The 72,089-nt window shown below is 39.8% G+C and overlaps 2 protein-coding genes across 13 annotated transcripts; one reads left to right on the forward strand and one right to left on the reverse strand.

Annotated features, from left to right (window-relative positions):
• Window positions 1-7,951: 7,951 nt before the first annotated feature.
• NFE2L2 (nuclear factor, erythroid 2 like 2) lies at window positions 7,952-31,442 on the forward strand. 2 transcript variants are annotated; one of them, XM_032114667.1, is made up of 5 exons: window positions 7,952-7,969; window positions 26,007-26,276; window positions 26,434-26,529; window positions 26,881-27,060; window positions 29,053-31,442. In XM_032114667.1, exons 2-5 carry the CDS (start codon window positions 26,010-26,012, stop codon window positions 30,259-30,261), a joined length of 1,752 nt encoding a protein of 583 aa, XP_031970558.1. In that variant the 5' UTR covers window positions 7,952-7,969; window positions 26,007-26,009; the 3' UTR covers window positions 30,262-31,442. The 2 variants fall into 2 exon arrangements, with proteins under 2 accessions (XP_031970558.1, XP_031970559.1); XM_032114668.1 differs by lacking the exon at window positions 7,952-7,969 and adding an exon at window positions 8,139-8,354.
• Window positions 31,443-33,741: 2,299 nt separating this feature from the next.
• HNRNPA3 (heterogeneous nuclear ribonucleoprotein A3) lies at window positions 33,742-51,061 on the reverse strand. 11 transcript variants are annotated; one of them, XR_004241277.1, is made up of 14 exons: window positions 50,958-51,061; window positions 47,109-47,220; window positions 46,626-46,649; window positions 42,872-42,994; window positions 42,635-42,781; window positions 42,342-42,552; window positions 42,008-42,097; window positions 41,840-41,947; window positions 41,628-41,708; window positions 40,783-40,929; window positions 39,824-39,949; window positions 39,670-39,741; window positions 36,554-36,628; window positions 34,084-34,359 (listed from the first exon to the last, which is right to left on the reverse strand). XR_004241277.1 is itself a non-coding variant. In XM_032114672.1 (13 exons), the coding sequence occupies exons 2-12, from the start codon at window positions 47,172-47,174 to the stop codon at window positions 39,689-39,691; spliced, it is 1,176 nt and encodes a 391-aa protein (XP_031970563.1). In that variant the 5' UTR covers window positions 47,175-47,220; window positions 50,958-51,061; the 3' UTR covers window positions 33,742-36,628; window positions 39,670-39,688. The 11 variants fall into 11 exon arrangements, 9 of the variants coding, with proteins under 9 accessions (XP_031970563.1, XP_031970561.1, XP_031970565.1 ...); XR_004241276.1 differs by having other exon boundaries at window positions 34,084-34,380; XM_032114672.1 differs by having other exon boundaries at window positions 33,742-36,628.
• Window positions 51,062-72,089: the final 21,028 nt, after the last annotated feature.

Consider the following 72,089-nt stretch of genomic DNA (forward strand, 5'->3'; position numbering starts at 1 on the left):
TAGTGTACAAATAATCCAAATAATCTTTCAGTGGAACAAATAGCCTGAAAAGTATGAATTGGAAAAGAAAATTATGGGAAACTGTCCTTCTTCCTTGGCAACTAGATGCGAGTTGGCACAGGATATAGCAAGGCAAAAGAGCAATGTCATTTTAGATTCCACATGAAAAGCTGTAACATCATCAGGTTAAGTAATTTTCTTTTCCATTTAGGCATAAAATATTCTATTGTATCCCCAACACTGTCAAAAAGACAAGATAAATGAGAAAGAATTCTGAAAAAAGCCAGAAAAAACAGTCATTGGCTGGAGGCCAGATTTATTTGGAAATATGTGCATATGTTTAACTTGTCCAAACCTTTAAGGGTGATTAAGGGGAACTCATAGTGGATGACTTCTTCTGGAACAAGGTATTTAGATACAGAAAGTAGAAAAAAGGGGTTAGTGGGTCATGGCCTGCCAGAGATCCTGACACTGCTTTGTTAGCTGCTGCTGCTGAGCAGCCACAAAATTACTCTGGTAGCAGATCCCCAGAGTGCATAAAATGAGGGTTGCATTTACATATTCTGAGAATTAAGCTTAGGTTTTGTTTTCTCAGAAACTCACTCCCAGAGACAAACCTCCCACGTTTCTAACAGGTATTTAGATAAAAATGAGGCACACGGTCCAGTCCAGTGCTAAGGACCACACTGACTGTTTGATATTGCTTCCCATTCAGATTCAGTCTTCATTATCCTGGGCCAGCATCCCACCTGTGTGGCTGCTCCAAGAGCAACTCCTGCAGAACAGTGGGAATAAAGACAGCCAATTGTTTAGATTTTAAACCTGGTAAGGACAAACTGCCTGCTCCATTACCAGAATATGTGGGGCATGACAAGAGGCTGAGGAAGTAAACAACGTTTTATATTCCCAAGTTATGTCATGTGGCAATCAGGAGGAAAATCTCAAAAAAAAAAAAAAAAAAAAAAAAAGAGCAGTAAAGCAGCCAGCTTGTCCCATTCTCTCTGAAAATCAGAACAGTAAATAACTTAGGGTCTTCCTGTTCAGCAAACACTTTTTTTTTGCAGAGGACGTACAGAATGAAGATTTAGAAGATAAGGAGGGTATTCCCTAGAAGAGGTTACGAACAAACTATAGATTAAAGACAGTTTCTGTTAAGAGTTCTATTTGTATAGATTTAATATACTAAAATATTTCGATAGGACAGATATCCTACCAATGCTTGTATTACCTCTTGCATCAGAAAATGAAAGTCAAGGAAACCTCTGTATTGTTCTCACTTTCACACTTTCTGGACTTTTTTTGGGTGTGGAAGGGGCAACCAAAAGCTCCATGAACAATAACAGCGTGCAGTTCAGAAAAATCTAGGCTCCTGGGAACACTTGAGAATTTAAAGGGAAAGGCAGGCAGGAGCTGGGTCAGCTCACCTATGGCATAACTGTATTCCAACACTTGGAAGATGGTGGGGAGTTCAACAGTGTATCAAACATGGGGTTCTGACTCTAATAAAGCCCATGATGCACTTTACAGTCTTTGTAATATGTTTATTTAGAGTTAGTCTGGCTTCAGCACTTGAAGTCACAAAACGAAGTCTTTTAAAACTCTTCCCACTATATTCAATGCAGTACAGGCTGCAACCATTTCTATTCACACAACTGAACTCGTATTTTAAATAGTAATATATACAGGGTCATTAATTCTGGAATAAGTTCCTTTATCTATTTTAGCATATTTCAATATTTAGTTCTATAACAGTTATTCTATTCTAGATTTATTCCAGAACTGTCTTGGCTCCAGAACATCATAGAAGTATCTTCCATCTGAGACATACTGATATTGTAGTATGCCCTGGGTAAAACAAGCATTAGGATTCTAGTTGGGTTGGGTGCACAGATCACATTATTTATTATTTGCAGATGCCAGGACAATAAAACTTTCCATTGTTTTCCCACCAAACTGAATAAGGCAGTTTGTTAATACAATTACCTCTGTGTAACTGGAAACTAAATCAATGAGTCAGTGTGATTTGAATGCTACTTTAAATAATTTCATTTTTATGATGCCATTTTGTTGCACATGGTTATCACCACATAGCTTATTCATTTTCCTGCTGACTGTGATTTGAGTTTGCATATTTCTCTGTGATGGAAGAAGCACGTTTTCAACCTTTCTAGTTTTCTGGGATACAGTGTGCATTGCTTTTAGTTATTTAGGCTGACACACATTAACACTAAAAGTCCATAGTCCATAGTGAGTGAAACAAGAGGGAAGGACTAAGTGGACTATAACTTCCCTGGGAAAAAAGAGCAGCCACCAGGGGTCTCTGGCGAAGCCCTTAAAGGACAAGAAGAATGTGCGGTAGACAAGGTACACAGAACTTAAGTATTATGAAGGATTTCCCTACTCCTTTCAGAGGATCATCCCTAGTCACTGCCTGTTTGCCTCTGTTTTAAAATATTTGGACAGGTAATAGGGAGAAGGGCCACAGACTACTCAATCTGTCACAGTCTATTTGGATCTGTCAAATTCACAGGATAATGTACTTTGCAAATTAAACTTTATAAGCTCATTAGGAAAGAAAGCAAACATGACGAAGAAGGGCTCAGTCCCCTTTGTACAAACTAGTCTAGCTCATGAATTCACTAATTCATCACTTCAGTCATGAGGTTTCTAACTTGCAAGTTCCCTAATTCATAACTCGCAATTCATTAACTTGTAACTCGTACACTTTGCATATGAGCAAAATACCTATCCAAGAGTGAGAGTGCTCATCCTTCCTCCTTGGTCACAGTGCAGGTGTTGCCTGTGTCACATGAGAAGCACAAACATTAGTGTTTTATCAACACTGTTTTCATCACAAATCCAAAGCATAGCACCATACAAGCTACTATGAAGAAAATTAACTCTATCCCGGCCATAGCCAGTACAATCTCTACACCTTATTCCCTACTATTTACATCATACTCAGGTCCCATACTATCCAACAGATCCTCATTAGCCACCTTCCTCTTTCCCATCCTTTGATATCTTCACAGATATCATTCCCTGCAAAATGTCCATAAATCGCCTGTGAAATGTCCATTGAATTAATTTAGTCCAGGACATTAGGCTCCATTTGTTCTGGTGGTCACTCAGGACCAGAGAGGTGCTGTGTTGTGTGGAGTTACTGGGCACCAAAGCCAGCTCAGGTCAGCTCACTGCTTCACATGCCCCACTTTCTGCAAGGTTTGTTCTCCACTGGCAGTGGTTCCTGCTACAGTAATCCTGTAACATGCAACTCAGATCATAGTTTACAACAATTTAAAGGTGTATCCATTACAGTCTCCATCTCTGGTCCCTTTGGACTCCTACCCTTGGCTCTGCTCCAGTGGACATACTCATGGGTCACAGTCTCTCCAGGGTACAGCTGATGTGGCCTGGCCTTACGTACAGCCACAGTCACTGTGAGGTGCACTTTCTCCAGCACAGCCTTATCCAAGGGCCACAGTCTCTTCAGGGGTGTACCTGCTGTGCTGTAGACATACTCATGGCCACAGATGCTTCTGCTCCAACATGGTCTTATCCACATCCACACATACTTCAGGTTGTCCTGCTCCTGCACGGCCTTATCCACAGGTCAAGTCCCTTCAATTCAAGCTGACACTGGAGCTGCAGCCTGGCCCAGCAGCAATGTCCAGGCCACGGGCCAGCCCTGGCACATGGCCACAGCTGTTATCAAAATGCTCCCAGGCACAGCTGGGTAGGATGATAAGCCCTATAGCAAACAGGCAGAGTGAAAAGAAGCCACTAACAAGCTCTAGACTAACGCACAACAGGGCGAGAAAGAGCAAGCACAGCGCCCTGCCAATTAATAGCTAAATAGCACAAGAGCTATAAATTCAGTCTAGCAAACTCTATCCAAACCTGTCATTACCTCAAAGCATTTGCACCCCAAGTGGGTCACCAAAACAGGACTGTCATGGTTTAACCCCAGAGGGCAGCTCAGCCCCACACAGCCACATGCTCACTTACCCCAGTGGGATGGGGGAGATAATTAGAAGGGTAAAAGTGGGAAAATTTTTGGGCTGAGATAAAGACATTTTAATAGGGAAAGCAAAAGCCACACACACAAACAAAGCAAAACAAGGAATTAGGCATTCAGCCATCTCCAGGAAAGCAGGGCTTCGCTACAAGTACTGGTGACCCGGGAAGAGGAACACCCCCAGTCCAAACATTACCCTTTCCTTCCTTCTCCCAGCTTTATTTGCTGAGTACAATGTCATATGGTCTGGAATACCCCTGTGGTCAGTTGGGGTCAGCTGTCTCAGCTGTGTCCCCCCCCAACTCCTTGTTCACCCCTGGTCAGCTCCCTGTTGGGGCAGCCCGAGAAACAGAGAAGGCCCTGACACTGTGCAAATACTGCTCAGCAATAGCTAAAACATCCCTGTGTTATCTTTTATCTGTTTTAATGCATTGTTCTCAAGAATTTTTCAACTTGAAAGGAAGTTGATTTCTAAGGTTAGGTCATCAAGCCATAAAAAGACAGAAACCCTGAAAATCATGCATTCAAATCATATCAATGTCCTATTATATATAAATCCTGTTATTCTACAGGAGGAGACAAGTACCAGCAGATCAACTGCTCCTGGCTCCTCTGAGTCAAATTTAAAGTTGAACTTCCTCAGGAAGATTAAGGGTCTATATTCTATTTACTCATACTCATGTACAAGGTCTTACCACTTCCTGTGTTTCCATGGTTCCCAGGAATGAGATCATAACCAGCACTTAATGTCTGGGATGTGGGCAAAGGTTGTAGGCATATGGTAACTATTTCACCAGTCATAGAGACAGGGTCTTCTCCATGAAGACATGAAAGAACCAGTACTGTACTTCAGATTGTATGTTAACCTCACCTAACTTTTAGATGCTAGGGGTTAGGGAAGATGAATTGCAGCCATGGTGGCTGAAAACATGCCACCTTATGCCAACTAGCAAGCAGGGATCTATGGTCCATCTTATGACTCTGTGATGTAAGAAGGGAACAGAGCTTCTGTCACATGTGATGCTCATTCCAGGGTGTTTGGTTTACACTTCATGCAGAGAACTCTGTAAAACAGAGGATGGCTCCCTACTACTGAGTGAAAAATAAATGGTGCTTCACTGATTTCTTTCATCAGTGTTTTTCTAGGGACATCATAGGGACTAATTTTAAAATAAAATTCTTTATTAAAAATGCAACATCAAAAAAACTTCTAGTCAAAATCCCAGATCCTCAGAGTCACTTCTCATTAGAGTTTTGGTCAAAATAGTCACTGGTTGAAAGGTCAGAACTTCAGTGACTGAAGCTGACTTGGCAAGTCAGGACTTGTCTCCAACATATTTCAGAGGTTTGAAAGTTGTTATTTTACATCGCTCTTTAATCTGAAGGTGCCAAAACTAGCAAGTTTTTTAAAACTTTGTTTTTTCAGCAGTAGGTGGCACTACAAAGTTTCATAAATATTGTAATATAAATTAACATAAAATTATATGCACATAAAATTATTTTGAATAAAATTGAAAGTATATCAGAATAAATTATGATAATAAAATAAATATTTTTCTAAATATTACAATTGAGAGAAAGTCTAATGCAAGAATAGGAATGAGAATGCCTAATATCAAAATGGCAACATGTAACATTCTCTATCCTTTGTAAAGTACCACCTCGAGTTGTTCTTGAATATACTACTTCAGCTACTTTGAATTTCCCAGAAATTATACGTATCTCATTTGCATATAAAATGTAATATTGCAATAATGAGTGTCAATAAATCTAGAATCGGTACTTTTTATAAGGTAAATGAGTGTATACAAACAGGAATAGGGCAAATAGAAAAAGCATTTGGATTTTTCTTTTGTGGTCAAAGTTTATACTTAACAAGCAGAGACCAGAGCACTACGTGTGGGGTCATATTCCTCCACATATACTACATGGGAATGTTACTATATCCCAAATGAACTCCAGGACCAAAAAGATGCAATGTTAATTGAAAACATTTTCTTCAAAACTTTACTATATAAAAATCTATAAAGGGCAACTCACAAACCAATCTGTGTTTCCAGGTATTTCAGATTGTCTGGTAACACAAAATAACAGCATCACAAAAGTACTAAGGGTACTTTGTTTCAGAAATAATGTCATAGACCTCATTCCTCAGCGGTGTACAGCAGGAATAATCCAGTGAGATGCAGCATTTTCATTAAGCTGATTTTTGGATGACTGCCTTCTCATTAGAAATGAAGTGCTGGTCTGCTTGAGCACAAGGTGTGAAGAAAGGAGAAAAGAAATTAAGCAAGGAACACAAATGAAATACATAGTCAATGCTCTTTTATATGGCCTGACCAGAAAGTGTCCTTGCCATTTTTTTTTCACCCCAGGCTCCAAGCAAGCTGCTTGGCTCTGTATACTATTTCTGCACTACAATACAACCCATGCCAATGCCTAAGAGTCACACTTTCTTTTATTTTGTTTTCTTTTAAATAAAGCATGTAGGAAAGACACTTTTATAGCTTCACAACATTTTTCATGAACTGATATTGGGTATTACTCCTTTTGTGCTAAGGTGGTCTACTTATTGTTTCTTTTACAATACTGAAAATGTCAAAAGCTGGTACTTAATAAAAACATAATTTTCAAGGAGCTGGCATCAGCTGCATTCAAGAAGTTTTTTAACTTCCAACAGCCTGCTTCGGTTTCTAAGTTGTAAAGTCACACTCTTGCACCTTGAAGGGCAAACCTGAAAATGAGATCTTCACCCTAGCTCTGTTTAAATGGCACTAACAGCTCAGCAGCTGTGCATACCCAAAGCAGGGTCTGAGAGAGACCCAGCGCAAAGCACAGAAACTAAGCACCCATAAAGGAATAGGGAGATTTACCAGGTTTAGTAAGAGTGTCCTAACTCCACACTATTTGATTCAATTAGATCATTGAAAGTAGCCTCAGAAATGGGCTCAAGGAGTGACCGAAGGATCATCTGAAAGGTATATATTGTCATATAATGTCAGCCAGGCTACACATGCAATGGCAGCAGTCAGACCCTTTTCAAAGTGGTATTCAGTGCACTGAATTAACTCATTTCAATGGGAGTTCAGCTTGCTCTCTGAGTGATGTAGTTTACCATATAATGACAGGTGCTTTAAGATAAGACACTGCAGTAACTTGGTAACTCTGACACGCGTGAGGATGCCAGCCTGTGGCCTATCGGCTCTAAAGCATTCCGCCTTACTTCTGGCCATGCTCTGACACGTGCTTTTTTACTCCTGAAGAGTGCTGGGGGCTCTGGCGCGTTGTTAATATGTGTTGCATATTAAATAGCCGAAAAAGGCAAAAAGTTGACAAAATGGTATCAGGACTAGTACCACTGCCGCTCCGAGGGGAACCTCGCCTGGAGCTACCAATTCCAAACACTTCGTGTCTGCCGACCCCGAATCTCCCGATGTCTTTTTCGGCTGGTTGGACGGCTCGTTCGGGACCCCCTGTCCGGCAGCGGCAGCCGGCGCACACGGGGTTCTTCCCGGAGCTCTGCCGTCCCTCCGCGCTGCCCGCCGGGCTGCCGGCAGTGCTCCCTGCTCCAGCGCCGAACGCACCGGCCTCGCCCGGAGCAGCGGCGCTCCTCCACTCACCGACGGCACCCGGAGCAGGGGCTGCCCGGCGGGCGCGGGCGCTGGATCGCGGGAGCGCGGACGGGGTGCCCGGCACGGCCGCCGCCACTGCCGGGAAAGCCGCCGCCTCCGCGGGTCCCGCCGGCGCTGAGTGGCTGCGCGGCCGGGCCGGGGCGGAGCGGAGCGCGGGGGCGGCCACCGTCCCGGCGCGGCCCCGTCCCCAAACAGCGCTGAGAGAAGCGGCGGGCGGTGCCGGGCCAGCCGCCGCCGCGCCGTGCCGGCTCCGCCGTGCCGGCCCCGCCGTACGCCCCGGCCCCGCGCCATGGAGATCGAGCCGGCCGCCGCCGCGCAGGTGAGAGCGGCGCCCGCGGCCCCGGGCAGCGCGGCCCGGCCGGCGCGGCGCGAGGGGCGGGGCGCCCGTCACGAGCCCGCGGAGCACGTGGCGCCGCCCCGCCCCCCGGAACGCGCTGAGTCACGGTAGGGGCGGGGCCGCGCAGCCCCCGCCCGCTCCCCGCGGGGGGGCCGGGCCGGGCCGGGCCGGGCCGGGGTCAGCGAGGGCCGCCCGCAGCCGCCGCCCGCAGCCTCGGCAGCGCGCGGAGGGCCGGGCAGGGCGAGGGGCCGGAGCCGCCTCCGAGGGAGCGGCTGGGGAGGTGCCGGCGCCGGAGGGGCTGCCCAAACCCGGTGCAGCCTCGAGTCGCTGCCCCCGGCGGGCCCGAGCGCTCCCGTTCCGCACTCGGGTGAGTTACCGCCGCTTCCCGCTGCTGCAGCCCGGGCCCGCTACGGGGCTGTTGCACAACCACGCGCTGTCCCGGGGCGGCTCTGGGTTCGCCTTCGGGTCCGGATCAGCCTCGCACACGCAGCCCGAGGAGCCCGAGCTGGGCTGCCCCGGCCGGGGAGCGCCCCGGCACCTCCGCCTGCTGGAAACGCCCCGCCAGGGCTTTGGGCACAGAGCGCACGGGGCCGGGCTGGCCTCTCCTAGGGCGAATGTCCTGGAGGCTCAGAGGTGTTTGTGGTTTGTACTCGTGTGCTGTGGAGCCTCTTCTCTCGAAGCCTGGGGAAGTTCAGTACTGTTGTGTTGCAAACTAGTTGCACAAGAGCTATGTGAATAACTGAAAACATGCTTGAACTCCATTATAAATTTATATAATTGTGCTTTTCTTGGGCTTTTAAATAGAAACGTATCCTTATCAACAAAGTGCTAGGTCTAAAGAGGTAATACTTAAAACTTGTTCTGGATCTACTTTAATTCTTTTTTTACTGCAAAATTAAGACTCAAGTGTTCTGACGGTCTTCTAGTGTGTGTTGGTGCAATATACGCTATGCAGTAGAGTTTCATCTAACATTGTCCATTCTTTAGGATATATAAGTGGGTACTTCCTACAGGTACTATCACTTTAGCAGTATTGGATGTACCTTTTTCTGTTCATTGGATACAGTTCCTTTCAAGTCTTGGGCTGCTCATAGCTCTGCTTGGCCCATCTGTTTTTCTAGCCCTGGGTAGCACAGCCATGACCTCCACCTTGCCTCCTCAGTTTGTTGGAAAATACTGCAGCAAAAATCACTGTCTTGGCCTGTGCTACGTAAACACCCTGTGAATTTGGTTTTGCCTATATTATCCAGGCACTTTTGGTCTCATTCCTAAGGGACTCTTGACAGACCAATTCCTGCATGTATGCTTTTGTACCTTCTTCACCAATCCACTGTGACTTCTCTTCCAGAAACCTTGCTTTTGTTACTCGTTTGCCTGCTTTGCCAGACCCTCTCTACTAAGCCACCTGTTACACTTTTCCTATCTGAGCTCAGCAGCTGCTGGTTTCTTCTCTTGCAGACCTGCCTGAAAAGGCACTGTGTTTTTTAGATAGCAACTTATCATGATGTTTGATATACAGTTCTAAATGTATTCATTAAATGGAAAATTCACATACCCTGTACCATAAAATGTTCACTCAGAATGAACAAGGGGGAACACAATTTCATTTAGCCCCTCAGATTTTGCAAGGCAGCAGATGGGAAGGGTGTTCTTAGTGTCTGTGTGTCTGGTAGCAATTGTCATTCCAGTAAAGGTGAGTGTGCAGCGATTGATCGAACTCCTTAACCAGAGTGTAAAACCTCTGCTTTCAGCTACATACTTCTGTGGGAGTTAGCAGAGCTATTGCCTGCAATATTCTTGTAAAAAGTATTCCCTTGTTGTACCTTCCTGCCTGGAAATAGGATGCACCTCTGTATACAGAGGTGAGCTGAAACGTTGCTTACATGGACCTCAAACCATCCAAGAAAAAAGATTGCAATGGAACAAATGGTCTGGATGTTTCAAATCACACTTGTGAAGGCAGGACTTAGTAGCTGTTCCCTTCAGTAAATGTGAAGTTATTGAAATGGTTGCTTGTAACCTTGTAAAAAAGCTCAAAAAAGCTCCTTAGTTATTAAATTTTGACCCTCACAACAAGAGGGCAAAAAGAATTCCCTTTCCAACACAAATAATGAAGCTGTGGGTTACACTAGAGTGGAAGTAAGACTAATTACAACAATTGGCAAAACCAAGTAGACAAATAATTGAGTGTGCATGCAAGTGTATCTGTTAGGGTTTTTCTACCTAGAGAGCTGTCCTGAAGAGTCTCCAGCTCAATTTGTGTGATCTCTTCAGTCTAGAGGGCTTTAATGAGGAATTACACATACTTCTCTTTTTCTTGTCCTGCTGTATTAAATTGTTAAGTGAGTGGGTTTATTTTTATTCTCTAATAGCCTCTCATTTCCACATGAGGGCAGATTCTGTGGGAAAGTCAAACAAGTAGCCCACTCAGAGCTTTTTGGGTTGTTGTTGTTTTTTTTTTTGTTGTTTGTTTGTTTCTTGATAATGAGATTTAATAACTTTATTGAATAGGAATATCTGATCAAGATATTTGTAGATATATCTATTCATGTATGTATGTGGATAAGATTCAGAAATGCCCATATTTCTGAATAGATTGTTAGCTACTAAAATGGAGGACGGGTTTGGAGGAAGGAGATGAGAGGGTGGCACAAGCACTTCCTTAAGTAAAAATGCATTTATTTTGACACTCCCAGTAGTTCTGTGCTCGCTTTGATATCGAGCTGTATTGGTAAAGCTTTCTTTCCTTCAAAACTCACAAAAGAATATCTTTCAGTTAAGCCAGTGTTAGATATAATGCAGTGTAGCATGTTTGGCTGGAATGAACGTAGCCTAGCAGGAGCTGATCTTGTCAATCCATTGAGGAGAACAGCTAATTGGATACTGTTATTAGTGTAGTAAATATCCATCATATGAATCCTGTTCTGTAGCTTGTCTTTAAAATCTACCAAGAACTTAGTTGTATTGGAAACTGGGGGAAGTGCAAGTTCATTGTCTCAGAAAACCTGACTATCTGACTTGAAGAAATTAATTTTTAGCTCTCAAAGTTGGAAAAGAGATTGGCTTTGAAAGTTTATTGGGAAATGTTTGAAAGAGACCAAACTGGAACAAAAAAGAACACTCATTGTCTGTAGAAGGCAGCTGGATGTTCTTGTGTGCTTTAAAGAACTTGAGAAATTTTCATAGGACTGTGTGGGCGGTTAGGAAGGTTTGTGTACACTTCCCGCTAATGTTCATGGGCAAGAATAAATTTTGGCTGTCTCTTACTTTTTTCTTTTTTAATTGAAAAAAATAGAGATGGTATAATACTCATCCTGAATAAAAATGCAGTCGGTTATATATAACCCTGAAAGACAAGGAAGTGGTTGAAAATTATTATTGTATTTATTGTTAGACATGAATACCCTTTTGATTTCTTTTGCTTTCTTTACCTCTTAAATTTGCAAAGCAGAAAAATACTTGTTTGGTAGGTACTGCTACTTTCATGATCCCGACTGAAATGAATGTAGCAATAGCATCTTGAACATGCTTATTTTGTTAAAAAAATGTCAGATACCTTTGTGGAACATGCTGGACTTTGTGAGGTGATGTTGAGGAACACTAGAAGTGGAAGGACCTAAGTGAAGTATTTGTTCTAAGTAAAATCAATTCATATTATTCCTTACTTGAGTTTTTCATACATAGTTGTAAAATTTTGTTGTACTTGTTCCTTCAGTAGAACTAAGAAAACTCAAAACAGTGAAAGCTGTTGGAGTTTGTCTTTGAAAGTTTTTGGAATGCAGTAGACTTTGTAAGGAGAATGAAAATAGTCAATTGCAGGCTCAGAAAAGGGTGAACTTGAGGGAGAAAGAGAAAATATAGAAAGTCCAGATGAAGATGCCAGTAAATTATGCCAAGTGTACCCATACCTGTAACACTGGGTGTGTGATTGATTGTGAAGAAGAAATTAGTTGGATTTTTGTACCTAGAACACTGCTTCTTCCTTTTTTTTCCTCTTTGCAATTATAAAGATAAGCTTTAAAATTACTAAACCATTCACTAAAATTAGGCCAATTTGTGCAAGTGTGATGTATTTACAGTGATTGTCTTGGCTGAGGCCAATGCAGTGCAAGTTCAGACAGTAACCCATTGGCATGAATTAAATATTAATCCCCTGCTGATTGAGTCACAGCCAGCAAGAAGTCCTGCAAAGTCTCCAGGTTAATCACCTGGTTAAAGTTTGCTTTGGCCTCTATCTCATTCCAACCCTCAGTAACTTATTGTTTTAATATAGCACATTCCTAGAAAACTTGAAAGTGTTTGAAGTCTGTTCAGTTTTCTGACCCAGTTTATTATACCAAAGTTGGACTTTGCCACAGAATGCTGCTTTAGGTGAAGGGGAAGGAATACAACACGTTGGTCGGCTTAGTCCTTTTTCAGCAATAAACAGGTTTAATTGGTTTTGAAAACACGCTACCTCTGCATGTCTTTGAATATGGACCAATGAAAAGTTGTGGAGGAGGAGCTGGAAGTCATGACTTTGAATTTGTGTTATCCAAGGATGACTGATATACTGTGAACCACAATGCCGCTCAGGGTTGCTCAACTGCAATTCTTTTATGGCATATTTGTTTCATTAAGGTAAACAATTAAACCAGTGGTAAGAGCTGAAGGCGGCAGTGCTCTCTGTAGTGGATAAAACTGCTGAAAACCATGGAAGGGTTATCTGAAACAGACACCGGCAAATGCATTTCAATTAAAGATAGGCAATGTGTACTTTTAGCTTTCCTACCCTGTAACTGCTTTCTGTGCAGGAAAAGCAAAGCTAGTGACAGTCACACGTTAATTGGCAGGAGTAAGAATTTAATTATCTTGTAGCACTTAAGTTTTTCTGAAGTGAAAGAGCAGTATTACTGCTCTGTGCAGCACAGTAGTGAAGCAAGCACAGGGACAACTATTTTACTGTTTATGATTTATAGATACATATTTCTTAATTTTTCTTTACCATTCTTTAAAATAAGGAAATAAAATATACATTCCCCAGCAGATTATCTTGTTTTAATATTACTTCAGTTTTACTTTGACATGCATATGCCAACAGTGTCCATTTCAAATGGAAGCAAAGTCTCTCAGAACCATACATTTAAATTAAGTATTAATTTGGCACCATACCTTTAAATTAAATATTTATTTGGGTAACCAAGCAATCTGTAACAACATTTAGTAAGGATAAAAGTGTTTAATTATTTGACTGCTTTGGAGAGGAGCATTTGTCTTTATCTTATGAAGGATCTTCTGTTTTCTGTCCTATGCCATTTTGAAATCATGGTGAAATATTTTCTCTGTTTTCTTTAAGTAACACATTGATTTTTCAATGTAACATGTTAATACATTGGCTTTGTATTTGCCTCTTAATTTATATGTTAATATTCACTTTAAAATTCACTTTAAAATAATCAGGTGTTTTCATATGTTGTTCTGGAGATCTTGGAAAGCTATTAGGAGATCATAAGAGTGTTAATAACTCAAAGTTAAGTTACCATTGTCTTACCAGCAGAGTATAACTGCTGCTCAGTAGTATATTATTAAACCCTAGCACAAGTACTTATTGGCAAAGCTCTAGTAGAATGGGTATAGCTTAGAAATAAAATTTACGCGTCTGCAATTTATGTACTACAGATACAGTTGAAGTTTATTATGTCAGTTCGGATTTCTGATTTTGGCCTGATTAGCTGCAGTTTTTATACTGGGAGGAGGGAATATAAAACAGTGTTTGTTTAGCAAAGTTACTTGGAAGGTATTGTAAATCACTATTAATGTTTTCTATCTTTAAATGTAAACTAAACCATTCCTATAGGTAATGTCTTCATTGTCAATGCTGTTGCAGTACTGAGGGCGTTGAAACCACACAACTTTGTATATGTCTTGCAGTTAGACTTTTAGCCTAACTCCTGCAGTATTATTATTAGCAATATAGTTAAAAAAGAGAAGAGAAAGGAAAAGAAAGTTCCTTTAAGGTTGAAGTTGCAGCAACAAGTTATGTAAGATCAGTTTGAAACCATCTCTTTAAAACCTTTTAAGGAAGTATCTTCTGTATTGCTATGAAATGTAAAGATATCAATCTTTCTGTCCATGCCACTACTTCTGTCTTGCAGTTTCAAAGTTTTATTGCTGTTTGCTATATTGATTTTACATGCTGTCTCTTGTAAGTATAACAAAAATTCCAGTCGTGGAGACAGCTTGCGAAACAAAGTTTGCATAATTGAGAAATTGACTCAGAAGGAGCTTGGTTGATAGTGTGCCTGTAAGAGGACGTTTGTTTTATGATTAAGGGTGTGTCTATTTGCTGTGTTTGAAAATTAATATCTACAAAATGTTAAAGCAGTGGCTTTTCAACAGCTGAGTTATGTGAAAAGTTGCTATGACTTTGATTTGCTTCCTGCTTAGGTCATCACCACCGTTTAGCTGTAAAGAGATGATAAAAAGATCCTGGGGGTTTTTGTTTGTTTGAAACCTTGTGGTAAAATTAGTATCTTCCTACTTCTTGCTGTAATTATAGTGGAACAACTCTTGTGCTGCTTGGGTTTCCCAGTGGGAGATCCCCGTTCAGAATTCTCAGGCAGCACGTGGTTGATGCAGGTCTGCTGCTCGGAATGCTGCCTGCTCCCATGTAAGGTGGCCAGTTGTAAAGTTTGCTCTGCAGCTGGCCGCCTGGGCGTGGGCACGCTATCATTTCTTCTTTCTGCCTTCAGGAACTGTTTGCTTGAGTTATGTGCTGTTGGGTAAGAAGACTGAATTTTGTTCTAAATCAGGGTATTTCCAGTTGTATTGTGTGCAGTTATGTGACGAGATGACGTGTTCCACAATCAGCTGGGTAGCAGAACAATGGACAAGAGAGGATGGCAGGGATGAGTGAGTGGCTCTAAAGGCTGGTGCAGCTCAGCTCAGATGGGTAAGATTTTCAGATGCTTCATGGCTGGAAGGAGAGCATGGAGACTGTAGCAGCAGAGGTCATCCAAGATCTGTCAGTGGGACTATTCCATCCCAGTTTGTGACACTAATGCTCGACTTCACCGCTGTCACAGAAGGAGTCACTGGTATGTCTGCACCAGTGCAGACATGAAGTCATGAAGTCATGACTGCATCATGGAGTCATGAAGTGTCCTTGGTACAAGTGTGCTGTAGACCCTGATGCAATCTGCTGTGTATTACTTGACATGAGATGCAGGAACACGTTTTCTGTTGTATAACACGGACTTGTATTCACGCTGGGCTTTGTTTCTCCTGTAGATGGGTCTTGAGCAGATCTGTGTCAGCTGAGGAATTCCTGGAAGATTGTCTCACTGATATTTGTAAAATAAATCAAATGATAGCATAATACGAAAACTAGAACTTACATTTGAATCTAAAACGTGATTTCTGACAGGTGGTCTTCCACATTATTTAAATTTAATTCTTTGGTTCTGGAAATGCACATCATATTTATGTGCCTTATAGCTGTGTAGGTTGTAACAGAGAATTACAGCGCAGTGACTTCTGATACTGTGCTTTCTATTTTGGTTTTAGTATTTGAACTAGAATGTTATCAGGTTAATTCTTCAACTAGTATGAATTGTTGTGACTCAAGTGAAATGTTGTAGTGCCATGGAATGTGTGATCCTTTGTCATCTACTACTTCAGGAGTCTAGTCTTCACTGACCACTCTTGGGAATCCTTGCTCAGCTGACAGCTAGCGTGTACGTCTCTAGACATCTTTCATCTCTCAAAGTTTCTTTTTGTTGGCAAAGGGAAGAGTGGAAGCCACTTAAATAATAAAACTGTTAATGGAGTGCTTCAAATTAGTCTGAAAAACTCTCACTAAGGTCAGACCCATAGAATTATTTTTTGATAAAATGGGCTATGAATCTACTGTATAGTCCAAGGGGACAGACATGGAAGAAGCCCCAAGAAAAGTGGTGGGTGGTGGAGGCTCTTGATTTGGATGGAATGACACAGTTACTGATGGTTGAGTTCTGCAGTTTTGTTGCTCTTTTGAAGATATTGAGCATTACTTTGGCAAGAGGTATAAAACCATTTACCTACTCTGGTTTATGCCTTGGAAGATGATTTAGATCCTTCTGCTTTCAGAATTTATAAATTGAAAAGTGAGAGCTGGAATGCACCACACAGACAAAGCTTTAGTTTTCTACCCAGTTATTGTTCACTTCCTCAGTGGGTTTTCCTTTTTTAAGCAAAAGCTGTCGTTGTGGACAGAAATGATAAATTGACATATGGGTGCCTGACTTGTTGGGCCTTATTGGGCTTTCTGATTTAGTTGTTTAACTTTGCAGGACCTTCATGTGAAAGAGCTTCCTGAAGCCTTTGTGGGGGCCCATGACTTCTAGAGGCTTGCTTTTTTTGCAGATAAATGTGTGGATTACAAGTGCTTAAGAAAATTAGTAAAATCTACCCTTGCTTCATTCTATGAAAGGATAATTCATGTATCTTGGTGTGGCTAGAGAAAGGGGAAAAGCTATACAAACTCCTTTAATGCAAATTAAATAATGATTTCTAGGATGCATCATGTAAATTTAGGGAGGGTGGTTTTGGTCATCAGTTCACAGTTGAATGGTATTATTATTGACTGAAGTATGTGACTAATGAAGGCTGTTCACAGTGTCAAACTAAATTCATAGTGTCATTTAACCGTGAATTACTCTTTTGGAAAGATCTTGCCAGCACAGCTAAAATGTGCCCTACTGGGTATACCTTTCTCAAATCTGTTACAATTCTGTACTGCCCAGTGGTGAGCAGTTGAATAGCAATGTATTTTTGATCTCTTTCCTGGGTTTGGTTTCTTTTCCCCTTGCAAAAACTAAATAATAAGTGTATTAGAGACTGAACACTCCAAAAAAACCCCCGACCCTGCTTATTTAGTCAGAACTGTGCACTGACAATGAATTCCCAGCACAATCTATATGGATTATGTATGTGAAAAGGGCACGTTAATTGCAGGACTGACTCACAAGAGTATTTACCACCTGTGCCCCACAGACTGCAGTGGGAACTGTGTACCTGTGTACTCTGCCAGATGTGGGCACATCTGGAGCAAACACTATTCCCTGCAACATAACCCTATTCTTAAGCTTTTAGTCTTAGGTAGTACTCTTGGCTGATGAGGTGTTCGTATGGAATTTCCTTGATGCAGCCATAGTAGATGTCTGTGTTTGTGAAAGGGGGCTGCTGGGTATGTGCTGGCAGGACACTGGGTGAACCTCATTGCTTTCTAACTCGCCCAGACAGTCTAGTTGCTTGCCATTGTAGTTTGGTCCACAAACAATAGCAAAGCAAGTTGCTTGTGAGATCGTGAGGTGGAAGTCGACAAGATGTGTAGAGCACGCAGTGTCCACATCCAGGCCATGGTGCAGCTGCAGTGACCCAGCTGGTGCTGTCCCTGTAACTTGCCCAGCCATCAGCAAAACGACAGCTGGAAATGGGGTCCTTACACTAAGGTGCCAATGCGGTCAAAATGTGTAGTACAAGGAAGATTCTGAATAATCCTGGAGAATATATGGACCCTCAAACAAACACACAGTTTTCATGTTGGTTTGAAACCTGCTTTTCCAAAATGTATGAAGCAAGAATAGTGGCTAATAGGTTATAATCCAAGATTTATACAACTTAATAGATGTTACTTGCAGTCGTTTAGGTTCTTTTCTCTGTCCCTATGTTCCTTTTGCTTCCTGATTTGTTTCATTGGACAAAAGAATGTGCTGTAATTTGACTGCATCATGTTTCCCAGATGACTGAGCCATTATTATAAACAAATCCTCTTGTGTATAAACTAGTGAGTATCCTGTGGCAATGTCTGCAGAGTACATGTTTGGCTGGGTACAGCAGAATAGCTTGAAGATAATAATTTAACAGGTAGCTGTTTTTCAAGTAGTGTAGGTTCAATACAGAAAATAAAGTGGGGCACAAAGGCTTTTGTGTTCCTATGGTTAAAAGATCAGCAGTATTTTTCTTATATTATTTCTTTACATATTGGAGGGTTTTGTTGTCATATAAATGACAAAATTCAATAAATGCCTGTTTTATTATGATGCAGTTTTAACTTGGGAGAAAAAAAGAAACGCAAACATAAATAAAGCATTAAAGTCGTATTTCATTTCAGGAAAAGCTGGTCTATCTGAGATGGCTGCTGTTTGAATGCCTTTCAAAATGGAGTTACGTGGTGCAGTACATGGTGATTTAGACAGCAGCTACAAAGTCGGCCACAGCAGAATCACTCACTTTACTTGTTAGGGCAGCACAGCAGAATTTTGTTGATGTATCAAGCATGCAAAAACAAATAGACAGACTAACCCAGTCTTAGAAAACAATCCTGTATTTTTGCTAGCCTCCCAATTTTATTATGCAACTTGTGTAATAGATTTTAACTTGAATACATATTAACTTTTTGTGCTTATTGACTTAACTTTGGAATGCTGCTGATGCAAGATAAAGAAATAGCAAGTCAATAACTCTGTTAAGCTGAAAGAGGGATCCAGAATTTGAGTGGAAGGGACTGCAGCACTACCAGCCAAATATACTGTGGAAAAGTGATAGTTGGATTAACACAATATAATTAAGACCGAAAAGGGAAAAACAGAACCCATTTAACCAAAACAGCAAAGCTCTGAAAACATGTACGGCTCATTGCTTTAAATACAGATGTTCCAGAAAGCACTCTGGGATGTCAAAAGTTTTAGGACTAAGTTTGAAGAAGTGAGATGACAACCATGGACATTTTTAGCTTGTTCTGAGCAGCCAGGGTAATACTTATAAATATGGGCATAATTCAGTTTATTCAAGAAAAATTCATTGTCATCAGTTCACCATGTTGAACCTTACTCTGTCTTTTCCCTTTGACTAAGGCATAAATAAGGGAATTTGGAGCAGATACACAATGCATGTTTGATCTGGTCCTCAGTACCAGAGGATAACTTTGGAAAAACCAGGTACTGGGCAAAGAAAATAAGTACTAATGTCAGACTCAAGATTTTGCTTTCTGTAAGCCATGCAAATGAGACAGTGGGTTTGGAATTTTTTTTTTTTTAAAGTATGTTGAGGTGGGATCAGTCTAGACTTCATTCAGCCCCTGGAAACCAGCACTCCATATTAAACTCCTACTGTTTTAAACCTACCATCTAAAATATGTATTGATTAAACAATTTAGAAAAGCACAGCTGCCTCTGGAGTGTCTGAGATCATGAAACAGTCTTCTGCAGAAAGATCTGCAGCACTGAGCAAGAATCGCCTGATCTGTTGTACCATAAATGGTCTCCTCAGGGCAGACCAAATGTGGTAGGAAAAGGACATAGATGTGTATTTCTGGCTATTGATGATGAGATTGATGAGCTAGAGAGGAGAGTGTTGCTCCTGCTGCTGTGCCCCAGGCTGGGAGTGCTGTGAGGCACTTGCACATGTCCAGTGTTTTAAGGAGTGGCAGGGAGGTGGGGATTGATTGATTTTGCAGAAAAAGAGAAGACTTGCCAGAGTGAAGAAGTAAACTCTTCTGTGTCCTTCCTTTTCCTCTTCTTTGCTGTGTTTCTGATGGTGTTTTTCTTTACCTGCTTTGGTCTTGCTTTACTGTTAGCATTAGGATTTTGCAGATCTGGGAATTGAAATTGAGTTAGTACTTTAATGACCATAAACAGCCTTCAACAGGTATTTTTTATTGCAGTTACATTCTTGCTCTTCAGGCTTAAAGAAACTTGTCTTTTCACTATATGGGGTGTATTTTTTATGAGGTGTATTTTTTCCCTGGCAGTTTGCAAAGCTTGCTTGCCATGGGATGTGTAAAAGAAAGCCATCATGTTGAGAGCTGTACATAACGTACAGGCTTAGCCTTTGCTGATACCATTCCTAAATAATCCACCTCTGAGAGAAGTTGTTTCTGGAGTGAGGGTTGGGAGAGTGGGTGAGTAGTATCCAGAGTTGTACTTCCAGCCAGGCAGAACCTCTCCCCATCTTTGTCAGAGTGATGCCCTTAGACAAGGCTTGTTGTGAATGCTGGACAGTCCAGCCAAGAAATTTTTCAACTAATCTAATTTATAAGAGTAGATCCTGGCAATTTTGCATTTATTAAGAAAGCATGCTGGAATACAGTGGGAGGTACAGTTTGAAATACGAGATGCGTGTTAGGAGAAAATAGAAATTTGCATACATACACTTAACATTTCAGGAACTGATCTCATCTGGCTCTGTTGGGGCAGAAGAATGTCCCAAGACGGATGGTCAGCATGAACAGCATTTAACAGGTTTATTTTTACAGACAGGGAGTGAAAATTCTCTTGCAATATCACTTCTTTAAAGCTAGGGCTTTTCAACCCTTTTTGAGTCCTTTCCTAGTTAAGTTCGCCTGCCAGGGCTTTAAGAGTGTTTTGTGGCTCAGGCATCCAAAGACTTTAGGACCAGGAAGAGCAAATGGGCATAAAGAAAGAGAAGCAGACTGGTGTAGTGTCAAAACATACTGGTTTAGTGTCAGTGCAGTCCCACCAGTATTAGGTGGCACAGGTATGAAAGACAGAAAAAAGACACCCCCTTACATCCATCCAAGCACCTTGTTTTCTCCCAGATTTCTTAGAAGGTCTTGGTGAAAAATATGGTAGAGTTGACAGCTCTGCAGCGCAGTCAGGATTTGACCTTGTGTATTCACAAATCACAGGCTGCTGTCATGTGGCTTTGTTTGACAGCTGTCTGTTCTGTCACACTTCCAAACCCTGAATTCAGATGTCTGAAATTGCTGTTGTACCCCTCTGCCCGCCAGTGTAAATAACTTCTGTCATTCCCTTTCCCCCATTCTTCTCAATTGTTTTTAAAAAGTTTGGGTGTTGGGCTAACTTCATCTGCTTTCTGTGCCTTCTCTTAAGCGTAAGGCTTACGTGTCCAGAATTTTGTTCTGTAATTGTAAGCTGTAATAAAGTAACTTACCTTGAAAAAGATTTAGAGAATGAAACTGTAGTTACAGAGATGCCAGAAATCATCTGAAAACATTAAATTATTTATAAATAATTCTTAAAAACTACTTGAAAAAAATCGGTTTCTCCAGAGGATGAGACATTCAGCTGTTGCTTCCACTGTGCTTTTCTTAAGTGGTCAGATGCTTCCAGCTCCTCTCGTACTTGCCTTATCACTTGATGGCCTCCTTTTCATTCTTGCCTTGAAGTATCTTGGGTCCTTGCGCCTGCGTCACTTCCAACACGTTTTTTTGATTAAAGCAAAAATGTAAGGTGCCTTTTTGTTCATTCCCTTCACTTTCTGGAAAACAGATAAGAATTGAGGGATACTTTGCCCTGTCTCCGTGAGTAAGGTGTAGGAATGCTTTCCTGCTCCTTGTGCGGTGCTGGTCTGAGCTCCCTGCTGGATGCAATGGCCATTGCTTCTGTGCTCTTCTATTGCCTCATGCTGGCATGTGAAATCATCTGTCTTCTTGGGGTTAGGTGCTAACAGATCATGGGAAAGGAAAACAAATCCTTGTCTGGTGAGAGATTCTGCTCACGTTATCTCAGTTTATGGTGCAAAAGGCATGATTTTAAGAGGTAAATGCACAAACCCCACAATGTGCTCTGTATCCAGGGGATAGCTTACAGTGGGTTGAAGGTGCTGAGATACCATGTTGTTTCTCTGCTGACACTTGGGGTGCTGGATGTTTCCATTCTAGCAATGCTACCTGTAAATGGCTTATATTCCAAACAACACCAAAACCAGTCAGATAAACCAGACAGGGATGAAACAAAAGATCAGCATTTTGTTTAAAGCACGGAAGTCAGTCTGTGAAAGTAACATGGAAACAGGGTCTCTTTCCTTTGTTTACCCTTCTGCAAATGTTTGCTTAGGAGCAATAAGAGTTAATTGTCAAACTTTACAATGAGATTTTCTCATAAAATGTATAACAGACTCTGCCCAGATGGCAAATGCTGATATGTAAATCTAAAACATGAAAATTTCCATTGGGGGCCAGATGGTGGCTTAATGTGAATTGTTTAACATTTATGTTTATCTTATTAAAAGTGCCTTTGTATGTCCAAAGTAAGCTATCAGTGTGATAGGAAGAACATATCACTAAATGAACAGAAAAATCAAACCATCAGTACAAGGCACCTCCTGCTTACATGGATCATGGGAAAGCAAAGCATGTCTTCTGTTGAGAGAAGTTGTTTCTCTGTCTTCAAAATTGCAAAGAAAATGTTAAAATCAAATCACTGTGTGTCTGCTTGGGAAAAATCTTAAACCTGTACCATTTTCTCTGAAGTTAAAAATGCTGGACAGCAGTGGTACACAAGTTGAATCCCATAACGTATTTGCCCTTGGCCTAGGCGTTGGTGTTCAGCGGGAAGGAGCTGAGCTCCAGGCGCGGGGGAAGCACCGCAGCTGCAATCCCTCCTGGGCACAGGCCTGGCTCTTCCTGCGCGGCCTCTTGGCTCTGCCAAACCCATCATTTCCTCTGATGCAATCCAAGGAGTTGCACAACAGAGGAAAGAACAAGCGGGCACTTGTGGAGGCTGTCACATGAGGCTGTGCCTTTGCAGTAAATGTGTCTGATATTCAGGGAAGTGGTCAGCCTGGCTCTGCAGGGCAGCAGCCAACTCTGGGTCAGATGAATCTTTCACAGGACTCTCAGTGCACATGTTCCAGTTTGGATGCCAGTCTGTGCTCACTTGTCCCTCCAAATGAGTCTTTCTGAGACCAGCACATTATGTTGAGGCACCTAAAAACCAGCAGGTCACTCTTGCACAGGAAAGCCTTTCACAGCTTTAGTTTAAAGACTCCAGGTGTCAAGTACACAGCTACTTTTGGGATACTTTCACAGTAGAAGGGGAAAATTGCTTCAGTGATGAACCGAAAGTAGAATGCTTGCCTATGTGGGTACCTCTGTGTATGTCTGTGCTGGTGTTCAACAAGGCAGGGAAATAACTTAAAGAGGAAGACTGTGGGGAGGCTAAAGGAACAAAATTGCAAAATGTTTGCTTTAGACTGCAAGGTTTTTTTAAGAGTTCTTGGCCACTACCTCGTGCTTGTGGTTGTGATTCATTCCTTAGTGAATCACTAGTCGATGTTGACTCCATTAACTTTGATCTGAGGCTTTGGACTAATGACCAGAATATTATTTTTCTTGAAAAGGGCGGTATTACTAAAAGCATTGGCTGAAATCATAGATAAGTGTTTTAAGTGGCAGGTTAATATTTAAATCAAGTGTGCTGTTAGATACTACATATCAGCTTATTGACCAGAAGAACACTTCCTCCATGTAGCCCATTTATGCAAAGAGTAATTAGTTGAATTGTTATTCAAAGTTAAGACTAATATTGCTGTAGTTATGTACACCTTTTCAAACTGAAAATAGGAGGGCTCTTTTCTAGTTACATGGTGGTAACAAAAATAAAACAACTCATCCTTTTGGTTTTAAGCATCACTAACACAACAACTAAATAAAATTAAAAAGATGCTCCTGACAAGCATTGCCTTCCAGGGTAGAGCATGAGACTGTTTGGCAGAGCTCAGCTCTTTGCCAGAGATAAAACACTGACCTAAATACGGTCCCTTGAGAAATGGTGACGCAAGCCAATCAGTGCTGTCACATTTATCAAACAACAGCTCAAGATCCTGACAATCCTGATAAGCGGGCAAGCATATTCATTCAAAAAAGAATTCTGGTTGCTGAACTGATTGCTGCACACACACAGAGGCAGTGGTGTACAGCCACAGCATTTTCTTTGGTCGGCTGGTGTCTTTGGGGACATCTCATCCCACAAAGGAGGCAGCACCCAAAGCTACTTACTTCGATCATGAATCAGTAGAATGGCTGACACATGTAATAGCTGGGTCTTGTGTTTTTGTACTAAGGCTGTGTGGATTCTCTTCTTAAGGAAAATGTGTTTTGCCTTCTGTAGCTCTTTTTTTTTGTTCACTTTTGTTTTTCATGGTTTAACCTGAAACTGAGCACCAGTTCTGATATTCTTGTACAGCAGTCTGTTGCAGCTCATAAAGGAAAGCAGCTCTGCTAATTCACAGCTTTCTGCATTATATACACACAGGCACACACAAAAAAATCTTTTGAGTCACATTTTTAATGGTGCTTTGTAAATGAATAATTCAGAAGTGAGCCCTAAAATCCAGATCCTGCAGTTTTATCCAGAACATATTGCAAATGCTCAGAGACTAGGAAGCACTTTTGGATCTGCTGCAGAAGGAGACACTGAGCAGCTGGTAAACTACTGGCCCTTAATGAAGCTATACCATATTGCAGTATCTCCAATTACTGCAGAACTTAATTAGTTTGTTTTACCCTGCCAATCTGGAAAAAACAAACATTGTCTTGGGCAGCCACTGTAATAATTTCAGCTTCTTCATTGCTGGCCATTAAAGCTGAGTTTGGTGTCTCCCAGCAAGGTATATTAAATATGTTTTAGATTTGGAAGTGCCTGCATTGTGTTACACAAAGATATTTTATGTAGTTACCCAATTTTAGTAAAAATACATTTTTTTAATTTATTAATAGAAGTCGTTCATGCCAAGTGAAATGAGGACACTGAATTGGTTTGTTCAAATGTGGACTTGGCCTGAAGCTTTTTGCCATAGCTGTTGTACAGACATGATCATTTTGAATGGCAGCGTGAGTTGGCATGCAGGTTACTTTGCTTTTCTATTTGAAAATAACCTTTAGAGAGAAGGGAATGTTTTAATTTGATACGATGGCAAAAAAATTGTATCTTGGGTGTAGAGCTGCTGAGTGAATCAGGAAGGTTCTGTTTAAATGAAATGCAGTGTTTGGTGTATTACTTGTAGGGTGTTAATCTGATGAGGATGACCAACACTGAACATTATTTTCACATGCTGCCCAAAGGGTAATTTTAAGCATAATGAAACATGATGTAAAATCAAAACCTTCCAGGCACCAGCTGAATGGTTGGCTGGTTGGTTGGTTGAGAAATGTGGCTACCAAGTAATAAAATTCTATATCGGCAGGCATACAAATTGATAAATTTTGGATGTTAGGTTTTCTTCATAGAAGAAAATACTCTAGACTTCAGCCCTAAAAATATTGACTATTTGAACAGTAAAAAACAAAAATAAAATAATCTACTAACCCCCTTGCCCTCCTCCCCCAATAAAAACCCCTGATGCAATAAATTAAAAGTATTTGTAGACAAAGCAAATAGTATCAAACAATTGCTTTTTCCTAAATAGCAGAATTTCATTTGTCTCCTGAAACACTACAGGTGCAAGGGCAACTGATTTCCAAGAAATCTAGGTCATTGTTAGCTGTCTGACAACAGTGGACTCTGATGAGCCAGGGGCCAACTGGTTAACAGTATCTGAGACCTTGCGACCACTGTTTATACTCAGCTGCTCCAAACCAACCACATTTAGAACATCAACACTGACTAAGCTTTAAATTACAATTTCTAGTAAAAGTCTTAATAATTGTCTTGAGTGCTAGTGATGTTATGTCACTTGGTGTCTTTGAAACCAGATTCTCTGCCATCTCTGAAGCTCTGTTCTGCTGATCTTTAAGATCATTAATATTCCAAAATGCATTTTGCAGGATGGCTATTATTGTTACTTCAGGAAGCCTCCATCATGTTTCTTAGTCAGCTTTTGCAGTTTTACGAGAACATGTGGAAAACAATGTGCACGGTCAAACTTCCCAATTTCTCTCTTTTCTCATAAAAATTACTTTCTTTGTGACAAATTCATTCTGTATCTTCATATTTTTTCTAAGTTGAAAAAGAAGAATATATTTATCCTCTGGCTAGTTCCTTTATTACCTTACCAGTTGTAATAAATTCTCGGTTTCTATGAGCCTGTGTGTGGGCCACAGAAACCAAAGCACCAGGTCACACACTTCAGAAAGGTCATGTAGAACCATATTTTATTTTGGTAATTTTGTAGGATTAAGAGAATAAGTTTCAGTTACGTAAGTCTACCTATTTGACACAGAGATTAAAGCTTTGCTGTTGTTCTAAACCAGGTCTGCTGGGGAGGAACTTACTTTAAAAAAGCACTTCTGTTGCAGGACATGAACTTGATCGACATCCTTTGGAGGCAAGATATAGACCTTGGGGCAAGACGTGAAGTTTTTGATTTTAGTGAGCGACAGAAGGAGTATGAACTCGAGAAACAGAAGAAACTTGAAAAGGAAAGACAAGAACAGCTCCAAAAAGAGCAGGAGAAAGCCTTGCTGGCTCAGCTGGAGTTAGACGAAGAGACAGGTGAATTTGTTCCTGTGCAGCCAGCTCAGTGCCTTCAGTCAGAAGATACTGAGCCATCCGGTGTTTTCTCACAGGTAAACTTCAGTGTTCTGAGTGTGTTTAACCCTTTTTCCGTTCACAGGAAGCATGATACTCGTGGCTGCCTAAAATGAATTTGCGTGTGTTGCTGTAATGGAAGATCCTCAGTTATTCAAAGACGCAGTAACCTTTTTTCATAACTTTCCTATTTAGGCCACAGAGCCTTCAAAACCAGAAGCAGAGGCCTTGTCCTTTGATGACTGCATGCAGCTCTTGGCAGAAGCATTCCCATTTATAGATGAGCATGAGGTAAAAATGCACAGTACCGTGGTTTCATGGGTGGTCTTCCACAGGGTCAGTCTCACATCTTCTCTAAGATTTGTCTTCAGCATAAGACTTGATTTGTGATCTGAGTATTTTCCTCAAGCTGGCTCCAGCTGGCATAGAAAGCAGTGAGTAGGCTTGAGCCTATTTTTATATTATTCCATTATTTACAAAAAAAGAAGCTTTTCTTAAGAAATACCTGTTTGTTCTGCAGAAATGGTAGAACTCCAAAAGCTAGATTTTTTGCTTTGGAAAATGCACATCTAGTTTTTTGAATGAGTTTTTTAGTTATCATTGTTTTGTTTGGCTTTTTAATTTTTTGCTTAAACTTTTCAGGCTTCTTCAGCTACATTTCAGTCACTGGTTCCTGCTCAGGTCAATAGCAACCCAGCCTTCATTTCTTCTGATCAAGCTCAGCCACCTGAATCCCCTGATCTAGTTCCAACCACTGATGCAGAGAATATGCAGAACATAGAGCAAGTTTGGGAAGAATTATTGTCCCTTCCAGAGTTACAGGTTAGTATGATAAGCACCTGAAAAGCAAAGCATGATATTTTTGGAGGACTATAGTATTTTGGAGAAGGCAGTACAATAGCATCTGAACAGATGGTGATAATGACGGGTTCTACACCTGTAGGGTGCTTATAACAATATGAGCTTTAATTTTTTCAAAAATAATATCTTGAAAAACATGTAGGAAGAAGGAAATGAGTTGTTTATGGATAAGCCTTAATGAAACTTCTCAGTCAAAACTTCCTCTTGTTTAGCAAGTCACTGTTTGCCTCTGTGTGCAACTTGTAACAGCGTGATCATGGTTAAAATTCAGCTGCTCAAAAATGGACACTTCTGAGTCATGGATCTACAACAGGAATTGTTTTCACAAGTGTTATTTTAAATAGTAGGGGGCTTTTTGGCAGTGTCTGTGTGAATATGATTACTTTTGATTTCAACTTTTATCTAAGGAAAAGGTTTTTTTTAAAGCTGATAATAGAATATATATTTAGGTACACAAAAGAGTCAGGTATATTTATATAAATGCTGTTTATATATATTCAGTAAGAAAAACTTGTGTAATGTACACGAACTGGATATTTCAAAAGAACAAAAAAATCACTTTGCTAATACAGAGGATATGTAGGGATTTTTAGCCTATCCTTATATTTCTATTTCCCTTATATTTGACTATAAAATTGAATAAATTTATTTTCAAATATAATACTGTAGAATGTTATCATGCTTTCCAGCATGATGCTGCTCTACTTTATGCTATTAATACAAGAGATGATTGCTGATACGCTGAATCATATTTCAGATTGCTGATATGATCTGAATCATATTTCAAAAAAATTAAGTGAAAAACTTGCAGGAACTGAGTTTTTCCTGCCATTCTACCTTTTCCCTTCATCTTTTTATATTTTTTATATTTTTCTAGTTTTCTAACCTGATTACTGTGTTAGGCTTAAAGGACCCACATAAGTAACAAGGGCAAGTGGCTGTGAAGAGGCAGCAGTGATGGTGAAAATACATTAAAAAACCAAACTAAAATAATTTATTGCAGTAATTCTGAATAGTAAGTGAATAATTTTCTGGAAAAAAAAAGATAATTAAATGGAGGGCACTGCCTTTTACAAATTATGTAGAGAAATGGAAAAATAGAGCTCTCACGTTCAAAATCTTAGCTTAAACCTTGAACAACCTCTAGTTAAGTAATCAGTGTGTGGACCCTTCTTCAGAGAAACAGAATCATTTTGATAATTACCTGATTCCTGGGGGACAGCAGGCCTGCTTATTTCAATTTCAGTTAAGCAAGTGCCCCACCCCATTGGAAAGTTGTTCTTGTAGCCTGTGAAAGCCCATCAGTGGAGCAGTCTGATGCCAGCTGTTAGGGTGGTGTTAGCCAGCTGAGCAAAAGTGTGTTTGCCAGGCTCCATGTTAGTACTGTTCTTATTCACCAAGAATTACATTTCTCTCTGCTGAACAGCTACTTCATTCAGTAAATCCTAGAAGAATCTTGCTTTTGAGGAACTGCGACATGAAATCAATAGTGTTAGAAGTAATTGTTTAGTATAAATGCTCATTAAGTCTTACTGAGGAATTCCACATTTCTGTACCCATGCCATTCCTAGCAGTGGTGCTTGTGAGAAGTTCAGACCTGGCAGCTCCAGGATCCCCACAAGCAGTTACCAGAACAGGAGGGCCTCCATGCAGTTTCCATAACACATTGGAATGGGTATCTTCAGCATCTTGCTCTGAGCTTGAGAGGCTCTGCTCTCTTAGTCTAAGCAGCTTTGTCTAGAACAAGTTATGTTGTGCCCTTCCTTTGGTATCTGTCATCTTCCTTGATTGCCTCTCCACAGTACAGGGGTGCTGTAGTCATCTAGACTATAGCAGTGTTATAAAACCCCTTTGTGTCTATGCTGATTGCCATTTAATGCTTGTGGGTTGTAGAAAAGGGTTTTATCAATTGGAGACGTGTTGCTCAACTTCTCCCTTGCATTTCTCATCTAGTGCCTGAACATTGAAAATGATAACCTGGCTGAGGTGAGCACAGTCACGAGCCCTGAAACCAAGCCAGCAGAGATGCACAACAGCTACAGTTACTGCAGCTCATTACCTGTACTGAAAAAAGAACTTAACTGCAGTCCAGATTTCCTGGATGGTATGGAGGGCCCCTTTTCGGGCATTTTGCCACCAGAAGACACCAACCCGCTGAGTGTGAACTCTTTAAATGACACGTCCCCTTCAAACCCCGATTTCTGTGAGGATTTCTACACCACCTTTATTGATACAAAGGCGAACGGTGATGCAGCAGCAAGGAACACTATCAGTCAATCCCTGGCAGAGATTCTAAGTGAACCTATTGATCTTTCTGACTTCGCACTGTGTAAAGCTTTTAATGGCAGCCACTCAGGGACCAGAGCAGAATGTAACGATTCTGACTCTGGTGTTTCACTGAATGCAAGTTCCAGCGTAGCATCGCCGGAACACTCTGTGGAATCATCTGCCTATGCAGATAAGACTTTGGGTTGCAGTGATTCTGAAATGGAAGACCTGGATAGTGCTCCTGGAAGTATGCTGCCAAGCAGTGCTAGTGTGTACTCTTTGCACCTCCAGGATCAGGTGTTTTCTTCCTTAGGGCCAAACACTCAAACACCAAGTTTGCCATGCACAACCACACCAAAGAAAGAACCCCCTCTGGCTCCCAGCCAACCCAAAGCTGCATTCACAAAAGATAAACCTCCAAGCCGCCTTGAAGCTCATCTCACAAGAGATGAGCAAAGAGCACGAGCTCTGCAGATCCCTTTTCCTGTTGAAAAAATCATCAATCTCCCTGTTGCGGACTTCAGTGAAATGATGTCTAAGGAGCAGTTCAATGAAGCCCAGCTTACCCTTATTCGAGATATACGCAGGAGAGGCAAGAACAAAGTGGCTGCTCAAAATTGCCGTAAAAGAAAACTGGAAAATATAGTAGAACTGGAGCATGATTTGAGTAACCTAAAAGATGAGAAAGAGAAATTGCTTAAGGAAAAAGGAGAGCATGACAGGAGCCTTCATCAAATGAAAAAGCAATTTACCACCTTGTACCTCGAGGTCTTCAGCATGCTACGTGATGAAGATGGAAAGCCTTACTCTCCTAGTGAATATTCACTGCAGCAAACTAGAGATGGCAATATCTTTCTTGTTCCTAAGAGCAGGAAGTCAGGGACTAAACTTTGAAGGGCAGTACAGCTGGCTACTGCTCTCTGAGTTACTATTTTTGTATCATTATCATGATAGTTTCTACTGTGAGGTGGAATGCAAAATTAAGTAATATTTGTCAAGTAAGTCTATGCAATGATAATTTTAAAGTTGTTAAGTAGTTTATGGAAGATGCAAGTTGATAATTAATCATGTAATGCAGATGGGCATATACAAAATTTTGAATCTGATTTTTATAACAGACATTTCCTTCTTACAGCACCACTTTGATTAGTTTCCATATATATGTAAATATTTAAATATGCCATATTTATATACTGTTCCTATCTATTGTTATATTCATAGATTTATTTGGTATATATATAAATGATTTTAGCCTTCTAAATATAATTTCTTGCAAGACAACCAGGATGGCTTCTGATATTTTTTATAAATATGCAATAGCGTTTCCCATTTTTCTTATACATTTATACTTGCTTTATATTTAATATATTAATTTAGTATAAAAGTTGACACTCAGTGTTTGATTTTGCTTTATCAGCTCATTAAACTTTTTTAAATCTACTTCATACACATTTATTTCCCTAAAGAAGAGAAAACCTCGCTAGTTTTCCAAAGCTAAGTCTTCATGTAGCATAATAACCAATCACACAGCAGTGTCAGCATTACTAATGCTTCATTCAGCTTCATTTTAATAACCTTCGGAAAGACCATGTAACACAAAGTTTCAAGTCTATGCTAAGCTTACATTTTTGTTTTCCTTGAACACTATGTAAATTCATGAGATCTTTTCTCCAAAGGCTTTTAAAATCTGATAAAGCATTGTCAGCATTATGCCTTTTTCCAGCTAAACTTGCTGTATGCTTTTGAGCAATTCTCCTAGAACTACACTACTGTGCCTCTGACTTCAATCAACGAGCATCACTTGTCCCTGCTGTTACTTTGGTGCTTACGGAAAACTGCAGTCTAGCAGCCAGCCACCTGCACTGTTTGGAATCTCTGCTCAGTGAATTGAAAAGCTTTGTGGAGTTTAAATTATTATTTATAAAAGAATAAAGAATGGGCAAATAAATAGCATTGTTTTGTTTGCTACTCAAAGGAACGCATTTTGGATTTTTTCAATACAGAAAATGCGTAATTTGTAAGACGTTGATCTGAACATTAAAAATTTTATCTTCATCCCTGTGAAAATTCTGAAAGGCATGCTTGATCTGAAGTGATTTTTTTCTTGCCACTGAGGACCTATATCATTTTAGGAATTTATCTATTGCAATGTTATGCATAATGTCATTTAAATAGATAAAAAAAAAGTTGCTCTGCAACTTTATTGGTACGTATTTCCAAAATAAGGAAATGGAGGTGTCGAGAAAGGGTAGAATAGGACCCACAGAGATGGTTTAATAATACAGTAGAAGAGGTTTAAAAGAGGGATATCAGATTAGGAATCCAGCCTTCCATTAGCTCATTATTCACAAAGTTAGGTTAAGTAAAATGATACAGGTTGTTCCTGAATTCAGTCTTGATGTGTTTATTCCCAAACTTCTTAACTGTGCTGGAGTTGCATGTCAATCAGAAAGCCTCTCAGCTGGCTATGAAAGCTAGAAGAACAATTTCATATCATCCCAATTCTACATCATATCACTTTTTATGGACCTTTTGAGTGTCCTCAAAAAAAAAAAAACCCTGTGCATTTAGGAAGCAGAGAAAGTATTGTTGTGTCACGGGCTGCTGTGAAAGGATTCCAATTTCCAGCTGTTCTGTGTTGCTTGCTGCTTTCATACAACACTCCAGTGCCTGCAAGCCTTCTCACCTGAACAGCAATAATTGGTTTGGAGCCTTCAGTGATGTAGGTACCAGCTTTGGTTTTCCCCAGATGCACTGAATGGCAGATTATCTTTTACTGCTTGGCTGGCCACAGTAGCATCAGTCAGTGTAACTTCACAACGAACTTTTGGTTTTATTACCCCAAAACTTTGTCACCTTGTCTCCATCTTCCGTGAACTCATTTACCAGTTCTGAATAGCAGAGGCACCTGGTGCAAACACGTTCTTCCTGCCCCTCTGCCTTGGCAGAGCAGGGGGAGGAAAAGCAGGGCAGGAACAGCTTCACCACAAAGGTAGGTTTGTTCCAGGGCAGTGTAACACCAGGAGCCACGATCCTATTGACTACATCGTCTTTAAAAGGCAGGGGTACTGCCAAGTACCAGGACCAGAAAGAAGTCTTTGGTACTTAAACCTGGGACTTGCAGGTGTTCCAGCCCTACCTACCTGAAGAGAAAAAGATTTCACGAGGCTTCTCATACAGTTACTTGCTGCAGACTTTCAAGTGAGGTTCTGCCCTGCAAATTGTCTGTGTCTGACACTGCAAATACAGTGGAGTCATGAAAAAATTCGGCTCAGCTTTCCAGCATCTCATGAGTACTAGGAACCTGTTGCATCAAGTACTAACATCTGTGCTTTTGCAGAAGACACTGGAAAATGCAGATCTAGGTGATCCAGCTTGCACCTTGAGGCTGCTTACCTGACCTTCTGTGTGAGCTGTGTGCCAGGCCATCCCCCTGCCCCGTCCTTGACACACTCTGAATGCAGAAACACTCCTCTGCTTGGAGTAAATGGTCAGCAATAATGGTTGAAAACCTGGAGACTCGATTTAATGGACTTTATTTGCTCTAGACAATTTAGCTGGTGCCTGGCTGTCCTACATCAAAACTGCTGCAGCAGCGGGGGTTATCTTCCCTTCTGATGCTGTTAAAATGTGCCTTCCAGCTTTGGCACCAGCACTGCTCAGGAAGGAAAACCCCAACAATTGCCAAGCCTGGCTGAGCACTAGGGGAATGCAAGACACTGCTGCCATTTAAAACAAGAGGACTAATCCATATTTGAGGATGGCAATTTTAGAGCATAGGCATCAAGGAGCAAGCACACCGAGCCATGGCCGCGGATAGTCTTTCAACACTGATACACAGTAACTCTTACACACAGGCAGGGCTGATGGCAAAGCACAGAGCACCTAAAGAGCTCCTGAGTTCCCCTTGCCATTAACTACACTATCAAATGTCTGTCAGAGAAAATTCTGTCTACAGCTACAATAGAAATACTTTTAATTACAGATCGGCTATAAAACAGACACCTCAGTAAACTCCTGCCCTGCACTTCCACTTGTTCCTTAATTTGTTCACTAAGGTGAAACCCAAAGGCAAACAGCATGCTTACAGCCTTTACCGGCTGCACCACCCATTTGTCTAAAACATAATACAAAGATACTCCTTCCATTACCAAAACAAAAGTGCAACAAGAAGAAACCTGCAGTTAACACAGCAGCCTTGTTTGAATTTTACCAGGTGAAGAAGCAGGCTAAAGTAACTCCACCCGTGACAACTTGCATTCAGTTTAAACCAGTGTTCTTCACATCATCAACACAGTGAATGCTGCACTCTCATCAAAACACCCAACATCATTAAGGAAAAAAATTCCACATTACCTATATAAAAACATCAGATTGCAAACTATAACCTTCATTTTATTATTATTATTACTGAGGTACAAAGTACGTTCCCAAACCTGAGAATCACTAGTGACATTGCCAAATCTAAAGCATCACAATGCTGACCTCATACGTTGACAAGCTGCCACGTAGAGACCATTTGTTTCTTGATCAAAACATTCAGTTTTAAAACTATTAAGAGTAAAGCTGAAACATTGGGCTAAACCAAAATTTTTTGGCTTGCAGTCCCAAGTCAGAAAGATGATCCTGTAAGAAAACGTGCTGAAATAATTCAAGACCACTTCGTGTTCTTCACAGCACTAAAAGAAGGTGATGCCAACACATTTTAGATTGTAAGTAATTTGATAATATACACTTTATTCTGATACAAAATTGAAATATTTTAACAAATTTCAATCCATTATGGACTATACTGAAATTTTAAATTTCCATGCTATTTTAACTTGTTTAACCACAAGTTCTAAGATGTCAGCACACTAGCACCATTGCTCTTGAAGTCTTTGTCAGTTATTACACCATTTTATTCTGTTTCCAATCTTGCGATATTATCTTCTACATGAAGGCCATTTTTTCTTCTATGGAGATACTTGGATACTTTAGTTCAGGAAAAAGCTAATAGAGAGAGATGTCAACCTGTAGCACCCACAGCAGAAAAAGAATCATCCATCAGATACCTGAATTTCAGTGACACTCAAGATCTCACATGCTCCACACAATTTAAGATACACACACTTGTCAGAGACCACAGACTCATTTGTGAATATTCCACCTCAGTGTAGACAGTACATGAAAACATGTTAATGGCTTAAACACAGGAACCAAAGACAGCATGTCAGTACATCACACAGTTAATGCTTGAAAAGACTAGGAACCTTAAGTATTGAAAGGATATCAAAGTTAAGATGCCGTGTTTAATTTCAGTTTTCTGTAATAAGAGTTACCAATTCTCCATCAATCTGGGCTGCTTTTGGGGAAACCCCCTTCACTACCTGGAAGTACCATTTTTGTTATCAAGTAAATCTCTGTACAACTGCAGCCTAGGGACCAATGCTTCGTTACACTTGCATCTTCATATCCCCATCTCCATTTACAGCTGCTATTTTCAACAGAAGCCAGTAAACAAAAGCATGACCCTGAAACAACGTTTTTAACTCTTAGAAGTGCCTCTTGGACAGAGATACATACACTTGACCAAGTATTCCCCTAAGAATGTGTTTATTTTGGTCAAAGTTATGTCTGAACAAATTTGGCTATAAATAACTGAATTTTGAATTCAGCAAATTAGTCTAACAAGAGTGTTATAAATCAAAGTGTGAAAATAATTCTAATAGTGATTATCTGTTTCTGTATGCGGTGCAAAAAGACCTGTCCAGAGCATGGAACAAGTCTGCAGCAATGTGGAAAAGTAGAGCTCTGCTCTATACACAGGCCTAGTACCAGAATGTAAACTACGAAGTTTTTGTTAAAAACCCATTTCAAAACATTTTCAAAATTTTACTGTTGAAAAAATCCAAAGACCACTCAAGTACATGAGCATTTGCCCTCACCTGAGGGGCAATGCTGTTCCCCATAACCTGTTGCTGCACACGTGCCTGTGGGAGTTTTGCCACACACAGCAAAAGCACAGGTTTCCTCCCACTTTTAGGTCTAAGAAAGCAAGCTTGTCACCTCAGCAACAAGCTATCTGGCACATTACCATACTGAGGCAACTGTGACTGTACTGCTGCAGCTTCAGATTATGACTGACACAAATTTGTGTCGTTTTTTAAAAAATATATGCAGTCATCATGAGAATTTCAATTAAATAGCTTCTGATTTTATGAAAATCTCTCTGTATTACTTCCAAATTACATTTAATTGTATATTAAAAAGTCAGGAATTACTTTGTGGAAGCCTATAGGCAGCAGGTAAAAAGTTTAAATACTTGAATCAGTTTGTGACATGCAACTGCCTCTGACTAGGCAGGTTCCATTTGACTACTTTCAGAGCTACTGAAGTAAACCAACACTAAAATAGAAATTGACTTCCTAAGAATGCACATGCTCAGAAATGTATTGGGAAGTTTAAATAGATGCTGAAGTACTTTATAAAAAGACCTCTAACAACCAAGGATGCAGAAATGGAAATAATACATGTTCCAAGAGTTAATACATGTTCCAATCTGGGTAAAATCAAGATTCCACAAGAAGTTTTTATTGCCATTCACCTGTACAAATGCTATTGTGGTTTCAGCTCGGTATCATGACAGTATTGGTCTCCACTATCCTGCCTAAAAGCACCCAGAATCTCAAAGGGAGCTCTTTGATTTGTGGAGGTAAATACATCATCACCTGCTAAGCCAAGGTACACTATGTAGGAGGGAAATCCCAGCTTGCACCAATGCCAAGCTCCCTCCCAGAATGGGTGCAGCAGCAGCGTGTCACACACTGCTGAGAACTGAAGAACCACTTCAGGGTCACTGCCTTTCTGGGCTTCTCTGGGGCACCTCTTTCTGTGACAAGGTACAGAACAATTTCCCCCCACCCCAGCACACTCCCCAGTAACCAAAACACATTATTTCAAAACATCAATTTGTTTTGTTGATCTCAGACACAAAGCAATTTTGTATCTGCCAGGAACAGAAGATTCTTTAATAGGAATTATGCCAGCAAGCAGCCTTCATCCAGAACAGGAAACACTGGATGACGTACGCTGGAATATTTGCTGCTTAGTACTTATGGCCTCCCTTGATACTAAAAGGCTGTCAAAGGAAAGCCTAGAAGGAAATAAGGGTTAAACACATTTTACTATACACTACAAATCTTACCCAGTCAGAAACCTTCATTTGAAGAGGATGTGCAAGACATTCCCCATTTTGTCAAGCAGCAGCTTCTCATTCAACCTGAAAATTAAAGAAATTACTCTTACCTTGTTTAAAAACCTCCCACCACTCTTTGTAATTCATGAAAAATTTTAAAGGCAAACCTTACCTATGCTCATTGCCCTTCCTTTCAGGTCTAAATGCTAGACCTATTGATTTTGAGTCAACTCAAGTAGCTATCACTCAAGGAGGTTCCAAAAGGTGAAGAACTCTTGCTAGACTTTCTTCGATATTTCAGCTGTGATAAGCAGATTTAACTAGCCTTGGGAAAGCTGCTCACTATCAGCACAGTATCTTATTCCTTCACTTTTCTGGAAGTTGAAGCTGTTGCTCTTGCTGCCTTGTCATTCTTTAATTAGGCTGACTTCTCCATACTCAATAGGCTGCTGAAGTCCTGTCTTACGAGTCTCCTTAGCAATGTATGGATCAAAGAAGTACATCCTAGGTTCTGTAAAGCTGGCGGATCACTGTCCTCATGGCTTACACTTTTCCACGTCACAAACAACAGCTAAGCTACCCCACCCACCTACAAAGCGGTCACTTACATCCATCTCTTAAAAGGTTGCATACAGATCTTGTTCATAAAGTTTATTATAACACTATTTTTCAAAGTTAACATTGTAGTCACAGTACAGCTACAAGAGGCCCTGTTAAAAACAACACTGTCAATACATTCTAAAAAAATTTAGAAATACCAGATCAATTGTCAGAAGGGAAATCAACCCCATCCTCCAGTTGCCCCTGCAATCAGATGCAGGCCCCAGGTGCAAGTCTACACATCTTCTAGCATGGTAACGTACAAAGCAAGTCGGTAGTTAGGTGTCTCACTCCCTAGTGAGTTGTGGTTTAGTTTCCCATGTTTTCAAACTCAAATGGGTTGTTTAAAAAATGCCTTTATTGAAGTACAGCCTCCCCCCCACCCCAAGCCCAAATGAACATGTACAACAACAGAAGCGTTCACTAAACCACCAATTCTTGCTTTAACTTTTGAGATCTTTCAGAACTCCACAGACAAGAATAAGCAGAAATCCATTTTTGGAGGCTACCATCTTGACACTGGTTCCTTGTTTTAGTGTACTGCAGTCTAAATACACTCCAATAACAGCGTTTAAATAACATGTTTAATTTTTTTCAAACAACACACTTTTCTACCACTTCTTAAAAATTATAATTCATTATTAATATGACTGATTATGCCTTGAGCAATTTCATACATCTTTGCAGATTCATTCCTACACTGGAATTGCATTTACCTTATACTGCACATTGACCCAGAAGTGAAACAGGCGTGAGTAATTCCAATACATATTGCCAAGTGTCTGAGTATTTCTTTTATTGACTGGGTCCCTACTCTTCTGAGTCTGAATTGACAGCAAGCACTGGCCTGGCAATAGTCAAGAGAATTCACATCAGATGAGGACAGGACAGACTGCAGTGCCTTAATTTGGAGGTCAGAAGTGAGAATGAATTACAATTTCTAGCCGTATGTACTTGGTCACATTTTCTACTCCACTGCACCAAATCCAGTTGTAGCACACTATCATTCTGCCTGTGGAAACTCGGGGCCGTACCACTCTACGTTGTGGGAGTTTCTAGTGGGTAAAATAGAACTAGACGGTGTTTAATCTGTGAGCTCTCAGCTTAGCACACACATCTGCCAGGGAAACAGCTCAAGAACTGTATTAAAGAGCCCATGGGGAATGGGCTTTTGAAACGCATTACCTGGGACTGTCAGTGATTACACCTGAGCTACCCTTGGCTCCCAGTCAGAATAATGTGTCCAGAAAATTGCCTAGGGTGCATGCAAGAAAGTATATAGCCATTAAATTATGAGGAACATACCTATTACTCTCACTATGACGCCTCATTTAATTGAAACAGTGCAGTCTGGTGCGAGGGAGAAGGAAATGGGGACAAAGGGGATGAAAATTCCAAGCCACCCTCCCCAAAGTATAGTTTTATTGAAACAGAATCATTGTATATCCCAAGGAAACAGGCACTTGATTCCCCCCACCTTAACTTCTCGGGAATTACAATAAATATAAAGGTAAAAAGCAAATTTCTTTTTCTCTTCACCCAGGACTTAAACAACTTCAGTTATCCCTTATGCATCTCAAATGAGACGGGAGACAGCTTTCATGTGTCTAAAGTTGGTCTTGTTAAAATATTTATCATGCCTTATTTTCTTGAAGCGCTAGTACTAATACAGAACTACAAATTAAAAAAATATGCACAAACCAAAAAGTAATTTGAAATTTTCATTAAGGTAAAGCTTAGTTCTATGATTCACAAACACTAATTTGAGTAACTCAATCCTAGTTATACATCTAAACAAACTATAATGCAACATACAGATGTTTTCCCTCTGTATGCCTATGTAACTCATGTCAATGACAGTTACGTATATACACTGAGACTAGACCCCTTAAGACTGCAAATCAATAGGTGTTTCTATTGTTAACTTTAAATTAATACAAAATAGTAATTGAGAAATGCATTTATCTTCTCTATTAACTAACAAGGAAACACCCTAAACTACATTTCATTTCTGTTATAGAGTTCTCTGTACTAAATGTGGAAAAACTGAACTACACAAATATTGAAAAGTTAAAAATTCATTGATTTGTTTATTCCTGGTACCACTACCACAATTTACAGGGCAATATACCTGATGTAATGGGAAAATAAAAAGAAAAAAGAAAGACAAAGCTACAACAGAGAAAGACCTCAGGAATGTACATCTAATCGACACTACATTGCATGAATCAATAGCTGCACTTTTTGCAAACTGTGGCTATGACAGTCCTGATCAAGAAGGGTTTCCTGTTTAAGCTGCAGTAACTTTTCTGACTATGGATCATCGTTCCTTCTGTGGCAGATTTTACAGTTCCTCTAATTCATTTGGGACGACTGTCTCAAAGTAACCTGCAGCTTTCCTGACAACTCCTCGCTCTCTCTCCTGCTAAGAACTGTAGCCTGTTGAATACAGGATAAGAAAATTATTACTCTCAGTGAACAGTTGTACATCATTAATCATCATTATAAATATGCATTACACCTACCCTTTTTCTGGTAGCATTTTTAGAATCTTCTACCACCATAGCCCCCACTTCCACTTCCAGATCCATAACCACCTAAAAAAACAGTGTGTATACTGAAATACATGAACAAGGGATTTTAACTCAAAAAATATTTTCTGTACAGAATCACACTTACCACCATAGGGACTGCCTGAACTTCTGCCACCAAAGCTGCCACCACCTTTCATGGGACCATAGTTAGACTGCTGTTGTCCACTGTAATTGCCAAAATCATTGTAGTTTCCACTTCCACCATAATTACCTGAAACAAGTAATTTATAAAGCCATGTTTGTTCAACACTTAGGACATGAAGATCACCAAATTCTGACATCCAATGTAAAAATAAATTGCAGGAGTTTAGAACAACTTAAAATTAAGTTCATGTATTTTGATGTGACCTCTATGAAAACCTCTATGCAATACTTGCACAAGTAACGAAGACCCTTGGTATTTTTACTATTAGAAATTGGTATTTTATCAAAGATGAAACACATCACATTATAAGCACATTTGAGTAGGCAATTTTCTGTTAACCCAATAGGCCAAATTAAGGCCCCCAAAGTCAGAAAAACATAGGTTTCACCACTGTTCTTCTACTGCACAACCTTGCATGTATGACAGTAACGTACATGACTATTTACTCCAACAAAAGACAGAAGTGTAATGGACATACTGCACACATACATCAGAAAGTACAGCAAGTATATAGCACTTCTAGCAGCTGAACTCCCAAAATTCGGGCAAATAATTAAAAAAACCTTATAAAAATCTGTATAGTCTTCACAAAGGAGGATATGATCTACATGTTGTGACCTGGTATCCAAGGACAACATACTTGAAATGGTCAAAACTTAAAATTCTTATACTTTGCCTCCACGCAGATTCATAACCAAAGCTTTTTGAAAAATACATCCCTGGCAAAACAATGTTGTACTTTATCAAAGCTGATCCACATGGAGAAGAACTTTCTTTATGCAACATGGCCTTCTACATTAAAACCTGTTCATATAACTCATTTTATGCATTACCGTATTTCAGGTGTTACAAAATGAAACCTAAGAACCATGGATGTCAAACTAAAGCTGCAATCTTACCACCACCAAAATTTCCTCCTTCATTGTAGCCATCATATCCTCCTCCCCCACCTCCATATCCACCACCTGGGTTTCCATATCCTGGTCCTCCACCACCACCATAACCTCCTCTGCTGCCATAGCCAGGACCGCCTCCATAGTTGCCACCTTTGAACAGAAGAAGAGTCAAACTTAACACACCAAAGCTAAGTACCAGTAAGGAAAGATCCATTTAACAAAAAAACCCCAAACCAACACACTTGAACAATAAAAATGACCCACAGCACTTTCCCTGTACTATATTCATTGTGGTTGCATGATTTATCTAAACTATTTAATTTTAAAAACAACCCCATGCCCATAAAGTCAGGACCTAAGTAATTAATTACATGCTACTTGTCTCATCCCTTTTTGCTTTTTGGTAATTTCTGTATTTCTCTTCAGATGCATGTTGGATACTCATCCTAACTGCATCATGAAAAAGATACTACTGAACTACAAAAAGAAGTCTTAAGAGCCAACTGAAAACATTTCTGGTATGACAGCTGATTACTGCTTTATTCAGTTTTAGTCATCTCAACTGACATCAGAATCTTTACTTAGTTCTCAATAATAAAACAGCTCCCTCATGACCTTGTCATACGAGATTTTTTAAAGGGTAAATACAAACAAGTATTTTTTCCACCCATTATTTTGTGGGGAGAACAAAAAGAAGTTAATTCTTCACAGCTCTACAATGTAGACGTTTTATTTTTGTTATTGCCATTTTCACATTATCACCAAAATAGACTTCGCTTTCAAGGTGAAGGCAAGACTTACAGCTGGTTCTAACATTGGGGAGAAAAGGAAATGAACAATACACTTACCATCACCAAATCCATTGTATCCGTCACCACCCCCAAAGCTTCCTCTGCTCCCACCACCGCCACCACCACCCCCATAGCCTCCTAGAACACAAAACAGATGAGAATGTTTTCCTGAACACACATGTCAAGTGTTTGAGCCAACTGACACAGGAAACAAAAAAAAACCAACCAAAAGATAAATCACATTCTATACTAGTATTCCAGCCATTTACCTCTCCCGCCAAAGTTTCCTCCTCGGCCAAAATTCCCTCCACCGCCTCCAAAGTTTCCACGGCCCATGAAGTTGCCTGAGCCACCCCCACGACCTACAAAATATTTCACTTGAATTACATTAATTGAAAACCTGTTACACAAAATAGCTATGCACAACTACAACTCACCTCTCTGAGAGCTAGCAGTCTGCATCTCTTGTTTTGAGAGTGCTTTTTTCACTTCACAGTTGTGTCCATTTATAGTATGGTATTTCTGAACTACAGAAAATAGTGAAATAGGAAAGTTAGAAAATCACACCACAGCAACATAGTGTAAAACTCTCATAGAAAGCTACTGTAAGGCATGAGCATGCTTTGAAAAGTAACACTAAATCAACCCTATCCCTTACACAACAGTAAAGCAGCTGATCATGCAAACACCTCATTCTACACATGGCTGTTATGAAATCTTATGTGAACACTTTTATCCCGTAAGTCATTTCTCACTAAAGAGGTTACGTACCAACAATTTTATCAACTGTATCATGATCATCAAAAGTTACAAAAGCAAAGCCTCTTTTCTTTCCACTCTGCCTGTCTTCCATGACTTCTATGGTTTCAATCTTGCCATATTTTTCAAAGTACTCCCTTAAATTATATTCTTCTGTGTCTTCTTTAATTCCACCAACAAATATTTTCTTTACTGTGAGGTGTGCCCCAGGCTTTACAGAATCCTGCAATACCAAAAATGACATTCAGTGCTTTAAATTATTAGGTAAAGATTAGGATATACAGTTAACTGGAACACTAACTCACCTCCCTTGAAACTGCTCTCTTTGGTTCAACCACGCGTCCATCAACCTTATGTGGTCGAGCACTCATGGCAGCATCCACCTCCTCCACACAGGAATAAGTCACAAAGCCAAAGCCTCTGGAACGTTTTGTTTGTGGGTCTCTCATCACCTGCAAACACACAAGGAGGCACTCTGCATTTCTGTGCTACTTTAAGTACCTAATCCTTTCAAAAGCACAAACTAACAACAGAGACTTTACCACACAGTCCGTGAGCGTGCCCCATTTCTCGAAGTGCTCTCTCAAGCTATCATCTGTTGTTTCAAAGCTCAGACCTCCAATGAACAGCTTTCGTAACTGCTCTGGCTCCTTCGGCTCATGGCCCTAGAAAATCAAAAAATTGAAAACATATTTTGAATACAAACCACAGAATTAAAATTTCACTGAATTACTAGAAATTATCTTTGCATATTATAACTACAAATAGGTGAAGTACATTTACATAAAAAAAATGACTTCTAATGGGTTTAGACAGCAGCATAGTAAACACTTAATGAGGTGTGATTTTAATTAGAACACTAACTAACAACTTAAGAGTGCTAAAATGCAAACAGTAAAGGGATTTCCATATACTAGGTAACTTGGTTGCTCCCCAGCACCCTGAAGTGCATTCACTCTGTGCCTATCTTTGAGTTGCAGATTGCGCTGTAGGGACTGGGGATGACGCACTGTTAGATAAAGGGAAGCTCTGACACCTTATGAAACATAATTATGCGGAAGTATAAAAAATTTAAGGACGAGGTATGCAAGAATAAAAGGGTCCTGCTCAGACTGAGTGCCTACTCTTTGGGGATGTCCATTTTGAAAGGTTACTTTCACACATTTTTAAGAAACATATCAATTCTAAATTCCTTAAAATTATAAATTTTGTACTTGCGTAATTTTATGATTGGAGTACACGTAAGCAAGAAAGTGCAAGTACATATGTGGATTTTAGTGTTATAAGAAATACCTGTCAAATGTGAAGCAATATGGACCTATGTCTTACAGACAAAAAAATGCCATGAACAACTCATCAATGACCAGTAGTGGGTACAACCACTGGAATAAGATGGGTAACTTAGCAAGCATCACAGAACAAGTAAGTTTTAATAGCTCTTGGTAACATTGCCTACATGTGATCAGTCACGTTTTAAAAGGTGCAAATTTGCAAGCTCAGTTTTTTATCATATGGCTGAAATGGGCTTAAGAGTACAATTGTGTTTCTGTTGTTTCAATGCTGCACTTTTTTAGTAGGCCTGGAATTTGACAGTGAGTTTACAAAAATTTGTTTTACAACTCCTATCGTCAGAGAAGTCTTATTAAAATCTCATTCAGCAAGTGGGTACTTTTGTGCATGTAAAAACACTCCACAAGGTGCTTGCCAGCTATGCTGTGTATGACTTCAGTTCTGCAGCATCAATGTTCAACAGCCTTCACTGTTCCTGCTGCAGGGCATTAAACCAGACTATATGCAGTATTATCCTGAGAGGTAAACTACGTAACACCAGCCACAGACTTCTATCTGTAGACATTCTGCTTTAAATCTGAAGTGCTTTAACTTCTGCGATGCTGCTAGGGTTGGCCAGGAAAGCTTACGCCCCTTTGAGTGAGAGTTTCTCAATTATACAGTGCTTTAGCAAACCGCTGGTTTATAATGCTCAGGTTGTACTACAGGAAACAGTAACTAAGATTATGAAAAGCTATCCAGGAAGTAAATCCCTGCCCTTACATCTGCTGAATTTTATGAGAAAGAATCCCAGCATTCTCACAAACAGCTTTCCATTTAAGGCTTTGTTACCTCAGCATCATCATATAAATCTTTAGCAGTCAGTCGTCCCATGAGTACAAAGTAAAGCTTCTAGTGTCTTCTAAAGTGATCCCAACTACAAAGGTATAAAAAAACCCCAACAACTCCCTTCCCACTACATGTAAACTTCTAATTTTATAGGATTACATACCTACTGCATATAGAAACTGCTTTAGGTCAAGCATTATTTGTTGCTAATTGCAATTTTTAAAAAAAATCTACTGACAGTTTTGAGTTATGTTAAAGCTGGGAACACTAAGTGTTTCAAACTCTTCTACACATACTCCTCAAGGCTACAAGGGTTTTCAGCTAACAACTCAAGAGTGCTTTTACCTTAAAAGAATGATCAGAGGATTTTTCAGGTAAGGAAAAATGAAGCTCTTTTCTGCTTATTGTTATTATGTGCACTTGAACTGCTGTTCTCGTACAGCACAAAGAACAACTGCTGTTACAGCTTCTCTGTTCTACTAGAAAGAAATTATCCTCAGGACACATACATATTATAGGAACTCTATCCAAAAATAGGTGGCTACACTTTCTTGGAGAAATCAGGCATTTTTTTTTTTAGGCAGTTTGTTCTCACTGTAATTTTCAGAGTGCTGTCCTCAATCACACAAGATGCTGCTTTTCAGTTGTCCTGCTGCAAGTTATTTCTAACAGCAGTCTCTCCTGGACAGAAAATCCTGCACAACACATCTCTCCCTTAGTGTAACTATCACCCTGCTCTATCAGAATCAGCAGGCTGCCTCCTGCTCAGCTGACACGGCAGGCCAGCACGCCATTTTGCAGCACTCCTTTGGTGGGGGTGGGGAGAGCAGCTGCAAGAACGCCCAGCCTGCCTTTAGTCGGCAAGACACCGTTTCTCCCCCACAGCAGTTAAGAGGGGCTTCCAGACACACTAGAAGCCTCTGCGGAGGCGGAGATCTTTCATTCTGCCTCAAATTTAGCCTACCCCCCTACAACCCAAGCTCTGCGCAGGCCCGGCCGCCTCCATTTTGTGCTCAGCCGCGGCGGCCGCGCCGCCAATATGGAGCCGAGGGCGGGGCGCGCGCGGGCCGGCGCCGCAGTGGCGCCATGGGCGGGGCCCCGCCGCGGGGCCCAGGGCGAGGCCGGCGCTGCGGGCCCTGCTCAGCTCCTGCCGCAGCAAAACCCAACCGCTGCCTCCAGGCCCTACCGAAATCCCCGCACGCTCGGCGCACTCTAACTGTACCTCTCGCCTACGAGGGGAAGAGAAAATGGCAGCTAGAACCTCCTGAGACTCCTGCAAAAATCCTCACCTGTGCAGAAATCCCGACACCTTTTGACAACACTGCTGCAGATACATACTGCTTCTATCCTGAGGCTGCCATCAACTGAAATTTCCTATGGCAGGGGTTTTGAATCGTCAGCGTTTTGGAGTTGCAGTTATTTCTCTCTAAAGACACAGTTTTGCAGTGGAGCCCTCCCACGCATTCTACCTCTAAGCAGCAGCAGGTGTCCACAAAATGCCTGTCACCAAACCTACACTCACAGCTGTGGCTAAACCTGAGACCACCCTGTTCCCCGGGCACTACGATCCTAGACTGTCTTCTGAAACGAGAAAGCTTACAGGCAACTGGGGCCTCAGCAACTTTCCCTGTGAAACATTCTCTAGAAACTCAATAGCTTCTAAAGATCATTGCAGGGCAATCTACTTTTGTGAACTACAAGAGCTTATTTAGTATGCGGCTGATAACCCCAGTTACACTCAATCCAAAGTCCAAATGAGCGAAGAGAGTTTCAACATTCCTTCCAAAAGGACTTTACACACCATACTCTAATACAAAATAACCATACACTACCAGACACATGCAACTCAGACAAGATTTGTTCGTGATTCAAATGTATAGGCCCTCCCACATTGCAGTAGTATATCATTCCAGAAAAAACTTGGTTTGAACTAGCTAAGATATTCAGACAACCTGAAAAAGTAATGTTAGAAAGCAAACAAATCCAAATAAACGAAGAGAAAATGCCTCAGTGATAAGCTATATAAGCATATTTAATACCCTTTTTGCTGATCTTAAAATTGTTTTCTGAAGGGTATTAAGAACTTTCCCCCCCTCCCACTTCCACACCCTACCCCAAAGTAACTAGCTCCCATCCTCCCAGAAACAGCCCCAACATCATCTTCTCTATACTACGCACCTTATTCAGTCTACGGTATTTCTGCTAGAAGCAAAAGAAAACAGTTATTTTTACTTAGTACAGCTCGCTTTCATTTGCAGTGACTATCAGGCAACCATTTTTTTATTAAAAAAAAAAAAAAAAAAAAGAACATAGGAACCTGTCTTCATTCCCACTAAAAACAGGACTTTGAAGGTAGGCAGTAATCAAGTTCCTGCTGATACTCTGAGGATGAATTTCTTAATAATTACACCTTGCTTTAATCAGAAACATATATTTAATCAGTTTTCTTATAACAGAAACTAGACAAGCAAAATTTCCCCATTATGCTTAACACCCCACCCCTTAAATTTTAAGTGATAAACTGCAATTTAAAGTTACTCGCTAATACGGGGATGAAGAAGGTAGAAAAAAAAAGATATTAATATATCAGATAGAAATGGTTTTTCCATATTTTCCCCTTAAAACTACTTTATTTTTAATAGAAAAAACCCATGCTCTCACCTGTGAGGATCGTCTTCCTTTCCTCTTGTAGTCTTCCACTTCTCTCTCTTCCTTAATAGCAGCCATTTTGGAAGGGTACTCTAACTCGGCCTTTCTTTTAGATCTAGGAAACCTAGAAAACAGGTTGGATAAGTCAGTACTTACCCCAGTTCCTGTGACACAGGGCCTCCTCTGGCTGCAATGCACCGGTGTGGTTTACAGGAAGAAACGGGTTAAAGTAGAAAAAAAAATTCCCTGAAGTATTTAGAAGGGTAGAATAAAAAGCCTCAGCCTATTTAGCAGATGGTTACAAAGAGCTGGAAGAAGAACATCTGCTAACCTAGTAAAGCTCACTTTACAACTGTTGGAATAACTAAGTACAAACTAATGCTCAAATCTGTAGCAAACCTTTATCTATTACTGTCTTACAAAACTATTGTGAATACAACTAATACACAGCAAGTAAACTCTACCTTTGATACCCAAACCCACTATATATATTCTGCTTCTATGGATTTTAAACCCCAGAACATGTAACATTTTTTCTAATACCACGTATTAGAAATTTCTGATGTGTAACCTCTTGTAATCAGCTATCCAGCACTGTGGAAAACCAGAGGATTTATTTTCCACTAAGAGTAGTACAAGAACCCTTTACTGATGCTACCTTGCAACATCAAGAACTTCAACAGCCGATCCTCAGCAGTCTACAGCACTGGGCATCTGCATTACTTTTGCTGCCATATTTGATTACTACCCTGTACTATGTACGTAATGTATGTATCATTACAAATAGGAAGTCTTTTACAAGATAAACTCAGTAGATGAACCTATACATTCAAATAAAAAAATCATGTTCCCTTTGGCCTTTTTTCTATAAAATTTTCTAGGATAATTCAATTACTCTTAGTATTAATGTACTGGTATCTTTGGCCAATAGTCGTTACTACTTTGGATGTTTCTTGAAGCTCTACTACAGTAGCCAGAACGCAATATTGTTAACTACATTTAACATACTTCAGTAAAACTATACTTATGCTGCATTTAAAAGCATAGGTATTTACAAGATTAGGTGGGGGTTTTGTTTGTTTGGATTGTAGGGGGGGTTTTTTCAGGTTTTCTTCTGGCAAATTTTGCTCCTGCATACAGAAAGGCAGGCAGGTAGGTCTCTACTAATGAGCAATATATGCTGTTATTCAAAGTGGAAATTCTTGAATATAACTTCATGCTAAAATCCGGTTTCAAATTAAACTCAACTGTGAAATCATCAGTATCATGACTTAACACATAAACAAATTAAAAGGTTTTATTGAGTACAGCAGAAGTGTATTATCTTCAGTTCCTCTCTACGCAACGTTAAACGTACTCCTGAAATCCTTTACATCAAACATCAGTTTGGCCTAAGACATACTAGGACAGTAAGTGCTTTAACTGACCTGTTCAGTTTTTTAAGTCATATATAGGACGTATGAAAATAACATTTCAGGGGCTTTCTACAAACTAGCTGTATGGCGAAATAAAACTTCAGAAATTGTTAGGGAGGAAAGGGATAAGCTTATTTAAATACCTTTTCAAAGTAATGGAAAGTATGCAATGCCCTTCTGAAGTTGTCACCCACTGCTTTCCCCAGTGAGGCTCCACACTGGCCAACATAAAGCTCCGGGGCATGGTCCCTGCCCCAATGGCCGCTGAAGGCCTTGAGGGTTAAAAAGGGAGTTGTCTCCTTGCGAACGCACACCATCAGCTGAGGCAAGACACAGCCCTGGCTCAGAACTATTCCTATTTTCCCTTACAGAAAGTTGTTAAGGCTGACAGTACTAGATTCTTATCACCAACAAAATACTCTATTTAACTCGAGATAAAAATATTTAGAATACTTTTATTATTAAACACTAGCTAAACTGCTGAGCAATTATATACTGCAAGTTAACTACAGAACTTAAAACACTCTCCAAGGAAATGTGTTACGATAAAAGACACCAGGACATGCCTCATTACTTATAATACTGCTCTATTTCTTACAGGAGAAAAGAAGCTAACAGAAACAAACCAGACATTACGAAGATGCAAGTTCACCCATTCAAACAGAGAATACTATGGAAATACACTGGTCTTTTCTGTAAGCAACTGAAGTTGGACCTAAAGTACATACAATAGGGTATTTTACCAAACCTAAAAGTTAAAAGCAGGAAAAAACTGATTCTCAGCTCTAAGTGTGTTGGAAGTGTATTTCCAACACCAATAGGAACATGTGCCTGGAAAAAACTCCAAGATATTAGCTTAATACCTGACATGATAGGTTTCCAAGCTTTACTGAAGCATCTTTCAAAAGCTTTGAACACATCACCCTTCCCAGTTATTAAACCCTGAGGCAGCTAAAGCAATTGCTTACACGAAACAGTTATTTTTAACTGCTTTGCTAAGTGATCCAGTGTCTTCTGTTTTTAACGTAGTAACAGAAACTAGTGTAACCTGCTGGTTTTTCTGATCTGAATTATTTAAGGTTTCAGGAATGAAGGGAGCAAAGATAAAACACCACACACACAAAAATGCACTATTTTTGCTTGCCATACTCTGAAACATTTGAGCAAAAAAACTTTAAGTTTTGAGGAAAGGGAAGAAAAGCAAGGAGAGAGTGTCGTGACTAATGCCCTCCAAGTACGGCAGGGATGGTTCCTCTACATTTGTGCAGGACTGCTTCTTCGTACTGCCCACCAGGATCATGGCAGGATACCAGCGAATGTCGTGGGTCTTTTGCATGTGTAATTGGGGGTTTGGAGAAAAGCAAAAGAACTCTGTACTTTTCTTTCCCCCACCCCCCCGAGCAGCAAAGGCTCTCGACACGTTTTAACTCCCCCTGGGCAGGGGCGAGATATTAGGGAGGTGCTGCAACGCGTAGGAGCATTGTTCTGCGAGAAGCACCGTACTGCACTAAACGATCTTAATGCTTTTCAAGTCTGTGTGTTCAAGAACATCCCTGCCGCACTCACTACTCCGGGCAGCTTACGCTGGAAGGAGGGCGGGCCTGGGGGGGGGCGGGGGAGGGGGGAACACGGGGAGAGCAGAACAATGACGCACGCACGCGTACGGCTCGCCTTGCCCTACTCCTGCCCGAATACGGGCCCAGGTGTTTCGGTGTCTCTGGGATTCCTGCAAAGGGCTCTGCTGCCCACAGCCCTGCCCCGGGCCGAGCCCCTCTCACCCACGCGTCGAAGCGCTGCGAAATGGCGGCCGCAGCCCGCGGGGCCGCGCGGCGGAAGCGCCGCCTCTCCCGCTCCCTCTCTCTTCCTGCCCGCGCCGCCATTGCGGAATAACGCGGCGTGTCGCAGGCGAAAGCGGCTCTGGAGCGCGCCAGGAACGCTACAAGGAGGCGGCGGCCGCGGGAACCGCAAGAAGCTCTATGACGTGTTGCCGCCGACCACCCCCTTCCCTCCGCATTTTCCCGCCCGCAGGGTCGGGAGGAATTCGAGCCGCTGCAGCTCCGCGCGGTGCGGCAGGAGCCGCCTCGCCTTCCACCCCCGCCTCGGCCGATGGCGGCCAGCCCCACGCCCCGCGCGCAGTTACCTCCATTTTGTGCCCGGGCTCGGCCAGCGCAGCGCCAATATGGAGCCGGGCGGGAGAGGAGGGGGCGGGCGCGGGGGGTCACGTGGCGGCAAGGCGGGCTCGCGGCGGCGCGCGCGCTGCGGCCGTTACCGCTTTTCTTCGCAGGGCCCGCCGCCCATCCCCCCCTTCCCCCCCCTGCCCCCCCACCCCTCCCGTCCGCGCGCCGCGAGCCCCGCGCGGCGCTTTCCCCGCCGGGAGGACAGAAAGGGTCGGGAGCGAGGGAAGGTGGGGAGAGGGATAGGGAAGGCAGGAAAGAGAAGAGATCACCGTGCCGGCGTTCAGCGCCTTCCCGCCCTCGTCGGTCCCACGCCGGCCCCGCGCACGAACCGCCGCCCGCTGTGGGGGTGGCGGCGCCGGCGCAGCCGCGACGGGCGCGCGGGGCGGCCCCGCCTCCCCTCACTGGGGCCGCCCCCGCCCCGCCCCCGCCGCCCAGGCCGCGTCCCAGCGCCGGGGGCCCTGTGAGGGTGCGCTACGCGCAGAGCTCCGCAGTGCCGGGGACAGGCAGGTGGCATCCGATGCTTGGTAGGAAAGAGAGGAGAAGGAGGCTACGCTCTGCTTACAGGGGACTTCTGCAGGAGTCCCAGGGTGTGCCCGAGGTGCACAGGGCTTTCTAAGAGAAGTCATTTGTCTCAACGTATTGTTTTATGCTGGAGATGCTGCAGAGAGGCAGCTGAAGATTGGCTCTCCAGAGCTCGTTCAGCGCTCAGATTCAGAACTGAGCGTAGCTTAGTCAGTTTCCGGATAAATACCAAAACAAGGCCAAGCAGTAAGTTTCACCAGCTTCCCCATTCAGAGGCATTGCCTGTAGCTTTTGATAGAGAGTTCAGGAGAAAGGGGATTTTGGGAAAATTTCATACAGAATGAATCATAGTTAAGCGCATACATTACAAATTCTTCTTTACCTAAATAATGGCATCAGGAAAAGCAGTGTTACAGAAATTTACTGTTAAAGTAAGGTTTCTACAGTGGTTATCCTCTCATTAGTACCAGTACCTATTTTAGTATGATGACCTAACCTTAATAGAAGGAGCTGGCACTTACCCCTTTAAAAATATTTTTATGCTACGTAAAGAACAGTTGATGAGATTTTGCTGAATCACTGGAAGTTTAGTATTAGCTGTTAATTTAATTTCTTTATTTTACCCTATCTCTAAAAAAAAAAAAATTACACTAAAGTTTGCAAACCTGTTCGATGAAGTAAATATAACTTTCCTAATGCATAGAGAAATCCCCAACAGGTCTAGAAATGTTCTCACTGCTATGACGTACAGGGATTGAAACATATTTTTAGATCATTCCTATATCTTTAAGAAGGTAGATGTCTACATAGAATGTAAAAGTCACTGAAAATCTCATAAATCTCCAGATACTCTTTGCACTGAGAGCAAAACCCACAATTTCTCATCTTCTTTTCTCAACAAAGTAAACCACACAATTTAACTTTTTATTTAAAATAAAATTCTTCATATATGTTGTTTGTTCTCTTGCCTCTGTTACTCTCAGGGTGACAGCACCGAGAGACAGACGCTGGTACGGGCTAAATACGTCTCTTAGTTTCAAAGGTTTTTGTAGTTTACACAGGAGCTGCCTCGCCAAATGTGAGGAATTCCTTTATTAGTTTGATTGCCATTCATTTCACATCTAACTGTTACTCATGGAGGCTGTTTGTCTTGCAGTTTCATTTGGTTGCACAGCCATAGGCAGATCACATTTGAATTCTACAGTTTCAGTACATGATTGCCCTCCCCTATGTGTAATCAACTGTACAGAATGTAATAATCTTATAATACTGTGCTTACTGCACTGAAATAAAAGACAAACCAGTAAATGAGGGAGATGCACATTTTACAAAGATTCACTGTTGCAGATGAAAATTATACACAAGTTTGAGGGCTTAGATAAAATTACAATTTTGATTTCTGGCAAACAGTTTTCTGCCAGTGAAGTGTTTTCAGGTTATCTAGTAAAATATTGCTTCCCGTTTGGGGCACGCATTTTCTTAAGTGAAACTGTACCATATCTATCCTGGCTCATGTAGTTTCATAGTGAGATGAACTTTCACATTATGTAGCAGATGCGTATTGGCCGTCTACGCAGATGGCTAACATGCTTTTCTTTTTACTAGCAATGTTTGCAAATATGTACTCTCCTCTTTGTAAGCCAAGGGAACAGTAGTGTGTGTCGATTTAAAAAAAACAAACAAAAAACAGTGGGAAAAGCTTTTAGCTTTTGTGTATTTATGTGGTTGGAATGTCAGTTTCGCTTCATTGTCCTTTTTTTTGTTCTGGGTTTGTTGGAGGTTTTTATTGTTCAATTCTTATACAGCATTTGTTTGTGAAGTGAATCTTAGGATAGGTAAATATTGTTGGTAAAACTGTCCAAAGTATTTTTTAGTATTACACAGAGTTTGAGATGAGAATATGAAATTGATCTTGAACTCTAGTCTCCAGAATAATAGTGTTAATGTAGCCGATTCACTGAACTAAATATATTTGCTATAAAATTCTTGAGATTGCATAAACAAATGGACTCATTATTAATTAAATGTTAGTACTGTCATAGTTTTGCACATGGAGTTGACTTGGACATATTTAAGTTTCATACTTTAAAAAGGGTGGAGACTGCAATTTTGATAAGAAGGCCAGAGTCCTATATAGCAAAACATTCATGTGAGCTTCAGGCCAAAAGGCTGTTTAACATTAAATTCTATTTTCTGTGTTGTAAAAATATGGTATATTTAAACGTGGGCAAGTGTTACTGGAGAGACTTGACTGTTTGTGCAAGCAGCTGCAGCTTCTGCTATCTTCTTCATTTGGAAACAGTTGTTTTCATCTCTGAATTTGATTTAAATTGCTGAGCTTTGCTAAACAAAGATAGGATAATATACTAAAGTCTGGTAACATTTTGGCAATTCTCCTATGCAGTGCAGGGTGCATGAAAATCTTTTACTTAATTGAAAAATACCTAGAGCCAATACACCGATTATTTTTAGTGTGATTATGCTACAGCATTTGCTTTATTTCAGTAATTGTTATAACTCTTTGTAGATCTACACAGATATATACATATGTATATTTGTATACACACACACTCCAGAAACAACAAATCCTATAGATCCTTTCCACTACAGTCAAGTGTCTTGTGCCCTGGAACTCTGGCAGTCTGTGCAGGACTCAGTTGCAGTGGTTTGAGAAAGCTTTCTATCTGCTTTTTCCCATGAAGTTACAGGATGCATGCAGACACATCAGCTGCTTCAATTTGCACTCTCCTATATTAATTTTAATAATTGATGAGGGTGTGCTTGATGTAATACACCAGTCTATGAGCTAGTTTGAAATTAAAAGATATGTACTTATATGCCAGCCTGGGTACAGGTTTAGTAATCTCCAGTAAATATTTTGGAAATAGCAGCAAACTCTTGTGACTGTGTCCATTCCACTCCATCTGTTAGAAACCTTAGATCAATTTTCCATTACTTCTGTTCCTCAGGAGTTATGTCTGAGAGTTGTGATGCAGGAAATAAGAGGGATTGAACATTTTTTAGCAGGTAGCTCAATTAAAAATACTCTTAAACTTTGTATATTTCCCTTTGTATGTTTCAGGTTCATTCAGGGTCACAGGATTATTTCTTTCTACAAAATGTATCTCTATTTAAAATGTTTATTCTTTACAATACTTTATTTTCATACAAGATATGGAAAATAATACTGCGTTTTGGATTGCTATAAATAGTTTCCTAAACACATCTTTTCCCTTTTTGTTCTGCTCTTCTTTGTATGTTAATTAATCTCAGTAAGATTCTATTTTATTCCATAACCTGCTATGTCTATGTTGTATCTGAATTTTATTTTTAAAATTTTATTTTCTCGAACCCTTCTAACGAAAAATAAAGAAATAATTGTGCATTGGTGATGATATTAGGACTATCCAAACAATAAAACAGTGAGGGGAAAATAGCTTGCTGAGATGCCATTATAGCATAGCTGGCTCTATAACTTGTGCCCAAGATTCTCACATTTTTTGTCTACGTCTTAGGATGGGGGGAATTCTGTTACTAGCAAAATTATGCCCTAGACAAAGTGTAAAGATGTCATGTTGAAATGCCAACAATCATATTAAAGGAGCTTACTTGAAATAAAGAATCATATGCCTAACAGCCTGGGCTGTTTGATTTACAAAAGGCTCTAGGGTAAATTTAGTGCTTTCTTAAAAGCAATAGTCTTTGTTTATGCTAGAAATTTCTTTGTTAGCAAACATACATTTTCTTTAAATGTAGATCAAATAGAAAGGAGTTTATGTATTGCTAGTGGAAAAAAGAATGGGATCTACAGTTGAAAACTCCAGGTAAAATGGAGTTTAATATGCTATAGTTGAGATGCCAGTGCACAAGGAGTCAGCTGTTCTAAAATCTGTGTAATAAAGTCATCACAGCGGGGCAAAAGGCGGGAAAGAAAGGCAAGATTTCTAGATTAATTTTTAATTGGGATTCACTTGTCTACACAGGAAGAAAAAACCTCTTGAGATGTAGAAGAAAGAAGAAAAATGGAGGATGTAGCAGGTAATATCTCCCGCTCTTAAAATCAAAATTGTAGAATATAATATATAATTATGCTTGATCTTAAGTGTTCATTCTTTGTTACTAAGATTTGCAAAACACTAATTAGAGGTAATTGCACAACTAACTAAACATTTAGTATTATTTGGTACATTTTATTAAGGCGAGAAAACTGCGGGTGGATTTCCTGCTCGTGTACGTATCTGAGCAAGAGAGCAAACCATGGGAAATAAATCTTGTTCTTCCCTTGACTGCAATGCAGATCTGGCTCTGGGAGGGGTTTCCATATCCGCACGGCTCGAACACATGGTCAGTGCTCAGCCAATCGGGAGCATCACATCTGGCACTGGATTTGTGTGGCTCAGAATGCCTCTTTGACTGCTAAGCAGGAAAACCTCTCACTTCCCCCCCCCCCCCCCAATTGAATTTGCACACATTCTTCAGACTGTGATTTATGTCAAACACAGTTATAACTGTTTATCTGGTACACACTGTAGCTACCCTAACAACTACTTTGCCAACATCTGTCACAGACAGGATTTTTAAAAAAATACAGCTACATAGTTGATCCTTTGCCTGTACTTACTCTCCATGCTATGCTCCAAGCTGCTGGGATCATGCTTTTTGATGACATGGTATGTTTTAGTCTGTTTGTAAATTGTACTCCACTTTTAAGTATCACACCCTCTTGCAAGTCAGTTATTTCAAAATGGGTTGAATTGATCTTTTACATAATTATTTTTCTGGTGTGTTGCTGCTAAAAAACAGATTATTCTTTTTATAAAAATCATTTGAGATGTTTAGAGTAGTGTGATATAAGGACAAATGAACACTTCCTTGTATATAGAGTGAAACATACGTGAATAAGGTTATGTCTTTCAAAAGCTGTCAAAATAAATTTAAAATTCCAGAGGGTACTACCACATGTACTAATGTTTGCATTTGGAACAGGAATTAGGAATTTGGAATTAGGGCATATCTGTTTTTAAAAAATCAAGTCTTCATAATGAATTCCTTACAAGTTTTCTTTTTTCCCCTAGCATAGAAATTTTGTATTTAGTTAGGAATAGGTATTGCTAAATACAAAATATTAAGCCCTAAAATATGAGAGGTTGTAGTTTGAACCCATATCATAAGGATTATAATAGTTTCTATCAAGTATCTTACAATTCTTTCTCCTTACGCTTAAAATGGTTATGCTGACCAATACCAATGTAGATGCTGGGCAAGTAGAATAAAACTGCAGAAAGTGTCAAGAACCAATCTACTCATTATGGCTGATTAAATATCCTAATTAAGAGAAATATATTGAAACTGCTGCGAGAATATAGCCAAAGGTGAGGAAACTGCAGCTGGTAGTAAGTCATTTGTACATTCAGAGACCTCAAGTGTACAAGCTGATCTATTCAATGGAAAATTGTGTTAGTTTAAAAAAATGCCCTGTAATGCCTGTAATGCTGGCATATTTACCAGGGAAATGGCTGCACGTGCTTGTTTACCAAATATTGTCGGTCATGTGCAATAAACACAATTTGAAAGTGCTGAGTAGTGGAAAATTTTATGGCAATATATAACTTGATTACATTTCTGCCTTCAGGACAAACATGGTTGGAATTCATTGGCCATATTATTAATCATTTTCTATGTGTTAATAAGAGGATGATAATGTAAGCAGATAGATTATGCAAGAGAAATCCAACATAAGGACAACTATCTAATTCGAAAGAATGTATTAATGTTTAACTTTCAAACAAAATACTTTGTATAGATGGAATCAATTCCGATTTTAGGTATTAATAATTTGCTTTTGGAAAAATGACAAACACTTTTTGCGCAGTTTCCCCGGAAACCTGTCACTCAGTGAAATGCAATATAAAAACTAGTACCTTTTTAATGTTTGCAACTATAGCATTGTTGTAGTTTTATCATATGCATTTGACATGTATTTCATCAATCTACATAATCCAGGGTGTCAGAGGACTTGGTTATAATATCTGGTACCAGATATAGTTAAAATGTAGTTTGATTTTGTGGTTCTTAAGGGATTTAATAAATAAACTGTCTAGCAATGTCCCCAACATATACAAAAACTCTGGAAAAAGGCTCTAGAATTGTGAAATCAGATTCCAGTCTGATGTCTGATTCTGCTTGCATTTCATGTTGGCTGAGGATGAGGCCTAAGGAGATATGAACAATTTGCGGGTATTGTCCATTCCCATTTTCTTTCTGGGTGCCATTTCCGAGGCTCATTAGTAAAAACATGCAGATGAATGGGTGTGTTTGCTTCACTTCGGTGGGACCACCTTGAAGAAGTATCACCTGGGACTCTGTGACATCCGAGTTTCTTTTTAGGTCTAGCCAACCAAAAGAGCTGTACTATTTGGAACACTGGCTGTAGTTGTACCACAACACTTCTTCAATTTTTACATCTATAGTATACAGGATTAAAAAAAAAAAAATAAAGGTGCTTATAACATGTAAATATAGAAAACACGCAGCTTTCTATTTCTGTAAGTTAAAATTGCCATTATATCTGAACAAGAATTAGCTGCTTTTTCATTCCCTCATACGGACATACGCTTACCCTCCAGTACACCTGTTGCTTTTACCTCCATCTTGTGAATTTGTCTATGGGATTAAATGAATTAGTTTTTTTTATTTCTGTTCTGCATTCTGGTGCCCAAACAGAGCTTCTGTCTTGCCTATTTTTTTAGCTTAACACCCTTGCAAGAGTTTCAGAAAGCAGACTGATGCAATTATATAGCACATCCCAGTGGAAAATTAGGACTACTATGTCAGGCCTCGAGCAGGAAGGCAATATTCCAAGCTGACTGCTGGAAACCACAAATCTTGACCATTATTGCAAAACTTGTGATAGGAATACAAAGAAGAGTATTATTAGCCAGTCATGAAGTATTAAATTATACATGACTGCAGCACTGCTGAAACATCAGCTACTAGCCTAAAGCTCTTCCTCTTTCTGTTTTGTTCTCTTTAATGACAAGAGATCAGATTTTCCTGGTTTGACCTTTGGATTAAGTCTGGCAATATTGATTTTAAAATCTGCCTACAGTCCAGTTTTTTAACCCAACTCCTTTTTTTTGTTTGTTTGTTCTTTTCACCTGTGAAATCAGTATCTGAGGACCCCAGTACGTATGTTTCCAAGTGGTTTACATGCATTTTAGTTTTAGGATGGTGACAGAATTGGCAGTATGTAAGCTGAAAAATGTCTGTGCAAGCTTCATCCCATTGTTAGGGTTTTACTTTAGTGGTATTTAAGTAAAAATAAACATAAAATCTAGTGTGTTCTAGAAAGACTCCTATACATATATGCAGTAGCAAGCTTCTTTAATGAAAGATGATTACTGGACCAAAACAGTTGTTGAATTGCTTCTCTGTGGAAGGTAATGAGGAGAAAGGAATATTTTGGTATAAAATAGAGTCTCTTTTGGAACATGCTTGTCCCCACTATTTGCTGCTAAATATCAGCTTGATAACCTCCCACAAAGCTTCGGTTCCTCATAGCAGGGGCTGTGCTGCTCTTCTGCCTGCCTTACAGAAATGATATTAGTGTGCCAGAACTCAGTTATTTACTACTGAATGACACCCACCAGTGCAGTTGTTCTCCTCAGACCTTGCCAAAACTGTCTCACACCTTCCTGGTAAGTCTCCTGGTCACAGCTTCTCTTCCTACGGCTCTGTGAGTGTTCCTGCTTCTACTGAGGACTGCATAGGAAATTTGCTATGTAGTACTGTAGGACTGCAGCCTTGTAATTTCACAGTCTAAGTAGGATGACTTAGGAAGAGAAGTACCTGTGTTTTAACCATTCTGGGAGGAACTGGGTTGTAAATACACACAGAATACACACAGAATTATGAGTATTTTGAAAAGTTCAACTAATAGATAATGGCTTACTGCTGCTTCTGGGGACTGGAATATATGTGTTTCTAATAAAATCTGGCAAAATGCTGCTTTCATCGTGCTGAATTTGAATACTTTTTGGGTATGGGGGGGTTTTGTTTGTTTTGGTTTGGTTTTTTGTGGGTTTGTTTGGTTTGTTGTTTTTTTTACTACTGGCAGATTGGTTATGACTTCTATTGTAATTGAATCCTACACCCCATGATTTAACATGTTGGATTGTGAATTGAAGCAGCTGAAGTGTAGGCCCACACTACCCTCTCCTCACTGGTTTCTGAAGACAGTAACTTCCAGCAGGGGAGGTACCAGACAACAGTCATTGTGCAAATTACTTAAATCTCTGCAGCTGTTGGCTCATTTCTATTCTGGTACCACATGTTGTTATGAGTAATTTGTGACATTCATCAAAAGTGGAAAGTGTGTATGTTTTTCCCTCTTTGTAATGTATTTGCTACAATTGTAGTTAAGCTGAATATTAAAGTATTAATGCAGTTTGTTTTATTAGTTTGGCAATACTGCCCTAGCAATTACTGCTCAACAGACAGAATTTGTTCAGGGAAGGAAAGTCAAGGTGTGGCATGGCAAGGAAGAAAGTCATTGGCTCCTGGTTAATCACACAGAAGATGTTACTTTGTTTCTTTATTTTCCTGTTGTTCTTAAAAATAATAGATAGCAGAGGAAAATGATACCAAAAAGAAGGGGCTTGATGAACTTTACTGGGGCAAGTTATGGAAACAAAGAAACCCCTTTGTCTTTCTCTATGAGTGCTTGGTGAATTTCAGACTATGGACTTCTCTGTGATTGTACTTAGAGATAAGATAATTGGTATTAATTCAGTTAGAATTAGTATGAAATTAGATCAAAGAATAACAGAATAAACAGTGGAGTCCATCTAGAGTTTGCTCAAATATATTTATAATAATAGGCTAAAAGATTTCCACCAAAGGTTTCACCTACTCTTCTAGTGATATGTCCAGGTTCACAAAATTTGAATTCCAAGCTGCAATTTTTCACAATCTGAAGGTGTTTTGTTTCCAGGTTTGCTTTCTGATCTCTTGATAGACACTGTCTTTGCTTTTACTCATGAGTGAACTGCAGCTTTGCTCTTTTTTTATCTTCCTTTTGTTTTTCTGTTTTTGATTCTCTTCCATTTTTATTGCTATCATCTGTTTTGAAAAATACGTTGTAAAAAATTTAAATTAATAATAATTTTATTTTTATATTTATAATTTGTATTTTTCTTCAGTCTCTACTTTTTGTTTTAAAATAAGATGGCTGATATAACACAAAGTAAATTTAATTAAATATTAATAAGTAATGACTATAATTGCACAGCATTCCCCTGTAGTTGGTCCTTGGTAAAGAAGAAGTCATTCTTAAAAAAAATTATTAGATGACCAGTATCCAGATTTTTCCTGAACGATGGATCTAAATTTTTCAATTTCATAATAATGATACTACTGATTTAATATATTGTTTCTGTTGCAAATTAAAACATTTTGAAGCACAAATTCAATCCTATTTGTTGAAGTAATCTTTTTATTCAAGATATGAACAAAAATTTAATTTACCCCATGTGGTTAGTTTGATATTACATTGCTAAGTTATATAATATTTCTCTTGATTTTGACAGTGTCCAAGAAGAGTGGCAAAGTTAATGCTACTTTTAAGAGTACAATTTGCCTTTTACTAATAAAGGTGGTGCTTTTTGTATGGCATAACATTTGAAACCATCTCCTAATACATAGATTAACTAATTGAATAGATTAAGCAGTGTCAAATTTAAAGTCTTGTGTTTTGGCAAACACCCCAAGGAATGCTATACTACACCATTTTTTTCTTTCTTTGGGAAGAATCAGGATTGGGGATATCAAACTTGAACCCCTTTTGCAAAGGAAGACATTAAATACATTTGACATCACTAAAATAGTATTATCTGAAAAAATACTGAATCCTTGAGTATGAACTCTTTGGGTTTGTAGTACTAAGGCTGTCATGCGATGAACTTTGGGGTTGGTTAAATACAAAGTTATAATGTAGGTCTCTTACCAGAATAATATATACTAGCATTGTAGAAAGGTTGCTAAATTCCTAAAAAGAGGATGAACCTGTCTTCAGTTGAAAACAGTACATTTGTCAAATCAACTTCACTACAGGTGATGACATAGACGTTTTGTTTTCTTCCCCAAACAGCTTTGTAGACAATTTAAAGCAGTGAAAAATCCTGGTATTATGAAGCCTGGTCTTGCTTTGTGAGTGAGTCATTCCCCCCGCCCCCCACCATTCCACATATAAATACTGAGAAGCTTGGCATAAAGAATGCAGCCTGGGGCATACCCCATAAAACTTACAATGCAATTAAATGAACAATTTCTACTGGAAATAAAATGGGCATGTTGAGTAGAATATGAATTAAACTGAGCAAGAACAGAGTCAAACAACCTTTCGTAGACCTCCAGGCTCTTGGAGAGAACCCCCAGGGTCAGCAGTACCAAATGCAGCTGACAGGTCAAGGCCAATCAGTAAAGAAAGATAACTGCAGTTAGAAATGAAAAGCAGGTCATTCCAAATTTTGATTAATGTAGTCTCAATGCTGTAGTGTCCACTCGACTGGGTTAGCAAAATAAAGACAGATAGCAGTGGATTAACTCTAACACTTCTTTATTATACTGCAGCCGTTACAGGCTTCTCTGCTGCTGCATTCACTAAGACGAGGTTTCTCCAATTTATGATCCTTCGTCCCCATTGCCGCCTGGCCTGAATTCTGTGGAATGACTCAGTTACAGGCTGCCCTGTGGACTATTTGCAGGACTACCAAAATGACCTCAAAATAACTTTGGAACGAGGCAAACCCATCACATTTTAACATTATGATTAGTTGATGTTGGCAGGGTTTATCCTGTGGAGCATAGATGGGGAAAAGTTGTCAGCTTCAATGACTTTGTAAAAAAATAGGGGGAACGAATTTGTTGTTTATTGACAGTTTTTGTTACACAAAACAAAGACTCAAAACCTTTGGCTACAGAAGGAGCTTTGTAAGTGTTACTTGCCAAGGCAGGGATATGAGAATATGTTCTTTTTCCTTCCAAGATAAAATTAGTTTTGAAATAAGTCTTTGCAAAACACAAAATATCTCTATCAGTGAAGAATGAAATTCACTAGCAAATATGAAACTACTTGAAGAGATTTAGAACACCATTTAAAAAGAATTTGTTCTAGGTGGATTCCTTCCATTTCTTTCCAGTCTTGTTTGTTTTTCTTTTTCTTTTGGTAGGTAAGTATTTGTGCCATACCAGTTTGAATATGTAATTGTGTTTTTTAACCCAAATCCATCCATGCATAGTCTTCCAAGTCAATCTGTTAGAACTCATTGTGTCATTTTAGACACCAGCACTGCCATGACGTCAGTGATTACCGTGGAGACACAGGTGCACTCTGTATCCACATTCTGCTCGGCACTGAGGGTTGGGAGCTGCCTTCTGCCTGCTCTTCAGCTGCGTGGAGGTGCAGTGCTTAAAGCAGGCTGCAGACTGGCCTGGCAGTGCTACTGGAGTATGCTCAAGGCAGAATCTGACCAGTGTAGATAACAGTGAAGGTGTAGACAGAGTTCTGCATTTCCCTGTTAGGTAGGACAAAACTGTCGTTATAAAGTTACACAGGAGGTGGCTTTTTCAGAGTAAGAATTAGAATGCTTCTTTTCCTATGTAGCTAAGAGTATAAGTTAATCTGTGGTTGTTTTTTTTTTTTTTTTTTTGGCTTTTTTGTGGGGGGGGAGGTTGTGTTTTGTTGTTGTTGTTGGGAAAGAGCTACCAGCTAGCCATTTTACTGAACCGACTGCAGAATTCATAACACATATAGCACTGTTCTTCAAAATGTACATTCTCTTCTCTCTGGTCCTATGGAAGATTGTAAAAAAGAATATGTGTAACTTTATGACCTATACTGTTTAATGGTGCCAAGGCCAGAATAGCAGGGTTCTTTCAGGTGACTGCCATTACTGATATCAAAATCTTGCCAGTATGTCCTAACTTTCACAGTGACTTTTGATTTGATTCACAGCTGCACAAAACCATAGTAGAGAAAGCTTTATTTTCCTTTTAGGGAAAATTTTCTTACATTATGGAAGTGTTTCTTCTATTCAGACCACAGCTGAGAGATTTGCCATAAAAATGATGTATTTACAATTTATTAATCCTCTGTTATTGGTATTAGGCAACCATTTATTGGTTTCTTTGCCCAATCTGTAAATAAATATAAATTTCATAGACAGTTTGGAACAGTTGCCTGAAATTTTTTTGGCCTTTTCTGAGACTGAGTGGTAAACGACTGGCTTGTAGTCCCTGCTTTGACCTTTGTGTGGGCCTGGATGCGTGAGTTCCTGTTGCAGTGCATGTGTCAGGTCAGCCCATAGCAGCTGGTCTGAAAGAATTGGAGCAGAACGTGGCAGTGAAGTCGATTGCAATGTCACAACCACTGCAGTCAGAGAATGGAAACCAGGGCCCTGCCTCTTAGGGCATCTGTATCCAGCCAGGAGACAATGAAAGCAGCAGGCTCTAATGAGAAAAGGGAAGCCAGTGAAGGAGACAGACTCTGTGAAATTTATTAGCTGGTGCAATAAAGCTGCTTCTTTGGGAGTGAACCTGAAGTGGCCTCCGAGTTAATTTGGGATGAAAAGCCCAGCAAGGGAGGCAGTTTATTGGGGTTCATCCTCTTCATAACCCAAGATATTGACCCCTATGGTCTCCCAGCCAGCAGCAAAAATACCAGACTCTCCCATTTGTGCACAGCACCGTTTATTTTCATGTAATAAAAACACCCCCTGAGTCTGTTAACTATTATCCATTTCCCTTTGCAGGATGTATTGTACCAGTCATCATTGAGAATATTGCTTTCAGACTCATTTTAGTTTATAGCCCCAAATATTTCTTGTTTGCTTTGAGTAATTGTTTTCTGTTAAAAATTGGGTAGCTGGCTTGTTAATTAGTAAGATATAAACCAAATGCATCACTGCATTTTTAAAGCTATGGTGCCAGCTAGTGGTCAGAGATGATAGACAGTGTCTCAAGTGTGACATTTATCTAAGTGCACGGTATATTTTTATTTGCATCATGATAACGTGACATTAAGTTTTATTTGTCAGTTATCAGTACCTTGTGGCCAAAAAAATGTAAAACAAAATGAGACACTGCTGTAATTGTACAGTCGGATTTTAGTTGGCTATTGTTTATTTGAAACCTTCCTGTTATTATTGATGGAGTAATTGTATCATTCATCAGACCATTTGCCAGTGAAGCCTTTTAATCCTTAGTTTTTCACATATGAAGATCAGGTCTTATGTGTTATGAACCTCTTATACTTTGCTGGCAATCTGAATTTCTTAAAAAATGCAGTAGACTTTAGTTGTGAGCAGCAGAAAGATGCTTAGAAGGTTTCTGCAATTGATTCACTCATGCAAATTAAGGAGAGCTTTAGTGTGGCTAATCCAGGGCAAAATTCTTATTTGATTCTATTTATTTAGCTGATGCACCTTACTAAGATGAAAATCCTGTATTTTATTAACATGTAAGGAAATTTCAAACAATTCATTATTCACATGCACTGTCTGTATTTGTATAAGCTCACAACAGAAAAGAAAAATAAGCAACCCTTAAGAACATTTGTAAAGAAATGTAAAAACAACTTATTTTTCTTTCTAACAAGGAGTCATTGATAGGTCATCTTTTCCAGTTTAATTAAGCAATAACCGATCTCAGTGAGGTTGTGGAAGGCACTTGAATACTAATAAATAAAACCAGAAGATGAAGCATTTCTTTCATTAAATAGTAGGAGCTGTTTATAACTACATTACTTACTGTTAAAATCAATTATTATTACTAATACTCTTCAAGTAATTTATAACTGAAGGCACACTGAAGGTTGTAAAGCAGAACTTTTCTTTTTAAATGTCACACATAGCCACGAAGGTCAGCTCTTGTGAATAAGGACACCTCAGATGAACACACTTATAATAATATTTGTGAAGATAGATCTCGTGTTAGTGACAGGTGCCGGCAGCAAGCAGAGCTGCCACAGTCTTGCCTCCACTCTAATACATGTGACTACACTGGTGTAAAAATACAGGAACGTTTCTAATCCAAGGGAATGAAGAAAATGGAATCGTTTTTGTATGAGATTGAATCAACCGAATTAGACACAGAAGCAATTTATTTAAGAGACACTTAAAATACTAACCTGTCAGAAATAGTCTTCTGTTATGAAAATGAATTGTATTATTATAGGTGTGAAAGAATTTCAAAGGCCTATGGTGCATGTTTGTTTCTTTCCACGTAACTACTTGAATTACACTGTCATGGTTTCATCATACACTTCCTTCTGGTCCCCTTTCCATACCACTGTGTTTGCAACAGGTGTGCACTTTCTCCTTTTTGTCCTGTGCTGTTACAACACAGTTGCTTTAATTTAATACTGCAGGGAATATTTCAATGGAAAAAAAACCCTAAATCCCTTAAAATATTAAAATGCAAGTATGAATCTTCACTGATTTCTTAACTGTGGGTTTTATAATATGTGTTTAATGCTGTTGCCTTATTTATTACTTAAATTGTTTGGTTTATTCTGCAAATTGGTAGTCTCTTAATGTTTACATAACTTCGGATTCAATAAATAAGGTTTTAGTTTTTCAAAGAACATATCATGTGTTGCCCAGTAGCAACAGTCATAGAAGATTAGGTACACACTGTGAATTTGAGATCAACAAACAGCATTCTACAGCCTAATCATTCTCTTTTTGTGCTTTAAATTACACAAATGTCTATAAACATAGTATCAGTGTATAAACCACCATTTTTATTTTATTTTATTGTAACGCCACTGTCATTAAAAAAAAGAAGTTGCTTATTTGGACTAATGTCTGTACTGTTGTCAGCACTGAGATTAAATTGCCAAGGCATTTGCCTTCCAAACAAAATAATATTGAGTTCAGTGACATAAACATAAGGACCGATATGTATTATGTTGATATATCCATTTGGATTGACCGTCTAGTTATCATGGTATTAGACACCAAGTGTATTTCTTGTCCTAAATTAATAATTTTATACGGAAGACAAAAATTATACAGAAAGATTATTTTAGAAACCATTTTAAAGGTATTTTAAAGTTTATTTTTCACACTATTACTGGATAAGATATGAATTTAGCACTTTGCATTCTTTATTACTCTAGAACATGTCTTGTTAATACAGCACTGAAATAACATACACTTAGTGGATTCTAAACTGCATACCCTTATGCATCTCATAAAACTCTCTGAAATTCATGTATTTAAATATCTGTATGATACATTAAGTTAATTGGACTTAGAAAAATCCAGAGTTTAATCATGAAGCTTAATTAAAAAAAAAAAAAACCAAAACAAAAAACTAAAATAAAATCCCTGCTGAAATTGAGCTATCATATAATTCCTTTAAATCCACTGATGTTGTGTTGGAGTTGTTGGAGTAGAATGTGATACCGTGGCTGATGAAGTGGGAAAAAAGCTTCACAATAATTTCAAAATCAAGAGGAATGTGTTTGGAAAGCCCTTTGGCAATAAAAACCACAAACAGACAAAACCACACAAACCCCAAAGAAACAAACAAAAGCCCCACAAAAACAACCAACCGAACAGCTGCTTTACTATTTACAAAATGCTCCCACATTTGAGTACCTGGGGGCACTGTTGCTGCCTTCCCCTTGGAATGCTGTCACTGGAGCCCTCCACAGAGCTCTGTGTCAGAAGATGGAGTGCCCGGTGTGGGAGTTGGCCACATCTGTCAGGAAACTGCTACAGATGGTTCAACTCATTAGCTGCCAGAACTCCTAGCAAACATCATCTGAGAGTATGGGGACCTCACTTGGACTAAATGTTAAGCTTGCCTCCTGTTCAGTGTCATTACATTTTCTGCAAAATAAGATCCTTAACCATTTCTGTTAGACTGGATACTCTTGGATGTAACCAGTCTGCAACTCTGTTTTGTTCAATTTGCAAATGTAAAATAATTAAATAAATACTGGTTCCACCACCCAAACAGTGTCTCAAGTGTAGCTCACTGTATCTGTTAAGTTTTGGCTCTATCTGGTATTAGTACATCTCCATAATGATACCATAACTGTGACGTGATGAACTCCAAGGTAGTATACACTTGTATTTGCAATGCCTTTCTTTGGTATCATGTCTATATTGAGATGTGTGCTGTCACTCATGCAGAATTTCTCAGCTTACCTGTCTTGTTTGGTATTTCTGGCAAAGTGGTTCCACACGTTTGTGTGAGTGTTGCTGTAGCAGAGCAATCCCGGTTAGCTTTGAGGCAGAGCCAGCAGAGGGAGCAGACACATTGGTGTTTTATGGTACTGACACATTTTGGCCATTTTTCCCTATTGTTTTTGCAAATGCATGTATTTTCATATATGTGGCCATTATATAGGAGATTGTGGGCAAATGTCTGTGTGCTGGAGGTTCAGTAACTGTGGAGAATAGCTAAGCTGTTTTATGATTACAAAATTAACTTTGATTTTGCAAGGATTTGCATATATAATTTTGTGTACCAAGAGTAATTATTTTTGCTGAGGTTTTTTGTACCCTAGAAAGAAGAGACTTTCCCTTAAAAAAACCCTTCAGTTATACTTCAGAGCACGCTGCCTTTAGAAAAACCACAGCATAAATGTAAGTACAGGTTAAAATGACTTCACACACTTGCAAGGTCAAGCCCTTAATAAATCACTGTACACATTGTGTGCGGTTCACCTGTATGAAATAGGCTTGAAAAGACTGTTCTGGTCATAGCTGATATTTAGAGATGCATTTTGGGTGTATGCAAACAGACTTCTTTTTCTGTTACATCTAAATACGAAAATTGTGTGGAAATGGTTCTCACACTCGTGGTCATTGTACCTTAGGCCTGTCCCAAAGTTGGCAGGAATTTTACACGAAGAGGTGTCAAGGTAGAAAGGTGGAGGTCTTTATACAATCTTATGTGTGTTTAAACAATACAGTGAAGTAAGTATTACTTTGTAAATGATGTTGTTTGCATCATGATTTAAACTTTGTTTAAATACTTTTTTTTGTGATAGCATTATTGCGTTCTGTGCTTGGTTAAGCCAGGCGGGATTGATTATCATTAAGTGTTATTTATTTCTATTTTATTAAGCCTCCTTTTACATTCATGTTACAGGTTAATTTATACTTTTATTTCATGCACTACTTGGCTTTACTGATTAATATGCCCCATGGCATTCAATAAAGCCAGGCAGCGGAGGAAATAAGAGTGGTATTAATTTCTAACATTGCTATAAATTTGCCTTAATAAAACTAGCTCAATAACACTGCAGTAGTAGTACAATGGATGCTTCCAAATTGTTAGCAAAGACACAACTGAAAGAACAACACATTTTTTTCCTGAATTTAAGAATGCTGTGCTGTCTTTTTACTAGTGTTCAAATTAGTCTACCTGTTATGATACTGAGTGCTCTTACATTGTGTTCTAAAATGCAGTATATATTTTTCTAAAAGAATTATTATTTTACTTAGTCAATCAGTTCAATCATAAGCAGATAAATCCTCTGGATCCTTTCAAATGCCTTTTGGATTTTCATGACCACTGTAACTTAGCAGACAGGTTTCAAAATATGAAGGAAAAAAGAGAAAATTCTGGACTATAAGGGCAAACGGAAAACAAGAAAAAAATAGAACAATGGGTTTTCTTTTTAGTAGTAAAATAACTACTATTGATTTATACTTTCCAGTATTTTTCCATTGATTTATTTACATGTTGCTTTGTAGTAGGGGAAAATTCTCAAGAAAGAAATGCAGATGGGATTAGTGAATATTAGTTTTAGGTGCACAAACTACTCATTATAGTGGAAATATTTTGGCTATATTTTCTTTATTAAATATTAACTATGATAGCTCTATTTTTTCAGGTCTAGATTGTGAAATCTGTGTAGTGTATAATCCTTAAGTAACCATTGCCATGTAACATCTAGTTGTGACAATTTTTTTCTCATGCCTGCATTTTTTTCTTACTCAAACTAACATTGACTTAACTGAAAATTTGCTCAGAAAGAGGGGTTTGGATACAGCTGTTATGTGACCTCACTAAAAAATGAAAGCATGATAAAGCAAGTTAGCACAAAAAAATCTGAACTAAACCACAGCCCAAAAGAATTGCCAGATCCTCAGAGCTTGATCTTAGAAGGTTCATGGAGAAGCTGATTCCTGAAGTCATTGGGATGTGAGTCTTTGCACTTTGCTGGGTCAGACCTTAATAAATCACTCAACACATTTTGCAGAGATCACCTATGGGGTGAAAGGCAGCAAATGTTTAAAAGGATTAATATAAACATTATATATCAAATAGAACTTATTTTTACATTCAGGCAGCTATGAAAATAATACTGTCATTTTGATAAATGTATTGGTTAGTTAAAATCAGATGGGCAGTAGACTGACTCCTATAATTTGGTTTTACTAAATAATATTAATTTGTTTTTACTAAATAATATGAATTTACGTAATGCATACTCTAAGAGTCTACCAGTGTAGATTCAAATTCAAATTTTAGGCTTTATGTAATTACCTTTGCTTAATATGTTTTTGTAAATAGTAACAAAACCTGTGAAATTGCCTTACTTACTATAAAACTTGTATATGTCCAGACGTACCATTTAATTAGGTCATATGATGCTGCTATAGTTTAACTATGTCAAATAATTTTGTTTAAGTGTTCTATAACCTTGTAATCATGGAAACAGTGAAGTTAGAAATGGGAATGTTGTCCTCACATGTGCAGGGCACATGTGCCCTGCTAACATGATGTGTGATATTTTGTCTGGGCTAACTTCTTGTGGAGTTCCATTTTATCAACTGTTTTCTCAGAAGAATATTTAGTTTATAATGGAAAACTAAATGTCTTCCTTTATCTAACTTTTAACCAAGGTATTAGCCAACAATAGGGGTAATGACATTCATGGGCACATTTGATTCAGTGTTTGGCGGGGGGGGGTGTGTGTATAACCCGTAAGATGTTGGGGGAAATTTGCCAATTGCTGTGCCAAGCTGGATAGCTTACTCGAGAACTGTACTTCATGGAAGCTCCTATATATGCCCCTGGAGTGGTGGAAAATTAGATTAGATAAATAGACCATTGATTAGATTGTTTGGCAGTTTAGTTTGCCAGAAATGATGAAAATCTGTACCATGTATTAATACGGGTGATCTGTGCAGCCCATGAATGCTTTCTGTGTTTCATTGACAAGAGCAGAAATTTGGGCTACTCATTCGCTCTCTGGGTGTATGTGAAGGCCTTTGGGGTGTATGTGAAAGATACTGAGAACATTTCCTTTCTGCTGCACACATAAGCAGCAGATAAGATTATTAAAGGAAAATTCACAAGAGTAATTTTTCATGTTTAACCCCCTAATGCAAAACTATAGATCTGTTTTCTTCTTGGATCACCACAGCCAAGCAGAATAAGCTGCAGTGTTTACAAAACAGAAAATGTGGTTTTGGGCTGAGAGCATAATGTGCAGTTAAATATGAGCAGCTCTCTAAAGTGTTACCAGTGTGGGGTCTGGGGAGTGGGATGAATGAGAATGTCAGCCTAGGTGCTGCAGGTGAGGCAGAAATGGTTGAAGCAATGTCATTTTCTTTGAGAGTTTTTAAAAAAGCTGTCTGTTATAAAGGGATGTCTAAAAAGAAGGGTGAATCCTCCTCTCCATCTCTTGCACTGTACTTACCTTCATGCAGATGTTGAAACAAGAATATTCACTCCTGTTCCTATGTTTCTCTAAGTGTCTGTTATCAGTTTAGTTTACAGTTAGGGGTAAACTGATATTTTGATGCTCTTTTTGTTTTATTTTGTTGTGTGTTGTGTTTTTCCCCTGGCCCGTATGTCACACCTGTACTTCTGTGGAACACAGAAAATTCCGTACTTTTGTGGAAGGAAGTACATACTGATTTTCTATTCTGCCTCTCGATAAAATGTTTCTCCTCTTCCAATATATTTTTATGGAATTAAAAGGTGTTGCCTTTATTTATTGGCTGGTGGTAAATATTATTTATTTTTACACCTTCTTTACAGCAAAATCTTGGAAGAGAAACTGTGCTCTAAAAATTGTTGTTAAGTTTTACATTTGTAGCCATGTGTTTAAGTGACATTTGTTTCAGATCTCTTCTCAGATGACATTTTCTGGGAACTAAAACCAAAAATCCAAAACCTATATAGCCAAATCCCTGCTTGTATCTATGAGAAAACCATAAACTGATCTGAAGAAAGAGCCAAACATGATCGTAGTTAGGATCATTGGAATATTTTCTGGATGTCTGAGGCAAAAACGAATGTAGTAGCACATAACAGTAAGTACAGTCCATTCTGTATGAAGTGTTAGAGAGCGTTGAGCTGATCTAGTGCTGATGCTTATGAGGAATTCGAACAGTGCCTTTATTTAGGCCTTCTCGCAAGCAGCAAGTTGTACACAGCCCCCGAAGTGCCTCGGCTGCGCGCCTCGGCTGCGCGCCTCGGCTGTCCGCCCCGGAGCGGCCGCTCCCGGCATCCCGCTCCCTCCGCGCCCCGGGCCGGGGCGGGGCCCTTCCCTGCGCCGCGGCCGCTAGGGGGCGCCCCGCCCCGCCCCGCCCCGCCCCGCCCCGGCCCGGCCCTGCAGGGCGGGAGCTGAGGCCGCGCCGGGATTGACGAGCGGCGCTCAGCCGGGATAAAACGTGCCATAAACTTAACGTCACTCCCTACAATTCCTATTATATGATCATTTACTGGCGATCGTTATGGGATCGCTGTACGGAGAGCCGTGCTGCCGCCTCTGCAATCCCGCACATAGCTCCATGGCAGCAAGTCACTGCCTTGCAGCCTTTGCAACTACCATTTCCTGCAAA

This window comes from Corvus moneduloides, chromosome 7 (assembly GCF_009650955.1).
Source record: "Corvus moneduloides isolate bCorMon1 chromosome 7, bCorMon1.pri, whole genome shotgun sequence".
Lineage (NCBI taxonomy): Eukaryota > Metazoa > Chordata > Aves > Passeriformes > Corvidae > Corvus > Corvus moneduloides.

What these genes read in the sequence shown, in the direction of transcription:
- NFE2L2 (XM_032114667.1), top strand. Translation starts at nt 26,010, where the DNA reads ATGAACTTGATCGACATCCTTTGGAGGCAAGATATAGACCTTGGGGCA. An exon ending in CATCCGGTGTTTTCTCACAG is followed by an intron (nt 26,277 to 26,433) that starts GTAAACTTCAGT and finishes TTTCCTATTTAG; the next exon opens with GCCACAGAGCCTTCAAAACC. An exon ending in CATTTATAGATGAGCATGAG is followed by an intron (nt 26,530 to 26,880) that starts GTAAAAATGCAC and finishes TAAACTTTTCAG; the next exon opens with GCTTCTTCAGCTACATTTCA.
- HNRNPA3 (XM_032114672.1), bottom strand. Translation starts at nt 47,174, where the DNA reads ATGGCTGCTATTAAGGAAGAGAGAGAAGTGGAAGACTACAAGAGGAAA. An exon ending in AATACCGTAGACTGAATAAG is followed by an intron (nt 42,995 to 46,625) that starts GTGCGTAGTATA and finishes TTGATTTTCTAG; the next exon opens with GGCCATGAGCCGAAGGAGCC. An exon ending in TACAGTTGATAAAATTGTTG is followed by an intron (nt 42,098 to 42,341) that starts GTACGTAACCTC and finishes TATTTTCTGTAG; the next exon opens with TTCAGAAATACCATACTATA.